Below are 64,250 nucleotides of genomic sequence, written 5' to 3'. Positions count from 1 at the left end.
AAAGTACTATTATTTCATAACTATGGCTTGAAAACAGCCTTTCACTGTGAAATTGGTATTAGGCAGAAGTGGTCTATCAAGAACAGACTACAGTGGACCAAAAAATGCTTTCCCTTGTTGTACAATTGCTGTGTATTAGGTTGGCGTTCTGGTAGTATATTGCATAAAATACTGACTATTTATCCACAAAAATAAGGCAAGAGGTCACTGTGTTACAACATTTCATTTCTTAGTAGGCTATACAATTTTTAATCAGCCTAATTTGAATGTAGCTGGGGTTAGTCTATCAAAAGTGGACATAAAAGATTGTACCATGTTGTATACAATGGCTGTGTATTAGAGTTGGAAGCTGGTGGTATACTGCATAAAATCTGGACTATTTTAACCACCAAAATAAGGCAAGAGGTCACTGTGTTATAAGATTTAATTTCGTAGTAGGCTATACAATTCTTAACCAGCCTCATTTGAATGTAGCTGGGGTTGCACTTACGGTACCGAGGTGATTAGGATGTCCAGGTCTGTCATTCTGTGTGCTGTGTGGAAATGATGTCTCAGTAGACCTGCAGCACGAGGCAGAAGCTGGAGTTAAGACATTAATAGGCAGAGAAAAGCCATAGCGCGTCACTGTCTACCTCTGCGCTAGCACTGGCAAGATCAAAGGCAGTCTGTGAGCCCAAGAGGAGACAGCCTGATACATAGGCACAGTGGAGGAAAGTCATCCAGCGACAAGGAGTCAGGAAGAATGGGGAGTTTTTGAAAGCACAGAAGGGGCCGAGGAGCCAAGGGAAGAAGAAGAAGCAATCGACAGGGAGGATAAATAGGACATCCCCCCTTCTGCTACCTGCCTGAAAGCTGACTGCACTGCCATGGCCCCCTGTCAACGGCTGTATGCCTATGTGAGACCTTAGAAACACCGGCCACTGAACCTGTCTGGGCAGAGTGCTATAGAGATGTATGCTAATGGGACAGTGAGACATAATTTACAGTGAAGATGACACTTCATAGGTCCTCCTTAGGTAAACAAAGTGCTTATCCTTTGTGTTATTGCTTTCTCAAAGTTGTTAGGCAAACTTTGAGCCCACTAACATACTGACAGCTTTTGGCAGTTTTATCTTGGGAAAGAAGTTGCAGTCATCTAGTGTTTTATAGAGCTATTTTAAAGTCATATATACTATACTCCATACAACTGTATAACAACTTACCCTTATGTAACAGATAACTGAGATATTTTGTATTACTATATTTCATTGTTTTATTTTTACTTGTACATGTGCACTTATATAATTATGCCATATTTGACAGCAGTCTCTTTGTATTTTTGCTACTTATTTTGAATTCATTATTACCATTTACTTTTTTGCCCTTTGTTATTATATTTATTGTTATGTATGAGCTACTGTGTCAAAATAATTTCCCTTGTGGATCTATAAAGTTTGTCTAAGTCTAATAACAAGTCTAATATATTTTATGTATTTCATCAAGTCACCTCACTGCCTTGAAACTGTTACTGCATAACTTCTCTAGTGAAAAGTCTGCCACCTGCTTGTCTCTATGGCATTGTTTCTCAAAGACTGGGTCGTGACCCTCAGGTGGGTCACAAGAGATTCTTTTTTGTGTCGCCTTGTCACGATCTGAATGTAAGTGTGCAATATGCATATGTCTGACACATGAGAGAGCAAGTGACTATTGTGTTCCAATATTGATGGTTCAATTGAATGTTGAAAACAAAAAGAAATGGGCTTCATCGATTTTTGGATCCTTTAATCGCTGGTTCAATTGTCATTGTTTGAAAACTTGAGTAATACTAATTGTACAGAGAGACACAGTCACTCAATCAACAATAAAATACCCTCATTAATGTTCAGTAATGCTCAAATTCACCTTTATTTTGTGATTTATGAATAATGTCAATTGACTTGGGTTGTGAAGGTTTGTGACTTTTAAAATATGGGTCCCCAGAAAAAAAAAGTTTGGGAAACTCTGCTCTATGGAGATGTTGGTTCACAACATGGCATTCAGTTTGTTGAAGACCAGCAGGTGAATTGTACAGATCAGTTCTGGGGAAAAGTTTCCCTGCACAATTATATTTTAATATACTATATTTTTAAGGAATATAGAACACCCATAATAAAATTAAAAGGATAGATATGTTTAATTCCATGGAATGTGGCAGAAATAATATCTCTAGGCAGACAAGCATCAGGCACCAGAAAGGTTACGCAGTCCACCTTCAATTTTGGATTTTAACATACTTTCACTTTGTCCTTGGTGCTTAATTTGTCTATTTAGCAGGCAGTCATATGTAAAATGTACTGAACCATGTTATTTTAGTAAAACCCAAAACAAAACTCTTCAAAATCCAATTTACCTAGATTGCTCAGGGATGATTTCTACCTTTTGATCAACCTTTTTCTCCTCCAAGAATAGAAGTGTCCAAGAATGTCCTTTTACTGGAGCAGAACAACACAATTTGAATGATTGGAACTCCCCCCAAATCTAATCCCATTCTGGCAAAAATCAAATCAAAAATATTAAATGTGGAGGCCATGACAAGTGAGTTTGAACAAAATCTAAAGAAGAAGATGAAGACCTATACTGGGGAACTGTATTTTTTATAATTTTTTTTATCCACAAGCCGACAGAAGCCTTAAAATACTATTGCGTCACTTGTTTACATATTAAACTTAATTCTCAAGTTCTGAAGAGACAAGTCCAAACCATTTTTGCATCAACAATGAAACATAATAATAATAATAATAATAATAATAATAATAATAATAATAATAACACAGGCATAACAAAATTTATAGAGATGCATTATATAGTAGTATGGCATCAAATTATGCCAGTGAAAAAAAAAAAAAAAAAAAAAAAAAAGATTATGTGATTAAATTATACATTTGGCACAGAAGTTGAGTATTACTAGTCCCCAAAACATTTCTGTAAAGCAATACAACATTTAATACTGAGTTCCCTTTGGCAGACAAAAATCAGATGGTCGGGTAACCTGATTCCTAATTCATATTGTCTAGCCAAGTGCTGATCTTCTGGGCAGTTTTTAAGAAAGAAAACTTTATTTTAAATGAAAAACCCACAAACAATAAAAAGTTTCTCTCAACAAAACAAGTCAAAGTCCTAAATCTCTATAAACTTTTACCTCAGAGAGAAGCTATGAACCAATCCATCAAACATTTCAATTCTCTCTTCACTTTCCCTGACAGAGTATTGACAAATGAAGTCTAAAATGACTGATGAGTACATGATGAATACACAGATCCTATAACACCCACTGGTTATATCTGCTGTGATCTTCAATCATCTTCATCATCTTCAGACACTTGTGTTGACAGTGTGGTTAATGGGCTTTGATTACAACTCAACAGTCTCCACAAAGACTCAAAGAAATATTTCTGTGTTGTGTTGAGACACAGGAGTGCAAATAAGTGAGTGATGGGACAAGATAGTGAACAATTGGATAATGGGGAGATAGAAACTAAAGATACGGTCATTATTAACTTTTACACAAATCATATGTCAAGTAACTGATAAGAAATCACATGGCAACCTTGTCAAAATACAATAACTCTTGTCAGTAAATGTTTAACACAATGATATAGCCAGATTAAAGAGTCTTTTTAAACTTTTCATATAAAGAATGTTTTTTTTTCTTGTGAGCTCCCAACCATCATTAATTCAGAGTAAAAACTTAAACTGAGCATTTTTTCTTTTCCTTTTTTTGGACTATTAAAGCAATTTATAAAGATGTTTTGAGACAAACAGGTCCATGAACTGAAATGTGTAAAATGCTTGTTAGGTTCTAAGATAAAAATCTAAATAATTAACTAGTTCATAGCTGTTTACTGACAACAAAAATGCGTATAAACTAAAATTATAATTCAGCCAGTGAAGCACATAAAGGCCAAGTTCCACTTCATTTGCGCTTTCTTCCTCTCTCCACCCTCCGCGCCTACATCATTTCTGTACATAATAGAGCAGTAGTTCCCAAACCTTTTCTCACGGGACCTATATCTCAACAGAGAACTGACTGCTCCATGGTCTAGTTAGAGCAGCTTCTGTAATGGGTTTGTGCCTGTTCATTATTTTTAGCCTAATGTCTTCATTTAAATTCAATGTTACGGCTATTTTGCAGTTGACTTCATTGTGTTGTTCTTTTCAAAGTTATTTTAATATTGCCTAAGGACGACAGAATTGCTTCTTATTTTGGAACTTAAACCCTTAAAGCGATTCTGTATTAAGTCAGAAGTTATCAAGACATTTATATGTTGTATTTTTTATAATTCTGGTCAGATTTGAATATTTGTGTTTTTGATTTATGTCCTAACAGCCACAATTAAGCTATTTGGGATTAAACTGAGTGGATTTATGGTCCTCTGATATTTACACAATGCAGCGTATCTCTATCTACTGTTAGAGCTAATTTCCCCTCCTCCTCCCACTGTACTGTCATTGACCGGGGTTTTAATGATTACATCTGGCGCTGCCACAAATTAATTCCTGCCTCTCTGGCAAAAAGCTGTTCCCCACCTGATTATGCAAAGCAGGCCTACATACGCAGCCTTTGAAGTGGAGGCAAAGCTGCTCAGAAATTCTCCCTCCGAGGAAACACTGCAATACGGGGGCATCAACAAGCATAGGTTCACATAAAGGTCACGTAGATGGTTAACCCCAATGAAGACTCGCTTTAGCCTCTAACATACATAGGGATAGCTAAGTTGTAGAATACACAATTATGAACATATCTGATAGTGGGGCTAGACTCTGCGAGGCATGTGAAAGTAAAGCTAAAAGTAAGGCAAGTGAGTATAAATAGTCACATAAACACAAGCAGTGATATTTGGAACTTTGGTCACACAAAATGTTTCAATAGGTGCACCCAGTGTGTCACTAGAAGCAAAATCATTTATTTCTATCAAATAGACTAAGTCATCCATTAACAGGTGTTTGGTGGTCTCAACAACACAAAAAGGCCATAATTGTTAACTTTGTGGAAGAACAGAACTATCTACAGAATATGTTTATTTTAGTTTATTGTTAGGGGTGGTATGAGACACAATTCACACAAGATGAGACACAAGTTGGGGTCCACGATTTTGCCAGAATATATTAAAAAATCCATTATGCTGTTCAGTGAATCATTTTTATATTTAAGCTGGCATTGTAGCACTGCTTTTACTCATCAACTTTTCAAGAAATCACTAGTCTTAAATTATTTTTTATTAGGGCCAAAAGTAAACACATAGGGAAAAAAAAGTCACGAGAATCTTGTCCCGTCCCTATATTATGGAGATACATACAGTTTGTCAAATCATCCACAAGAGATGTGGCAAGTTGGCATTCCCAAAAGCAGGTGCTATTACATTAAACTATTGTGAACAACTTTCATAGACCACATAATATCCACTTGTAGAGCATGATTCACAGAGAACAGCTCATCTGGGTATGATGGCAGCAGGAAGATTACTTCAAGCACACAGTAATATTAAATTAAGTGGAGATAGGAGCTCCTGGAGGAACTGTGACTGAGTCAAAGTAGAGACACTTTCACAAAAATGATTATAAAAGTCATCTCTCAGACTGACGGATCTCACTCATTGTAATACTCTAGCACTTATACTTTAATAAGGCAGAGTGTGTGACAGACTCGTTATTGAATATATAGGATCATTACATTTTATTATAATGAGACTGCGATGGAACTTTGTAATACTGGTCAAAGACAAATCTGTAACTTGTTATGAATGACTAGAGAGAAATTTTCATCAGTTATTTCTATAAGAAAATAATAAGGACATTTACATAAATAAATTTTGTAACATATCAAACCTTATAATGATACATTTTAAATCATCTTCACCCATTATGATTTTTTGCTGATTTCTGTAAACTGTAATTGTAGTAATAGCAGCATTGGGGCATCAATCACTGTGTCCTTGGGCAAGACATTCACCCACATTGCCTCAGATGAAAGTGGTGTGTGTGAGAGTGATGGTGGTCAGTCTGCCCCAGGGCAGCTGTGGCTACAATAGTAGCTTACTATCACCCAGTGGAGTGAATAAATAATGCTCTGTAAAGCATCTTTGCCTGTCCAGAAAAGCACTATATAAAATTGATGCATTATTATTATTAGTTGTAGTAAATGCAGTTATTGATAGAGATGTCAAAACTTTTCCCATGTTATAAATTCTGCTCCACCCGCTTTTACTTACTACTGACCCACACTGCCTTTTGTCTTGACATTTCCACTTTAGCTGGAATTCCATTCATTTAAATAGAGAACTAGAGAAAGTCTTGCTGCCAAAAAATATATCCTGATGCTTAAATATTGTATAAAGTAGGTTTTCATGTGTACCAACATATCAACAATGCACCTTTTCTCTGGGTAGCAAGATAACGGCTTTGTAGTCTGTATAAAATTTGCTGTTGAGATCGGCAGCCCTATGCCAAATCACACAGTCAACAAAAGGGACACTGACAATGACGGCACCCATGGCAACTTTCTGAATAAGATGAATAGTACATAATAATAGAAAAAACATTGTTCAGGGTGTTAATAAACAAGTTAATGAAAAAGGCAACGTCAAGCTGCATTTTCAGGCAAAACTAACAACAGGAGCAGCAATTTCAAACTCCTAGTCTCTGCAAACGTGACAGTCATGTTTAAAAAAAAAAAAAAAAAAAAAAGATGATCTGAGCAGCTGTTTTGTTGTGCTTTTTCACAGTAAAACTGGTAGAATTTTAAGAGTTGTTTTGAAACTGAAAAAAATTTGATAGAAAAGCATAGCTGGAAACACTACAGTGGAAGATTCAGATGAACAGTCAACTATATATAAAATGTAAAAATAGGGTTGCGAGTGGATCTAAGTCAGTAAGGAAGATTTTTATAAATATGTCAATCCACGAAAAGGATTCAAGTTTACATAAATAAATATCACACCTTTCTTCGAATGCGAGACAGAAACATAGGTCCCCAGGTCTTTCCAGGATGTGGCACCACTAAAATGCCTAGTCTGGAGTCAGGGGGGTGCATTGTGCCACACTGAAGAGGAGATGCCTGACCACATTGAAAGCAAAAGTGTTCAGAAAAAGGAACAGCAAGCTCCTCCCACAGGTCTTCGGGTTCAGCTTCAGGACAGCTCCTGAGCACTGCCTCCACCACAGCGCAGTTTTCCGAGCGGGATAGAGTGCAGGTTGAATAGACCACAGTGCCCCCTGGACGCACAGCTGACAGCGCAGACCTACGGAAAATCCACAGGAAAAATGTTAGCAGTGATTTTCCTGCAGTGATGGTAGGTCAAGTTATGTCAAGATGTGTGCTAGTGGGTTTTCTTTTGAACAGAACAGTTGAGTTACAGTCTTGAATATCATATTAAACTTCTACAAATGTAAAAAAAAAAAAAAAAAAAAAAAAATATATAATATATATATATATATATATATATATATATATATATATATATATATATATATATATATATAAAAACACTGAATTCAAGAAATGTTAAGTTAAAAAGTAGATTACTTTAGAAGCTGAGTTTGAAGTGCTGGTAGCATCGCCCTTTCTCTTAATCTTTGCAGGCCACCTGGAGAATAGAGCCAACTTCTGTCATTGGAGCACGGCACATCAACTAAAACCTGTCCAGGAGAGAAATGAACAAATGCAATGGGGAAAAAAATCTAAACTCAAGTCAAACCCAGAATTCTGAGTATAATACTTTGTTTTCTATTATTGATCCACATGCCGAAATTTTGTGTTAACTCAGCAACTGAATATTAGCAGCACAGATGGAAATGTGTGATTAGATTTGTTAGGTACTTTTATTCAGCCACGCGATCTCCCACTGTTCATTTTCTCAGTATGTATGGCTACTCGCCCTCTGCTTTCCTTTCAACATTTTGGTCCATTATCAGTCACTTTGTTCTTTGGCTCGTTTTGAATATTTTCCCTAGACTTCCACTGAGCTTATTAGGTACATTTCAAAGGCTTGCTCTTTTTGATATATTTCAAACAACAACCTTGAAAAGGCAGCATGAACCATCATTTGTTGAACAGTGAACTCTCGCCACAAAAGCAGAGAACATGATAGTGCTGTTCATTTCACCTTGTCATATTTGGACGGTTCACTTTGGCCAAAATAACGGCCATCTTGTGCAGACACAGTCACACAGCTGTTTAGTGAGGGAGGGAGAAAAGACTCCATGGTTTTGGCCAGCCACTCCCGTCTATGCGGATCAGGTTCATTACAGCAGAGAAGATCTGGAACAAAACAGATAAGGATATATAGTCACTCAGGTATGATGAGTTAAGTTTTTATTCCAGACATTTACTAAAAATCTTGATAAGTTACTTTCTATAGCCTATAATAAGAACCATCAGGAGCTGTTGTATAGAAACAATTATGTTAAATAAAAAATTAATTTGGCAACATGTCAGCGGCTATTTTTATAAATGTAAAAAGAAGACAAAATGAATGTTTTTTTATTCTAAAATATGCCCTTTCAGAGTAGAAGGGCAACAAAAATGTATTACAACGCAATATGCAAATAAGTGAGTCGCCTGATTTGCTGGGGCAGAAAATGTAGGATAGTTTACCTGGGTTGCAGCTCTGCATTATGGCTATAGCTTTGCCTCCAGGAGCTGAACACAAATCCAAAATTTTCTCCCCATCTTTAACTTGCAATGCCAGCACTGGGAGGAGAGAGGCAGCATTCAGAAGGTAATACTGCTTTAAACAGCCGTGTCTGTGGGCTTGTGAGGGAAATCTCAGAGGATGCGAATGGATGTAACATTGTAGTAAAGGACTTTGAGATGGCTCTGATTGCAGACACTGAGATTCGCAGTCAGACTGAAGATTAGAGTCATCAGAGAGGCACTCAGCCGACAGCACTGAGCCACTTTCCCGAGGCTGTTTCAAACAAGACTCCGTAGGTTTATCACACAGCAATGATGAGGCCTCTGTCTGTAGCAGGATGCTGAAAAATCCCTGAGATTTTAGACTTTGAGTGACATTTGACACAGCTGTGAATCTGTTGAGCATGACGCCATATTGCCAGGAGTGAGGGTTCAAAAGGACTTCCCTATTAAAAAAAACAATACCATAAAAGGTTTACTTGAAAAAGTTAAATTTATTAAAGACTGATAGTAAAAAAAAATACTTTATGAAAATGCACCTTGCTGATGTCCACAAATTTCCAAGTTCACAACTGTATTGCCGATCAAAGTGCTTCAACATCAGCTGGCATGGAGCTCTTTCTCTTTTAAGCTTATGGAGGAAAAGCAGATTGAGTTATCAATATCAATGTCAGTCTGACGTGAGTTGTTTACATAAACAAATGGCTACACCTAGTGGAGAAGATGTGAAATATCACCATACATATTATTACGTACAAATTGTGTATAAAAATATCTGTATTATTATGAACAAACTAGTCTTTAATTTGTTGTAAAATGACCTAAGAATTAAATATTTTTTAACAATTTGGCCAAGTTGAGCAACAATATACATACATGTATTGCTTTAGACTATTAGTTTCATTAGTGATACTAGAACAAATAAAAGAATAAAAAATGACTTTGGCTTATACCTGTTTATTAGGCGTTTCTTTGTGTTTCTTGCTCGGGTGTTTGGCTGATTCCTCAGCAGCGGCACAGAAATGGCTCAAGATCCCAGAATGATCTACTTGCTTTCTGAACGTAGACGTAACATTCCTCCAGGGATTACTAAAATATTTTACAGAAAACATTTACATAACAGAAGTCCTCTATGTATGTTAAACATCTGTAAATAGTATTTCCATTTGCAGTAATTTTGTGGGTTGAAAACATGGTTTAAAATGAAAACAACGCAATGTCAAACGTGTACGTTCTGTAAAGTAGTCCCGTGCAAAATCAGGCGGCAAACATTCGTTCCGTGTTGGTAATTTGTTGTACTTGAAACAGGTCAAAAACATACAGTAGAAAATCCAACTAGTCAAAAACATCCCATTTCAACCACAATTGTCTTGTTTAGAGGTCCACTGGCTACATTTGAAAACTGGCTTCATTTCCCTAGCTTGATCTAATAATTTAATGCATTACAGATTAGAGCATTATTTCAGAATGCACATAAGAGAACCTTTAATTAGCCCACAATAGGAAATTTCCAGTAATGCAAAGCACAGATCCAGAACAGCAGATGGTTTGAAAATTAAGGTCAATCAATATGAAATTTTGAAACTTTTGTTTGTAATAATTGCAAGAGAAAAAATACCATTAGCACAAAAAATGTAAAGTACTTCAGGGTAGCAATTTCTAAAATAAAATCAGTAATAAGCAATTATTAAGAATGACAAAGGACACATAACATTTAGGAATAAAATATTTAATTGTCTCAATGGTTGTATGTTTGTTAACAAAAACATCTGATTAAATATACAATATAACATCTCCATAATCAAAAATGATTTTGGTTTGTTATGATTTTATACAGCTGTGCAGGTCACAGTCCTCTAAGAAACACCAGTGAACATGTATTAGCAACAACTTGACAGCAGCTAACATTCATTGACAATTCCTGTACAGTTCTTGTTAACAATGTTCGTCCTTATGATATGCTTTACCATTTACATGGCAAACAGGATAAGGAAAGCAACCATCAGACAGAAAAGACCCATAGCCTCAGACAGAGCAAAGCCCAGAATGGCATAGGAGAAGAGCTGCTGCTTCAGAGAAGGGTTCCTGTGGAGAAATGAAATTAGAAACACAGCCAGAGATCATTTATATATATTTATATGAGTGCATGATCATACCTTGCATATCCAATAATGAGGCTACCAAACACTGTTCCAATACCAGCACCAGATCCAGCGACTCCCACAGTGGCCGCTCCAGCACCAATGAACTTTGCAGCAGTGTCAATGTCACGACTCACTGCACTGGTCTGGAAGCTGCGCACTGCCATCTGCTGCTGGGAACTCTGAGGTAGGAGTGAGGCAGTCTGCAGAGAGAATAAGTTTGTTTTAATTAATTACAATAGGACAGTTATAAAAACACAAAGAAATACAGCTCAGACCACCACTTACCTCTCCTTTCCGGGCATCTGACACTACTGCTGCTGACAGAGGCCTGTACAGTGCCCGAGATCCAGCACGGACCTAAAATTTAAAAGATACACCGTTCATATTGTTGACCAAAGAACCAAAGAATAAAAAAAATAAAAAAAAAAAGAACACAATTGTCCATGGGCATAACCTGGAAAACAAATAGCTGTATTGCTCAGAACAGTATGCAACGTTACAGATAGAATGTCAGTGTCATCACTGTATTAATTCCACAGGTTACATATGAATATACATTGCTGTAGACGGTTTTGAAGAAGGCTAATTTCATTCATTCAAGTCGACTCACCAGAGAGGGCGTAGAGACAAACTTCGCGCAGGCATACATGTTAAGAGGACGTAAGCACAGGTCAACCAAACGGGTGATCACTTGGTGTCTGTAGATAAAACAATATGGTTAAAACTAATTTCAGATATCAATTTGTGATACAAATGGTCAGCTGAAGTACATTGTGTTCCATGTTAACAGGGCGCACACTCATAAGGTCAAAATCCGCTACACACCAACAACTAGGCCGAAACCTACGCAAACTACAGATTAACTGAGTCTAATTGCAGTGCAGCTAAAGTATACAGAGTGAATAGGTATATAATGTATTACTGTAACAATCTCACCCTTGCAACAGTGGAGGTTACGATTAGCACTCACCGGTTTGTTGTAAAGGTCGAATGCACGAGAGAGTGTACGCACATGCGCAGTAGTAAAATACATTCTTTTCCGGTTTCCTCACACGTACGTGTGGGATGGACCCATAGTTGTATGATTTATATATACAGTCTATGAGATGGACGTACTTACGCGCAATGATACGTGTTTTCTGTGCTAAAGATGAAAAACAAAACAAAAGCATCTCTCGAGCATTAACTGTAAGGCGCTCTGATTGCTTTATGTAAGAGGCGGTAAGACGTAAGACAAGATAAACAAAACAAAACAAATAACTCAATATTTCTGAGGACAAATATTGTATCATTCTATTTTTATCCTGGATTTTTATTAATTGTTGGAAAAATTTATTTTATTGAATAGTAGATGACGTCCGGCAGATGGCGGCAGTGTATCACAGATCGCGAGGATTAGGCTTACATTATCAACCACTGGTCTGCTCCATACGGTCTATGGTCTGCACATGGATTTCCTAAATAACGGGTCTGTCTACAGACAGACTTAAAATATAAATGTCCACAGACACGTTATCTGTGGCTAAACCAATTAAGGTAAACTAATTAAGTTATTAACTTTGAATCAATTGTTGCACTGAGTGCATTGCGAACTTGTCTTACCACGAGATGGCATCAACACATCACACAGAACCCTCCTGGACCTGGACACAGGTAAGTCAAAATGATGTACAAAAATGTGCACGTGGATGACTAAACCAATTTCTTATTCATTTTAGGCCTATTGATTTTGCAGGTTTATTTATATGATTTTAAAATATACCATTGTCATGTGTAGTTTCCAAAGGCTCAAGTAGCAATATTATTTTAAATGTAGATGTTGTTTCTAACTCCAGTAAATGCCGTCAATCAGCCTTGAAGGTGGGCGTTGAATTGACTGACAATAATCCTCTCAGTATGTATTATGCATGCTGAGTGCTTCAGAATATCTTCTGTTCATCGTGTTTCATGCATCTGAGGGTCTATGACCTATGTTTCTTATTAAAATAATATACATTGAGCAGCACGCCTGTAGTAACATCTAAAACTGAAAATTGACCTTCTGCAAAATCACCAATAAAGCTCTCCTTCATCTGACTAAAAAGCATACACCTACCATATGCATTTCTACATACATTTGTAATTAACAGTGTAATCTTAACAAAAATCTGATGCCCCTTTAAGTGGGCATTCCCACTGAATTGATCGTCTCCAGACGCCCCCTCAGATGCTCGCTTCATTTGGCATTGCGGAAGGGAGATTCCTCAGCTCTTCCAGTCATACCCCCTCTGCTGTATGATGTTACCATTACGCACTACTATAATAAGCAGATACGTGACTCTGGGGCGAATCCCTGCTTACGTCACTTGGGTCTGATATAAATTCTGCGAGTGGCGAGTCTCAACAGACCAAAGCAAAACGCTCTCTTGTCACAGACACATTTCCAAACCAAGGATATACAAGGACTATCTGATTCTGCGTGGGATTTATTTGCCTGAACCATGTAAGTAGCTTTTTGTAACGCATTGAACCGTTTTGGTTAGAAAATATTAATGTGATGCCATGTTATAGAAATGTTCTATAATGTTAAGACATTATAGAACATTTGATTACTTTGACTTGATTACTTCTATAAATTATTATTACTTTTAGGCCTATGGCATTTTACTTGACGGCAAATTTAGTTTTACGCACAATTGACGCATGGCATATTTATTCATAGATCTTCGGAATAAAGCACAATGACTTTGAACAAGGGTGACAAATTGAGGAACATGGACAAGAGGAGAGGAAGTGTGCCATTCCCTATGAATCTACCCAACCTTCACAGGAGAAGCATGCCCGTGGACGACAGAGACCTGCGCGCCACGATGCCTCAAACTGGACAGACTGACGAGCTGTCAAACCTGCTCCGCTGCACCTCGTACTCCCCCAGCGACCAGCACAGAGGCAGCTGCGCCTCCGATTCCTCCGACTCCGTCATCTCCACAGGAAGCGAGACCGACTCTCAGGTGTACAAGGTGGTCCTCCTCGGGGAGCACGGTGTTGGCAAGTCCAGCCTGGCGCGCGTGTTCGGCGGAGTTGAGGATGGAAGTCACGACTGCGATGAAGCAGGTAAATGAGTGATGCTGAAAGAGTGACTCACCGACCTCAGCAGCCCACTTGCACACATTGACCACTTTCGGGAAAGATTGTATGTGATTTTAAAGTTAATTATCATGAAATATTTTTATTTTTAACAAGCTTCCACAAGAACCTTATCGAGTGTAGGACAAATTTGCCTTTTTCTCTTTTTCTGAAGAGATCACATGAACATGGGCACACACTGAAGCCGCCTTATTTTATTTTATTTTATTTTATTACAAATTACAATTAATAATCAAGCTGTGTTAACTGATACCGTTACATAGAAGACAACATATAAGCTTGTCATACTACATCTAAACAAAATACATGCCAACATATATTGCCCGCTTTATACACTGTGCACTGCCACTTTGAGTAACGTACATTTTCTGTCTCTTCCACAGGAAACACTTATGATAGATCTATTATCGTGGATGAAGAGGAGGCATCCATTCTCCTCTATGATGTTTGGGAACAGGTAAGCATCCTTTATTATTTATGCATGTGGACCATTTGCATTGATTCATCAGAATGCTTCTTTTTTTTTAGAACAATGTGATATTTGTGTCTAATTTCATGTCTGTCTCCTCTTGAAGGATAACAGTCAGTGGATGAAGGAGCAGTGCATGAAGATGGGAGATGCCTACATTATTGTGTATTCAGTCACAGACAAGGCGAGCTTCGAGAAGGCCTCAGAGCTGCGGATTCAGCTGCGTAGAGCCAGGCAGTCAGAGAACATTCCCATAATCCTTGTGGGCAACAAGAGTGACCTGGTGCGGTCCAGGGAAGTGTCTGTAGATGGTAAGTTCATATTTATCTGTATATATTTACATTTACACTAAGCAATGCCTAAAACTGCTATGGTTACTTTTGTGTGTGATCAAATTTTATAATATTTTTTTCTTGTTTGTTTCAGAGGGTAGTGCCTGTGCAGTAGTATTCGACTGCAAGTTCATTGAGACATCAGCATCTCTCCACCACAATGTGCAGGCCTTATTTGAAGGCATTGTCAGACAGATCCGCTTGAGGAAAGACAGCAAAGAGGAAAATGCAAGACGCATGGCTAACTGCAGGCGTCGAGAGAGCATCAGCAAGAAAGCCAAGCGCTTCCTGGGTCGAATGGTCGCACGCAAAAACAAGAAGATGGCGTTCAGGCAGAAGTCCAAGTCCTGCCACGATCTGACCGTCCTCTGAGGAGCACAACAAAAGATGGACATTTTCTCTTTGGCCTCTGAAGACCAGATGCTGTGTGTGTTTTAACACTAACCCTAAGGACTACTAGAGCTGTACAGAAATATATTTTTTATTTTTAGACACCAAGAAGCAAAAAGTGGACTTGAAAAAACAATTGTGTCTGATGTAACTCATAAGTCATATCATGAAGTGGTGGTAACCTGCATGAAGCTTGGCGATCATGTGTTTTATTCTGTTCAGATTGCCTTAAGACATTGCTTTCATTATATGGTCATCATGTATGGATAGTAGTGAATCTTAAAGACTGACATACTCTAGGGGTGGGTTTTCTAATAGTTCTTGTTGTACATATTGTAAGCTATGTCTGCTGAACATACATCTCATTGTTGTTAAAGACACGTAAACGGATCCCAGGGTCATTTTCAGTCAGATTTACTTGAAGCGTGGTGCGCAGGTCGTGCCTCTGCCCAATCTCTGAGGCCCCGTCAAATCTGCTATATGTTATTTCATTTCCACCGAATTCAGGTTGTGAATGTAAAGTAAAGCAATAAGTTATGTTAGTCTTGTTGTGTCTTTGACATGATTTGCAATTTCTTTGTTTACATTGAATACGTTTTTCAATAAAATTTAAAAATAAAAGCCATGTTTGATCATTTCTTCTAAAGCTACAACTTGTAAAACTGAGTGCCTGAAGCCCAATGCAACACCAAAGTTTAGTTGTTAACATCATCATGAATATTCATTTAGTCAGATCCTTGAAACTGAACCGCACTGCACACTGATTTTAAACGAAGGAAATGTGGTAGTTAGCCATCTTTATCCACAAGTGTTAACCATTAATCAGTCAAAGGAGTACAAGAACACAGTTTTTCCACACAATTTAAACTCCACTCACACCTCTCAGGAGAAGCACAGTGCACAGACTCGAGGTAAGACACTAAGGAGTTACCTTACAGCAAAACTTTTACTTTTTCAAGTAATTTCTATTTTATACAAATCCAGCGCTGGTTTTAAGAAGCTAAATTGGTAATGGATTGTTTTAAAAATTGTTGAATACTATCATTTGCATTGTTTGTGTTATTTTACCTGAAGATCGTTTTATACTGGTTACTGTTCCTGCTATTGGAGAACATTTATATCTTAATCGATTATTTTAACTAAGGATCCACTTCAAAAAAGACAGTGTATCTAAAGGGGCAATCCAAAATAAATACATTTTAAGAATATGACGTTTTGTATATGATTAATGTAAATGTAAATAATTTCGTCACCAATTGTGTGTGTGAACTCGGTGATAATCCAGTGGGTCCCAGTAGTGTTTTTGTTTTTGTAAATATGATGGATTCCTAGAGTTGAATAAGTAACAAGATAAACAGTGCATTGCTTGGCCGTGGTCACAGAGTTTAAATGTCACTTTTTTTGTATTTGCAGAGACATGCCAGACAGAGAACTGACTATGCCTGTTTCAGCTCTCACAGTGAGACAATTTATACATTTACAAAATAAAAAATAAAAAAACGTAAATAACAGGTGAAAAAAAATACTAAGAAAATTCCTTCATTTTTTGTGCAGGTTATATTCATTGTTTTTGCATCTTGCTCTGCAGCCAGTGTAAAGATCGGTGTACCTGAAAACTACGATGGTATATTCCCATGGTATTTAGCCAAGGTATGACTTTTTAAGTTAAATTCTTCAAACCAAATCAAAATAACTTGATTTATTTGTTAGGAACATTGATTGCAAGTAGAGACGCAGCACTTCCATCCATAATATGAGCACATTCATTAACACATAATATTGATGATAATTAGAGCAGTAGTTCCTAAAGTGTGGTCCACGGACCGCTGGGGGGCCTCTAAGCATTGCAGAGGGGCCCCAAAGAAAGAAAGAATATTTTTAAGTTGATTTAAAACTTTTAAAAATCAACTTTGCATAAGATGTTTGTTTAAATGTCATTCTATTAGTATTAAGACCACAGGGATGTATTGTTTTATGATATAAATTTAGGGAGAAATTATAGTTTATTTTATATGTAGTGTAAAATATTATAAGAGGTGCCTTTTGTGATCCTCGCTTCAATAGGTCAATAGTTTGGGAAAAGCTGAATTAGAGAATAATTATTTTTTATAATTTAATTTTCTAGTTTTGCTTCATAAAAGCAATCTTTTTATAAAGCTATCACATCCAACACATAGTCAGACATTGGTATTATTGAAAGCAACAAAAACCTTATCCTTGGTAGAGATGCAGTATCTATCAGTCTCTTTTTTTCCCAGTATATGCTTTCAAGGTTGCAGATGCATCAGCGCATTGCCGTCATCACTCGACTGTAATTGAAATGTGCACAAAGATGTTTCAGGCGTCACATCTAACCTTTGGCTCTGGTCCATTTGGGCACACGGCTGGCTGTTTTTGTACGAACCCAGCAGCACTAACACAGCTCCCTCTTTAATTGGACCGTGACATCACCAGATCTTATGCTAAAGATAGTAATTTTGTGTCATTCACACTCTTTCAAATAGCTCACTAATGGTCAGAGTGGAGAGCTATGACAGTTTCATTGAATATATTTGTAAGTGGATAGAACAAATTAGTCAAAAGTTATTACAGTACATTTAAGCTCTTTGCGCTCTTCAAACTTAAACTTATCAAACCTGTAATTGCAAATGTGTATGACAAATTTGAACACATTTTCATCAACAGCTTCACAGCCTTCCAGCAAACCACAGTGACCTGGTGGTGACAGGAGATGATGAAGGGATATTTGGAGTGGATTCACAGTTTCTATACGCCATAAAACCACTGGACAGAGAAAAACAACCGTCATACTCTTTACAGGCATGTCATCATTAATCATCATTAATACTGCTGAAAAAGTTTTTACCACAAATGTATTCTGCATATATGTACAATGTATATGTAATACATTGATCAGAGAGTACAACCACCTGCATTGCTCAAATTCTGTTTCAGATTTTCCAATCACTGGTCATTTTGTCTGACCTGACCACTATAAAATGTAATGCTACACTCTTAGCAGCTGAAAAATTGTAAATTATGTGGCGAGGCTATTATTTTTCAAGGTTTATGATCCATTGCATCTTCATGAGACTCACTTAGTTTTGTATTGATGCTAACATACTGTGTGCTTTCCTTGTACATAGGTGTCCTTCAAAACTTCAGTGCACCGTCAGAGCTTCACTGTGGAGGTGTTCGTCATTGACAAGAATGACAATGTGCCCACATTTATACAGGAGAGTATGAGAGGCAGCGTGCAGCTCGGACTTCTCAAAGGTACTAACTATAGTGCAGGGACATAGCACTTCTGTTATTTATTGTTTTCATTTGAATTTGTAGTGTAGTATAAGTAGTGTATTACCTATTTAATTAACTAACATCTTACATGTAGAAGGAGCCTTAAACAAAATGTATATTGTATATGATGTATATTATTGTTGGTTAAAATATTTTATTTCTACTATACTTGTTAAGCAAGATTTGTAATATAATAGTTTTCCCCCTCACTGTGAAATCAAAATTGAAAAGCGTTCATGAATCAGGTACGATTTTCTCCTGTGTTGGCTGATAAATTATTGGACCTAACCTTAGACACTTTATCCAGTCAGTCTGCTCTGGTGAAAAATATATGTATATTGCTGTTCTATAAAAAGCCAACTGGCATGATCATGTGTCCTGTTTGTTTGCCACATCTCGGTTACACATCAGATATAGCTCTGCACTTTTTGGCCCATATTTCTTGTGCCCCAGGGATCCCCTTCATGCAGGTGGAGGCGCTGGATCGTGACGACAGGAACACCCCCCATGCCGAGCTCCGCTTCAGCCTCCTGGAGCAGACTCCCAGAATCCCCTACAGACAAATGTTCTCCATTGACCCACTGTCTGGAGAAGTGTCCCTCACAGAAGAAGGTCTGTGCTCCCAAATGTAGTGTTGTTCCCAGTTATCACAATCTTTCAGCTGAAAGAAAAGTTAAATACCACTGAAAACTGTGTGTACCAGTCAGGACAGTTTGGTCTTGTTCTGCTCCTGGTTTTGCCCTGGTTTAGTCCAGGTGTTGTATCAGTTTTGATGTGGTGATTATGCCAGTGTGACCTAGGGGTATGCAAAAATATTGAAATATTGATGTATCGTATAGTTTAATGTGATGATACGGTATCGATATCGGGGGCTCTTGTATCAATATATTGCCAAGAGTATTTTTTTGGTATATTTTGTTAAATTATTTTCTTACAGCGCTACAGTTTTGTTGCTTGTTTGAAGGAAAGAAACTCCTTAATGCAACACATTTAAGATATTTACACATTTAGTTTTGATGAGTAAAATGTTTGTGTTTCATATTAACATTGCACAAGAATGGTTTAGCAAAGACTTTTAGTGTCACAGCCATGATTAACCATTATTTTTATTGAACTTTATCAAATGGATTTGAAATATATCATATCAAATCGAAAGTGCACTGTATCAAAAATGGCCTATGTATCGAGGTATGTATCGTATCGGCAACTTCCTAATGATACCCAGCCCTAGTGTGACCGCACTGTTAATAAGACTTAAGAGTAATATAATATCTTCCTTTTAGGTGAACTTCCATGCCACATTCTTTTATTAGGGCATCATAATATAATAATACCAAAATATTGTTGCTTTTTGGAGTGATGATATTCTGTTGATTTAATGTATTTGTTTTTCATATCAGATGTTCTTTTTCTGACAACTAAACACACATTTATTTTCTTTTGGGAGTGTACTGGCAAAATCACATGTATTCTTTGGCTAATTGATGTCAAATTTCTATGGAACAAAATTAGATTGTCTTAAAATAGCCCATACTTGAATCCCACACTTACATGTTAATTTATCAGAAGAATGGGGGATACAAATGATAATTATCCAGAGTGCTTATGGGGGATGTGTTACATAGGTTGTGGATGTGTGAATACAGGAAGTCTTGGAGCTATTTTGGGCACTGGTGTTGCCCTTTGTTGCAGCTTGGTGGGAGCTGCATGACTTTCACGCTCACTGGTTCTCATGGGTCCCACTACGACACTGCTCTGTCAATAGCCTCACATGAGCAGTCCTACATTGATTTTTCCTGTTCTGTGTATAGCCCTAAAGAATGCTATTTTACAGAGATTTTCTTTAAACTAATAGCAAGTAATTTATCTCATCACTTATTTTTATTCAGCTCATATAGTGATTGGAGTGTCTTCAGTTGTGCTTTTTTGATAAAAATTACAACATTATACTAGTAGTTCTGGGATGATATAGCAGTTTTTGGTGACATCTGAGGATTTCTCTAGATATTGTTTCGGTCTGATATTTAAAATTTAGCCGATATTTGCCACCAATATTTTTTCTGCATTGCCACAGTCTTGTGTAATTTCCAGTTTGTTCTCAGTGCATCAGATCTGTCTTTTTGAACAGACTAATGCGTGAAAAAAATAAAATAAAATTATCCCAATTTTTTTTTTTTAATTGCCTAGTTATTATTTTTTACAAGAGTGGTCACGGGGTTAACATGGGGTAATATGCTATTTTATAATATGCAAAACCAAAACCTAGAAGGGCCAACATCAGTGCAAATGTCATTAAATGCCTTTATGTTATGAATACACAAGAAAAAAGTGTGAATATGTTCTTAATAGGAGTGTGAATATTAATTGATTAATTAATTAATTTAATTGATGCAGAACATAATTCAGTTCCTTACTATATCATAACATCTTTGTCCAACTTTCCTTTGTCACTGCTGTCTCCAAGGAGCCTCTGCTCTGGACCCAGAGATGTGTGGGCGTTACAAGCTGTCGGTCATGGTCAAAGACATGGCTGGGAAGTCCAACGCTTTCTTCACCACTGGGATTGTCACTGTGGAGGTGACTGGGAACTCATGGGCCTCTCCTGACCCTGTGAGGCTGCAAGAGAACCTCCCTGGGCCCTACCCCATCCCTATCTCGCAGGTAGGACAGGCTCACAATGACATTACATTATGAAGTATGAATATTTGAAATAACAAAGTGTGCAATAGATATGTTAGAAGTACTTTGTAAAAGAAATTCACTGTTAGTTTTTATAATAGTTTGTTATCAATCCCTAGCTTGAACACTATGTCAAACACTATGTCCAACATCTAAGAGTCAATTTTTTTTTTCATATGTGCTATTTTATCATAGGCAAATATGGGCAAAGTTGAAAGAGGTCACAACTAAAGGTCCAATATTGCACAAAATTGACTCTTGTGACCTCTAAGCCATGTTAGCTTGCTGTTTCCTCATCAAAAACATGCCAAGTGTTGTGTTTTGTTTCATTCACACATTTGAGTAATTCTTTATTATTAATCAGTCTACATTTCTTAAGCTCAAAATGCTCTGTTCAACCTTGTGATGTCATGAAGTGGTAGTTTTCAAGTTAACAGCTACATTTTACCTTTAGTTCAGTAGAGATGGGCATAAAAACAAATACGAATGAAACAAAACACAACTCCTTGTATCTCTCTGATGAAGAAATTTGAGGAAATGAGGAAACATTATAAAATAGTAATACATAATAATATGGACCCTTTAAAATTAAATACTGTTATACTGTCATCTATGTGAGATTGTTGAGTGTCCAAACAGATTTGGCTTGATCACACTACATATTTTCAAGTAGTTGCTGACTCTACTGCTATCTCAGTGCAAATGGCTGTATCTTGTTACATAAAAACTGTCAATAGGCTGGACTGAGTAAAATGGCATTGTGTAGCTGTTGCTGTTTTTAGCGCCCCTTGGGTCGTCCTAAGTGACCAAAGAGTGAATAATTGATATGGTTCAAACACGGTGGATTCTCTCTGACTACATCCTGACTCAGTCCACTTGTGTAACCTCTCTATCATCTATATATTGTCTTTTTCAATCTGGACTTGCACATTATGATTCTAATTACGTTAATTGTAATTGTAAAATGGAATGACTAATATACGTCTGGTCCTTCAGATGGGGTCTTATTTAACTGTTATAACTACTTTGAGACTAAATGCTTTTGTAATTAACTTAAAAATTAAACTGGATAATTTCTTTCTAATCTTACTAAGGTTTTGTTCAAACTTGTCCTGATTTGGTCCTGGTTTGAGCTCAGTTTAGTCCTGATTTATATGACTTGGTTTGGACATGTTCAAGTTCTGGTTTAGTCCTGCTCTATTTTTGTGTTTAGTCACGGTTTGGTCCCAATTTTCTGAAAGTGTAAATGCACCCTAATAGCACCCTATTGTTAGTTTTTGTTTGTAATCCATTGAGTTTTCAATCACTTTTTACTTCTAAATTAGCGCTTTATCTTAAATATGAAAACATTAACTGGTTTGGAATGGTCCACAGTTATTCCTCACTTACCTTATACATTATAACCACCCTAGTTATTGACCATGATTAGTTTATATGCATTTTCTTTCACTTTTTTTTTTTTTTTGATGGAATTGCCTTAACTGCAATGCTAATATCAACTAGCATGCTAACACTGCTCTTCCTGATTACCATTTGATAAAACATTTTTTAATTAGTTGAGATGGTACAGTAAACTGTGCTGCTTATACAGTATATCTATACTGGAGCAAGACAAATTTGCTCAATATACTTGGAAAAAATCTATTATTATTGATTGTAAAGCAATTACAATTTTAAACAAGACTACAATGGCCTGAACAAATCATTAAATCTTTTCAAGAAGAACATTTAATATTTGAAAAAAGCCGAGAGCCAACCCAAAAATCACTAACCATAGAGGCAGGCTTGGAGTGCTTTTAATGGCTTAGTTTAACTGATGTACCTGGCCAAAGTAGCAGTCTGCTCCTGAAATGAGTGTTCACTGATGTGTAAAATTCATATTTGTTTGTGGAGTCCAGTAGGTGCCTCACAAAACCTCCCCCTCCTCTGATTCTCCCACCTCCTCCGCTCTCGCCTCCAGCCTTTCATGGCTCCTGTTCTAACAGCCCCTGCCACCCACTGAAAACGTGTGGACCCAGTGTAGGCGCGTTTGCACATATTTACTCCAAATCATTTACATCCACTATTACATGATTTGTGAATCTGTTAAAATGTATTTTACTTCATAGGCTTTGGTGGATCGAAACTATGGATCTATAATAAGATCTTATTATACTTCCATGATCAAAACCAGCTTCATCAAGTGGTGTACCATTTTCTTTTTATGGAATTGTGCTTACTATTTGAGGATTTTCAAAGGATTTCTTTCTTTTATTTTAGGACCATGTGGAATAAAAGACATACAGACATCTTAGTAGTATGTAGTCTACAATAGTTTAAAACCTTGTTTTCCCTTTTTTCATTCACATATGGGAGACTTTCTTTGTACTACTGGTGGGTTTCAGGTTCAGATTTTGTTTTACTAGTCCCAGGTGGGAGGCAAGCAGCAGTTGTTCCTGTTGATTGTATTTTTAAGTAAAAATCATTTCAAGTTTCATATTCACAAATGTTGGATATGATCATCTACTGACTGGCTGGTCAGACAAAAAATATTATATCGTTTTAACTGTCAAAGGTTTTGAACATCAGGAAGCTGAATATACTATATGGATCCACATTTGAAATGATTCAAATTCCTGAACTGCAGCTATATTTCCTGTAACAAAATGTGTAACAGTGTGAAAATGAGCACACAGTTGCCGCCTCTCTTTAATATTTCACCCCGGGCTGGTGTGAGCTTTGGGGAAGCCTCGTCCCGCCTACGACAGTGTGAAGTGTGGAGCTCTGTGGGCGGTGGGACTAACCGCAGCTATGACACATTCAGAGACAGTCGTGTTCAGGACCCACTCATCCCCGTCTCTGTCTCCTGCAAAATGAGCATCCACCACATTCATCACTGCTCCCGCCGCGTGATGGCATTTAGCAGATTTAGCCTACTCCATTTGAACATCTCTGTGAAGGGTAGATGCAGATGCCCCTTAGACATTTGCTTTGCCATATTTCTTAGTCATTTTGGTAACTTTATAATTAGTACTCCTTAATTAAAAATGAATAAAGACTTCATTGGTAATGAACAAATAGTTTATTAAGAATGATTCTGTCTTAATAACTACTTAAATAATACAGTCCTAACCTCTTAATAATGTAGTTACCAAGATCTGTGGATGGGTCCCCCTGAAATGCCCCAGTGGCATTCAAGGAAGGGTCATATACAGAGGACACATTTCTGGGACAATAAAGTGTACCTTCACCTTACCTTGTTCATTATGAATTAAGTCTTCCTTTTCTTTATTAAGACATTCAATAATTGTGACGTGTTATCATCACTTTTGACTTTTAATAAGGTTTAAAAATAAAATCCCAGCCTTGGTTAGGAGTGCTTTTGAGTCATCAGAAGTGTTGGGCATATGTGTATGTGCATATTTATATATTGCTGCTGATTGCTGGGTCTAAAGCTGATTACATAATGTAATCAGTCTACACTTGAACTCACCTTTAGAGTTATTAAGAAATCAAGGCCCATACCTGTACTGAGTGGTTATGCTTGATGTTAAAAATATATAGTAACTAACTTTTAATTGTGGAAAGTTAGTTAATACATTGAAGCTTCTTTTGCAGATACATTTTTTTTTACAATTTACATAGAAATGGACAAAGAGGCACAAGGAAAACCATTATCCACATGTTACCAGTCATTACAGAAGTAACACTATTACAAAAGGTATTTAAATTACCTTTAGATTTCAGAATGAGATACACAGAAATCTCAATCAAATATACATATCTACAACATAACCCTAGCAATAAGCAATGGCACTTCAGTATTTCATCATTATGAATTAGATTTTTCTTCATGCTGCATTATAGCTAATGAAGATGTGGTTAGAGTGTTTCCATTTACACTTATTAGTGAAATGTTATAGTAGAAGAATGACAAATTACCCATTAGGTGACTTTTAATTTCCTGTCCACACTAATTCGCAAATTAACAAGAGTTGTATCGTAAAGTGTTTCAAATGTAATTCTGCAAATGTACATTTCCTCATTAGTGGTGCTCTGTCTCCCATATCTCAGTATTGATTCCTCCCATAATGTTGTTTAGGGAAGCACAGACACAGTGTTCTTGGTGTAGACTCCCTCTCCTCTTGAGACGGGACGTGCAAACCCTCTTGGACAGATGACATCATGCATTTAGTAGAGAGAGGCTGTTCATCAAATCTGTGCAAATGTGTGAGACCAGACACCAGACGTGACCAAGAAATACACTCATTTGAAGAGCGCATGTTCGTATTGAGAAAGAAGAGCCCACTCCTAAAGCACACAGAGAAAATCCAAAAATAAGCAACGACTGAAACATGCAACAGATAAACAAACTGATTTGCAATATGGATATTGGTTGTTGTTGTTGTTGGTGTGCATAAGATTTGCTGGGTTACATAAAGGGCTGTGAGACTTACAAGATTTAAATTACAATTATAATTATTGTTCAAACTGATGACAAAACTTGTGCAACTGAGTAAGCAAGATTTTTAACTCTGAATTTGAACTCTTAAGTGATGTGCACTCATATGCGTTTGCTTAGGTTGACTCATGGAGTTTATAACACTCTGTTCTGTGAGATACATCACCTACCTTCATTTCACCATGCCCCGCTTTCTCTGTAAGCAAATCATTGTTTGAATAACTATTATTATGATTTAAATAATAACCTTTTTTTTCCATAATCGAGCAGCCCTAGTTTCAGGTCATAACAGTCTGTGAAAACTATAGCGATGGGAGGGCAGGTTGAGTGTTTTTAGTGGTGTGCTATAGTGAAATCTTTGAGCATACGTATTTATGGATTTAAGCATGAATCATTAGGGTCGTTGCCATAGCAGTTAAGAATTTAAATTAAATATTATATCTTTTGAATGGGAAAATGTTGCCGATAACAGCAAGTTGAAACCCATGAAAATAAAATCTGTGTGATAATTTATTCACATCCTACCTAACACTGTAGAATCATCTAGAATAGTCTTTTATTATCCAAAGCCTTACAACTAGAGCCAGAGACACACATGGCTGTAAGAAGAGGCGTTGTGTACATTTCAGACTGGAGTTTGGTCGACCATCTCCAAAACAAGGAAGAAGAGTGTGACAGTGCGTTGGAGGAGATACATGCCCCGGGTTAGCAGCTGTCCCGGGCCAGGCCTCCTTTCCATGTTGGGTGCTCTGGGCCTGGTTCAGCCCCACTGCACAGGCTTATGTCAACGGCCAGGGAGCAGTGGAAAATCCCCTTCAGCCCCACAGTTAGTTTTGGCCGCGTGCTCTGTTCCACATCACTGTCACTGCTTTGGGTTGGCTCCTTATCATGCAAACAGCAACCAGTTTTGTACTGCATGTTCCACATACTCACGTGAATAGATTGAGGTAGCATATACTATATATACAGAATCAGCAAAAACAAACTAGTACTAAATAGGGGTGTAAGAAAAAATCGATTCAGTGATATATTGTGATACTTCATTGTACAATTCTTGAACCGATTCAAAATGCATCTGAATCGATTTTTTAAAATAATATTTTTCACAAAAATTCATTAGTTACATCTACTGTTCTCATGATTTAACAAAAAATAGTACATTATATTTCATATAATTGTGTTCTCTTGAAGGTGTAGTTGACTGTATTATTAGAAGTAATTATTGATAAATCGCAATATATCATCCATTGATTTAGTATTGGGATGTATCGGGATATATTGAATCGTGACACGTGAATCATGATATGTATCGTATCATTAGACTCAAGGCAATGCACACCCCTAGTACTAAACATAGCCCAATGATTATCTAGTAATTATAATTTTAGTCTTAATTTTGTGTTGTTTAAGTTCTGATTTAATGATTAGGGATGCACCAGATATTGATTGTATCAGATATTGAAAAATTTGCAGGATCAGATATTGGCTTCCAAATATCGGTTTAGTTGATATCCTGTTTGTAAATATAAACTGATGTGATGAGACCCAGAAAATCTCATAAGCTTTGAACTTTTATTTACACAAAGTTGTTCTGTAATGCGCGACACATTTGGATCTGTTTAGTCTAATTTTACCTTTGTTTTAAGAAAATAAATGCTGTTTACATTCTTAGCACTGATACTGGTTGGCATCAAGTTGGCTATCTGCTGATACTTAAAGCTACATCTGTGCATCCCTACTTAGTAATAGATTAAAATGATTCATTCACATTAGCTATTGCATATCTAGAGCTGTAATTAATGATTATTTTGCTTATCGATTGAGCATTCTGCTGCTTGAGGCAATCCTGACAAAACACAGCATTCACTCATTTCCGGTGTTATTTGGATGTTATTTCTGAGTCATAAAAGCTCTTGTTTCACCTCTATGTATTTCATATATATCTTTCACAAGAATCCCAATTATTTTGAGTCTTGCTGTTTTTCAGCCAAGATGTGAATGTGATGTATTTTACAGAGTAAATTAAAAATACTGCATAGGAGGGGTCTGTTTCAAACATTGTCAAAAATATCACCCTTATATTACTTTACCTTATTCAGGTTTAGGTCTGTCATGATAAATACTATATCAACTTCAATACAAGATAGGTGGAACAAGAATTTTTAGGGGTAAATATTTATCATGGGGACTTTTTCTTAGTACTAGTGGGAAACATTTGGTTATTTTTCTGTGCTACAATCACATTTGAGTTGTAGAGGTTGAATTATGAACTTCTATGACTCATTATAGAGATAAACTGTTGCAAAGTGTTGCATTGTGTCACTTATTGACTGCTTCTCATATTTTTTTCAAAGTATGATACATTTGGAATATTTTTGGGGGGATAATTCTGCTTAATGGTTTGGCTTCAATATTATCGCTTTTCTCTATACACATTAGTAATACATCGGACTTCAAAATTTGTTATTGTGTCAGGAATATTCAACATAGCTACAATATTGCATATACTAGCTTGAATGCAAAATATAGATCAGTTCCACTCTTGCTAAATTTGTTTTGGCTTGTGCATGTGCATGTAGGTCAAATGGACTGGCAGCCAAGCAGAGTACAGCCTGGAGGGGGAGTTTCCAGAGATGCTCTTCACCATCAGCCGAGAGGGAGTCATTTATCTGAACGCGCCCCTCGACCGGGAGACACAGGACCAGGTACAACTGACAAATGGACCACTGCACGTCTGAAGCCCGTGGGCAAGAAGAATGACTTATTAGAACATAAAAGGAGCTGTGTTTAGTTCATTCTATAAATTGCATGCACTTTGCTCTAACTGTTTCCATAAGAGAGAGTAAATGATGAGGTCACACTTTTAAAAAGAGGCCTGGAGCTTCTGTATCAGATGTATTTGCATAAAAAAACATTCAAACACAAATTGTCATTGTAGGCGGTATAACATACATAATAGTATTGAAATATATGCAAATTCAGTTTGGAAAATTTGAATATCTTTTATATCCATAGCAATATAACCACCAAAATGCCAGAGGTGCTGTAAAAAAGAAGTAACCTTAAAGTAAAGTGTCCTTAAAGCACCAGTATGTAACCTTTTAGCCTGTTGCCATTGCCATTTTAGTTGTTTGATGTACTGATAAACCTAGAGTACACAGAGAAAGTATGTTTTTTTCTATTTCCAGGGAATCATACAGGTGACTTAGCTGCCACCTCCAGAAAATTACATAACTTTGTCTGAAGCTCTCTTAGGAATGAATTACTTTTCGGAGTTTCTATTTGCACCCTGGGTGTTAATAGTTCAATGGACACGATTCTTCTACTTACACGCATCTCAAGAAAAAAGGGAATGGTGACGTATACACTTACGTCATTTCCTGTGAAAAGTGCGGGAAGGTGGATTTGACAATTCAAAGAAATACAATTTAAAACGAAGGTAGGGTAAGATAAGGTAAAAAGTAAGTCAGTGTTGCTACAAAATATATTTGCAATGCCTGTCCGACCATTACGATTTAGGTAATTAAAGTGAAGGTATCACAGCATCATGGACAGTTTATTTAGCTTGTATGATGTATAGCTAGCGGTAATGCTAGTTGATCTGTCTATTCAGCAGTTCAGGTACAGCCTCGAGTAAGATAATGGTGATATTAAAAGTGGTTCAAATGTAAGCATTTGGCTCTGTAAGCACCATAATTACTACAGAACGACATCAGCCCGTTTGAGATTATAATGTATTTAATGCAGCTTTGCGCACAAAAACGAAACCTAACGCCACAAGGCTAATCTGTATAAAATACCCGCCGAAAAAAAACTGTTCGCTCTGTGCCTGATGCGGAGCTTCTGTCGGACGGATGGTGAGTCTGTTCTGGAGATGGTTCATGTTAAACTTTACAGAGATCATTCATGTGCAGATTGTACGTGTGCAGGTTCAGAGCATTTCTTTTTTTCAACAGTCATTTCACTCATGTACAGTCTTTTAATTTACGTCGGCTCCCGTGTCACTTTCCTCTCCAGGCAAATTTTCCCTTGTGCGTGTGCTGTCCTCTTCATCATGCAGCAGTCCAGCCTTTCCAAACCCGTTGGTTATCGTGGATTTTTTCACATGGCCCCACGCTGTCACAATGCATGATACAGTGTCAGTATCGGTTCACCCAATACGCACAGTACGCACATTGAATAGGGCCCCGTGAACCAATTGGCGTTACCCCTTCTCTCATACGCTACGTGGATCCATAGACCGTATGCGTCTCTTCCCGCTCCCGTAAGCCGCATTTCCTCCCGTACACCACATGTTCTCCCGCACAGCGCATCGACCGTGCCTCTTCCCGTCCGCATCTAAACCAGAACTAAAACCAGAAATAAGACCAGGACTAAACCAGGACTAAAACCATTACTAAATCAGAACTAAACCAGAACTAAAACCAGTATTAAATCAGGACTAAAACCAGGATTAAAACAGGACTAAAACAAGATTTAACCAGGACTAAACCATTAGGCGCAGACTTCGAATGATTGATCGATGATTCTGCATCATTTTGAGTAAAAAAAATAAAAAAATCTAATATTACTGTCAGTGAGTTTTTTGTTTTTTTTAAATAAATAACCGGGGTGTAAATAGCATTTTTATCTAGGAACACCCGGGTGCCCTTCTATGTGCCACGCTAAAGACACCCGGGTGTAAATAGCAACAATGGCTATTTGCCCTATGTGTGAATAACAATGTTAGCTATTTACACCCAGGGTGCAAATAGCATCTGCCATTACATTTACTACAACTAAACCTAAAATACATATGGAGAGTTACTGACCCCAGCCCTGCTCCATACTTTACAGTTTCTGATCAGCATTGTGGTGGAGCGTCCTGATGGCAGAGAGATTGCTAAACCTGTGGAGCTCCGGGTCATGGTGGGAGACGCCAATGACAACAGACCCACCTTTCCCCAGGCACAATATCACACTGTGGTCAAAGAACTGGCTGCAAGAGGTAAAGAACCTGGTACACTTGCATAAAATATATACACTATTTTTATTTCATCGAAAACGGTGACCCAGTTTTTCCTCATCAATCTAAAATACAATAGTCTAAAGCCTTCAGCTATATTAGTCCTGGAGATTCGATCTGGAGATGGGTGGCAGGTACTGCGCTGCTCCTAATGGGTTTCCCCAGTAAACTTGAAGCATAGGTAATTGCCTAACCATAATTTTCAGTGTGATAAAACACAGCAAATTCAAGAGTGTTAATTCAACTCGTATAGTTAATTTTAACACTTTTACCATGTCATATGGGGTTCACAATAAAATGAGTTAAAACAACACTTTACAAAGTGTAGAAGGCTCAACACTGGTAAAGTGTTGTAACCACACTACTCATAGTTGAATTTGACACTGATTAAGATTTTATATATTTTTTTACACTAATGTATAGTGAAAAACTAATAACTCTATATTGCTATTTAACACTTTATGAAGTAAAAATAGTGTAGAGTGTTCTTCATGTTACACTATTCAATAGTAACTCTTTCTTCACTAAATACAGTGTAAATGCTGTGGACATTCTAGTTCATAATCCCTTTTGCAAAAGTAAAATAATGAAAACTACCACAAAATTCCATTCCATCTTAACTTGTACTAAAACAATGCACATCATACAATCAACACAATTTAAACAAGTCATATGACACAATACTATTTTTGCAAAATCCAACTGACAGCAGGAATTCTCTGTGTCCTCAAGAGTTGGTCACAATGATTGTCATTTATTTTTCAAAGTTGATTTTTCAGTGCAAGCAGCTGATGGATGAACCAAGATCTTGTTTTGAATGGAATTCAGGCATGCTCATCTCCAAAAATGAGAGGAGCATGTCTGACTGTTTGAAACTAGATCTTCTCTCCATTATATAAACATAACAATGTTCACAATAGAGGCAGTCCTGCTAATTATCAAACATTAACATTGAAGAAACTTTTTACCTCAAGAGTCAGTCTTTCACTCTTGGGGTTTCTTTTGACACATCAGTTCTCTGAATACAGGTGTAAAGTTTGTGAGAGTCTGAGGACCAAGTGCCTTGAAGTGTTCACCAAATTCAGCCAGGTCAACGATGACATAAAAAACCTTTGTCCTTCCCACTTCAGTCACAGGTAGAAAGGCCGTCCAGGCTCAACCAGCAAGAAATGTGTCCATACTTATCTGTAAAATAAAATATAGAACAGAATAAATATAACATATTCAAGTAACCACCTTGCAAAACGGGCTAGGCAATATTTAATGAGCCATGAATAAAAATTTAAAAGTAAATATATAGTAAATATATTATGGTGCATATATCATTATTTGTTTGTTCCTATTAAGCAGGTTATTCTGTTGCTTGAGCTGTATGCTTTTGTATAAAAGAACCCTTCAAATAAATAACTTGAAGGGTAATTTGAAAAAATTTAGCCCCTTAGAAAAGATTATTTTCAAATGCAAGACCCACATGAAACAAAACACCTAAATGCCATTAATCACAAAAATAGAACGAGATTAAGGCAAAAATTACAACTACTTAGCACCAAAAAAATTTCAGTTAGTCAATAACGAAATTATTGGTGAGGTTACATTTCAGTTCCACATTTAGCGATTTCATGACATACCTGCAAATCTCTGATGAGATGGTTAATGGCCTGTAGCCTATAGGAGCTGGGGATGCATGTGAACCAGCAGCAAGACACTTACCCTAAAGAAAACCCCCAAAAATTATTTATCAATACTCTTTTTGACTAAAGGTCAATAGTATGTTAAGACATTTTAATGGGTAAGACATCATACTTGAAGATATTTTATTTTTTACAGAATACTACTAACCTTTTGATTCAGATAATTTTAACAATTCTCCACTTGGTACAGTATCCTACCTCAGCACACCACACAAAAGTCTGCACGTTTATAAGCTAATGAATGCAGCCCCAAAGTGTCAAAAAACACGGTGAAAACTCGGAAGAGCCAAGCCAGCAAATGCTAACCTGTCCTTCACTTCAGTAGACCGGCGGTCCGTGTCGCGGCCATTACATGTTCGTTTAGAAATGGGAAATCAGTACCGAGTGCATGCAGAGATAGGGCCGTGTGAGGGCGTTTGGATCGGGGCTGCGTGAGATCGTGGGCCCGCTGTTTGCGGTCTCCTCGAGAGGGAGCAGAGGCACAGCGGGACTCACCTGGTTTAGGCGTATGCGGGTGTCGGGTTAGACCCGAGCTCAGGTGGTTGGACTTGGGGCTTGTTGAGTTCAGTTCTGCTGAAAAACAAACGCTATTAGCTGTTAACTTTGCGCTGTTATCTGTTAGCTTAGCTTAGCTTCAGACGGTGAAATGTGGCTTCTCTCTCGGAGTGTAGTTCTCCCGCTGGAAACATTACAAAAGCCCAACACCGATGGAGTGTATATTCAAAATAGTCAAGTCAAGTCATTTTATTTATATAGCACATTTAAAAACAACCATAACAAGTTGCACCAAAGTGCTTTACAGCATGAAACACAACATAATGAAAACACTAACACAAATATAAAATATTACATAGACGAGTTACTTGATGCATAAAAATAATAGTTTAAAATAGAGCTCATGGGCTGTTAAATACCATCTTGAAAAAATGTGTTTTTAGGAGGGTTTTAAAGTGAGATAGGGAGGAGCAAGATCTCAGGGGAAGAGGGAGGGAATTCCAAAGCTTGGGGGCAACAACACTTTCTAAGTGTTTGACGTTAACGACGACATTTGACGATCAAGTACTCATTTTATGTCAGCACTGTGAATCAACAACTACTTATTTTCATAGTTGAAATAACTCTCGACTATGTTGAGACATATCTGGATTTTCTTCACTTTACTCACAACAACACCACCACCGTGAATTTAACACTTTTGAATTTGCTGTGTACACAGCCATATGTTATTTAACAATGTAAGGAAAATATTATTCTGCTAGAAGTAACACTGGAGATGGAGTGAAAAAAACTAGGATTACATTACCAAATATCCTCTTTGAGATGGGATTCTTTCCAGAAAAGCACCCTCACCTCATCTCTAGAACTTGTAAAATGTCCATTGTGACAGATAGTGGCCTGAAAGCCTTTTTGTTGATGCTTTAAAACAGTACTTCTCGGAAATGGACTACTTACACAATCTGCTCATCTAAATGGACCAGGAGTAAGGATTAGATGAGCAAGCTATTGTTGTATGCTTTCTCTTCCATTCATTTATGATCTATTTTAACCCAAAGATATGAGGATGAGTATCAGCTGTGTCATTTTTGCTGTATTTCTTTACAGGGACTGAAATCCTGACAGTGCAAGCAGCTGACAACGATGATCCTAAAACAGACAATGTGCGGATCTTCTACCGTTTAGTGGGACAGATCCCGGAGAGTCCCAGGGCCCTGTTCAGAGTCGACAGAGACTCTGGAGTTATCTCAGTCCAGGCGGATAGCATGGAGGGCACTGCTCCACAGTACACTCTCACCATCACCGCTGAAGATGCGAAAGGTAATATTGCTTTATTTTATTTAACTGAATTCACTTTTCTGATACAGGGTCTGACACCTGCTTCTGTCCGTGGAGATGTTATTGCTTTATCTGGATTACTCCTCAAAATGGCAATGCAAATGTGTTCATGGAGAGGTCTAATTACTACTACTTATTAGGTAACATCTCTGGAAAGGCAACCCTGCTCACCCTATGATTGTTTGTCAAGGTATTTTTAAGCAATAAAAAAAACAGTAACAGCTAATTCAAACGCTGTACCTAAAATAAATGAATGAAGAAGACACAGGTGGTTTCTTTCTTTGTTATTATTATAATTGGTTTAAATTATGTTTTTTCAGCATGTCTATTAAAACACTTGTATGAGTTGTTCATAATTCAAATAGAGGTGTTTCTAATATTCGATCTACCTGTATGCCATATAGCTACCAGTATTGCCAATACTAGTTCAAAGGTATAATACATCAAGTTTATAGAATGTCATTAAAAAATAAGATTCATTTTAACTTTCAATTTTCACTTTTGTCATATCATGGACATGAATGTTGGTTTTGTGACAGATAATGTGACCGGTGTGACTCAGGGTTCAAGGTGTGATGGAGGAAAGTGAGGGACTAGCTGTTCCAGCCTCATGGTAATGTGTTTGTGTGAGGAGTTAAACCTGAGTCACTGACAGACGTGACTATGATCATCTAGTTCTCTCCTCTCACTCTTTCTCTTTCTGCCCTCTCTCTCTTTTTCTTCTCTCTCTAACCTCTCTCTCTCCCTCTCTCTCTTTTTGTGGCAGGCCTAAACAGCTCGTGCACGGTGGTGGTGACTGTGCAGGATGAGAACAACAACCCGCCTGTCTTCTCTCAACACGAGGTACCCAACACACAGTTGAACGACAATAGTGTAGAACTAGTACAAACCTGATCTTAATACTAAAACATTAGATTTCATGATAGAAATAGAAGAGTATTTAGCTTATAAAAGTATCTATTGAATGAAGAACTCTGGACACCTGAGAACAGCAGGTATGAAGAAATGTATTTAAAAAAAAAAAATAATAATAATTAAAAAAAAATATCAAAAATCCTGTGCACTGCCTAACTCTTTTTCAGTATATTTTGATCTACTGACCTTTATCTTTGTGTTTTCTTTGTGAGTCAATTGTTTATCTAAGTATGCACAAAAAGGCATTAATTGTAAAACCTCAATTCAACTGTCTTGAATGCTCAATGCACGCAAATAATGAACCCATTTTCTGAGCTGTAGGTACTTTTTGGAAGTTGAAAGTACTTTTATTGTCATGGTTGAATACTGCTGTTCAAACTAGAGCCCGGCCGATATATCGGTTGGCCGATATTATCTGCCGATATGGGCACGCTAGTTTCTTTACTAGTTATGGGTCGGTCGCGAACGAAACGGCTCTTAAAGCCGGCTCTTTGAAGCGAACGACGGGATCCTGATCCTTATGGGGAGCCGTGTTTTCGCTTTCTCTCGCTTTTTTTCTCTTCACTCCGTGTGCAGACTCCTGGTAGTTTGACAGCGGCAGCGGCTGAAAACGAAACTTTGAGAAATATGCGTGTGCATAAGATAGAAAAACTTGCATATAAATGAACCAGGACTAATCTTGGGCACGAGATAGAGACCGAGTCCCGACACTAAGTCCTGGTTCAGTTTTGGTTTAGTTCTGTTTTACACGTGGTCTAGATCTGTTTTAGTCCTGGTTTAGTCCTTTTTCAGTCCTGGTTTAGACCTGGTTCAGTCCTGGGAGCCAAAAGAACCAGCAGCTTTTAGTGAGCCAAGCCAAAAGAGCCGGTTCTCTAAAAAGAACTGGAATAAACATCACTAGTGTCTAGAATGTGATGAAAAATGCCATTAAGCCAACCTACTGTCTGTAAATATGATGTAAAGAGGCAGAATAACAATAAATGTTGCCTAAATAAACCCAATTTAAAATCCACCAGAGCCAAACCTAAGTTTTTTAAACAATTCAACATTTACAGTGAATTTTTACATCACTAAATATATCGGCTGATTATATCGGCTATCGGCAGCTCCAATTCCCATTATATCGGTTTCATATCAGCCACAGCAAAATCCATATCGGTCGGGCTCTAGTTCAAACCTGTGGGTTACCTGTTGGATCATCCTCTTTCTCAATGATATGTCTTACAATCTCATGCCTCTTGCCTGAAAAGGTCTTGAGCTGTAGTCATGTTCACAGAGTGATTTAACAGAGATATTTAACAGCATTTCTGTGTCTGTCTTACTCCAGTGAATGGTGTGAAGGAAAATTGTCCAAAAATAGAGAGTTTCAGAGAAAACCCGTCCGCTCACTTCCTGCTGCAACATAATAGGAAACTTAAAGGGCTGTGAGCGACGTGGGAGAACTGCATACTGTGATAATAAGAGCCCAATCTCTGCTGATCTTTTAGAGACCAGAGTCACTTTGTAACACTGTGGACATTATAAAGAAGACTGGTGTTAGGAAGGTTTGACAGATTTGGCATTTGAACAATTGAAGGTACAGATGTGACATCTGAACAAATTAAAATGAAGATATTAGAGATCAAGTCACAGTAAAATTATAACTCTCTCACATTCATTGATGGTAAAGGCTCATTTTAAGCACAGTGCTGTTTCCTGTGGCCTGTGCTCAGAGACAGAGGTGGAAATGCTCTTGAGCAGGTCATGCTTGAGCAGTGCAGTATTTTCCATGGCTGTGGGGGCTGTTCTGTAGGGGGGTGTGGGAGGTGAGTGGTGACAGGGGAGGGGTCAGTGGCCCTGCACTGGGCCATAAGGATCAGAGGCCTGGCTCTGTGGGACGACATGTGTGAGTGGCAGATTAAACGTTTGTCTGAACACAGAGGAGTGTGCAAAAAGGTCACGCACACTTGGGGGTCAAGAGGGTCAGCACACTCATGATGTTTTTACATCTCATCGTTACCGCTCTGGGAAACAACAGTCAGACACATGTGATGGATTATTCAACAATCTTTACATACTATCCATATAAAAATTGTTTCTTTGTTTATGACCTTCAAGTATTCCCATTATCATTTACTTCCAATCCAATAATTTCAAAAAGATGGTTTCAATAGTATCTCTGTGGTTTTGTGGTCAGTATGGACCTTACCATATCCCGGAGGATGCCCCAGTTGGGACCACAGTAACTGCGATTGTGGCCGGAGATGCAGATGTCCGTGGGGGAGACAGCTGGCACGTGAACTACCGCATGGAGTCTGGGAACGAAGAGGAGGTCTTCTCTCTGGTGACAGACAAGCAAACCAATGAGGTGTCACTGGTGCTTTCAAAGGTAAAAAATTATGATACTTTTTACTATTAACTTTAATACTGTAAACTACTGTTACCAATTTTAGACTAAGCCCTATGTTTAATCACACTGTTTATTACTATGTTTACCAGACTGGCTGCCTTGCCTCCCATAATCCTAGGGGCTTTTGGGAGGTGAGAGAGGCATGTAGTTTCTGACTCTGTATAAGTGGGCCAGGCACAAGAAAGACTATTTCCAGGATCTCTGTGGGAGTCGACAAATCTGATTGAACTGTTTGTCACTCAAGCTTCAATTTGGAAATGTCTAAAAACTAAAAATAGACCCCTTCAGTTTTTGTTTTTTACACTGAAAGCCTTACAATGTAGTGACATCATTGAAGCAACATGAATCATACTAAACCAGTTTTGATTACGGTAAAACCACACTTCCAGCCCTAAGAAAAATAAGTAACAAACTCCTTCATGTATGCTGAGGCCAGTACAAGAAGCTACATTTTATTTGTTGGAAATATGCACATCACTTTGTATGAAAATTATTAGAGTATATTAAAACTAATGGTGGCTAAAACTAATGATAAATAAAACTAATAGGTAAATAGTTTTCTAAAAAGTGTAGGGAATACAGACACTTGTTTTGTTTTTCATAACCTTGAAAATGCACTGTGGTTTTCGAAACTTAAACCACAAAATATTACTAATAAATATTGAAATGCCTATTTTTCCTGAAATGTTTCAGATGATCAATATTGAAAAAACATATTTATCAATATTTATTCTAAAGCTGCCCCACTTCCCATGAGCCCCAAAATGATGAATTAGGACTGTTGCCACAGCAATCAACAATATAAAAGACGATATTATATCATGTGAATTTTGAAAAGCCCTGAAAACGTCACATATAACAGGAAGCTGAAAATATTAATAGTCAATACTGCACCTTTTTTTTTTAGGTGTGTTATGAACATTTAAAATATGCCAGAACATACGTCACAAGTTCATTTTCGCCTCTGACAAACAAAGCCCAAAAGGACCAGTGTGTCCGCTGTACCCCGTCACATAAACCCTAGCACTCGGTGAGCTGTGGTGCGTCACTTACAGTCATCGGCTGTACTCATGTAGCCTCCAGGGTCTGCCTTTCTTCTCCCTGGCAACAGAGCAGCATCATGATGTCAGCCGGCACCTTTTCATAATATCTGCCTTTAGTAAAGAACACAAGAGATTTCATTTTATCAACAAAGCCCACACATCGACTGCTGTAGCCAGTTTACAATAACACAGGCTCACATAAAGTCAGTGATTCATGCAGTACAAAGGTGATTTTATTAATAACAAATAATATGAGGTGGTCTGTTATGCTTGTCATCTTAATTAAGCCAGTAGTCTCTTAACAGAAATTTGAAAGGAAATGACGCACTGCAGAAAAAATACAATTTTGATACAACAAATGTGCACTATCTATCTTATTTTAGTGGAGGGTCTATCTGCCACCAACTTTCTCCTTGGAGATGTTATTGCTAACTCTGAAATGTTATACAGTATGGCATAGAACATCTCCATGCAAGCACTGCCAGTTCAAGTACAGTTCAGATCGTTACTCACTGTAAAAAATGCATATTTTTCAAGGTTTTTATACAATCAAACCCATGTAGTGAGTGCTTTTCTGGAACAAGGTTATGACATCTTCATAGAGACAAGCAGGGCCTTCAGAGCTACCTATGGTGACTTTTCAGCTCATTCAGTGACTCAGCCACATACAAATAATTAAATTGTCTTTTCCAATAACTGTCTTAGCAGGATTTGACCACTATGTTTAAATATGCTGTGATCATTTTTTTTTGTCATTGTGTTTTTCTTCTTAGGTTCTTGACTTTGAACGTGAGAGTGAGTACATCCTGGTCCTCAGTGCTAAGAACCCAGTGGCCTTGGTCCGCGGTCGCTATGGGCCTCAGTCCACGGCAACGGTCTCTATCTACGTGGACGACGTGAATGAAGGTCCCATCCTGTCCCAGAGCCATTATGAGGTTACAGTGCGAGAAGGGGAGGAGCCAGGCAGGGTCATCGCCACCATCAGAGGGTATGACCCTGACTCTCATCCAATCAGGTACTGTTACCTTTATACACATTTTTAGAATAGCTCATATTTAATAATAATAATAATGTTTTTCCACTGCAAATAAGTGAAGAATTATTCTGAAACACACAGAGTTCTTGTATTTCTTGGAATAAATTTAATAGAGAAAATTTATGTGGATTTCTATCTAGATATTCTCTTCAAGGAGACACAAAAAAATACTTTTCAATTGGAAAGTATTCTGGTGAACTGAAAACAGTGCAGGCCTTGGACAGAGAGGAAAATAGCACCTATACAATGGAGGTCATTGCAGTTGATGGAAGTAAGAAATGGACTGATTCATTTTACCCATGTTTTGTAAAAGGGTTCACTAATTTCTCATTGCATATAATTCTGTACTTTAGGGAACTCGTCATTATCTGCCTCAACTCTGGTGACGGTTCAGATTCTGGATGTAAATGACAACAGTCCAGTGCTGGTGGGCGATTACTCCTGGAAGTACCTGTGTACCCCTCGGTGGGAGGATCAGGCTCTGGTGCTGGCGTCTCGGGACAGTGATGGACCACAACATGGAGGACGACTCAATTTCTCGCTTCGCAGTGACGCCACAGTCCGTCGCAACTGGAAACTGACCCCTATTAATGGTGAGAATCTAATGACCACATATATAGCTGTTGGTATGTGATTATGCATGCATTTCAAAGGTCTAAAAGTCTTGACCTGTGCTTCAAAATACAAGATGACCAAGAATAACACTTACCTGAAAATAGATGTTTTATTTTCATGCAGTAATGGTTTCTGAATGAGTCAACAAACCATTTTGTTCTAGGACACTGACAGAACATCCATTTTAAAGTACTTTATGCCATTTAGTCCAAATTGCCTGGATGTTATAAGGAGACAAAGAATTATGAAACCTCAGATGAACTTGTGACATAACCCACAATGTGTTTGTATAAATGTGGGTTCAGATTGTTACAGCGATATCTACATGTAATTGTTTATATTTAGAAACAAATTGGCTCAATTCAATTGTTCTATTTATATTCTGTTAATGTTGGACAAGCCATTGTGCTCTGTGACGTGTCATTCATTCACTGACACATCCTGGACCCCCTTACTCACAGGTAGATTTTTTTCACACCACTTCTCGCCTTATGATGGTATTGATTGAAGCTAGCTGTAATCTTCCCTGTAATTTCCTTGGCGTCACCACTGCGTTCCTGTCAGCTAATGTAGGCTAAAAAAGGGTATAACCAAGAATGTTCTGCACCTGGTCGAAGGCAGTGAAGTTGTGCACAAGTATAAGGCACCACTCTGCATTTAAAGGCCTATATGAGAACATTACAGTGTTACATGCCAATTTAGCAAGCCTGTTGGTATGGCCTATTATTCCCTGCCATAAATTGTATAAATGACATAGCTAACTCGTTAGCCTAACTAATATGGAACTCAGCTCCAAATTTGCTCCTATAACTGCTAGCCTCATGAGTGCTATGGGTGACGTCACACTCCTTTTGTCTGCTTATTCATACAGTCCGTGTTCCCTGTAGAAAACCATATTATTTTTCTATGTACATCAAATGTTTATAGAACAACTCAAAGGAAAAAACATGTAAAAATAAGCATGTAGCCTGTTGATTCTGGTAAAAGAACATGCAGTACTCCTGTTGGAGAGGAAGCAAGAGAGCGACTATATCAAAAACATATGTAGTACCAACTGTCAGTGCTCTTGGCAAGGCCCTCATTTCCAGGATCTAAAAGGGACATGGGGGACTTGATGGTAAGGTGTGAGTGCGGTGTGTACGACCCTCAGATAACAGTTCAAACGGCCTGATAAATGTGGCTCTTTGCTGGACAAGGCTTTTGCGTCATGCTGACCAGTATATATTTTAAACTGATTTGTGCAGATAAGATAAAGGCACACACAAACCAGACTACTCCTTACAAGCAGCCCTGGTCCACACAGTTACGCAGAAGGTGACAGTAGCTCAGTCGTGGAGTGTTCACCCAATAACAGAATCGTTAGTGGTTCAATCTCAGCAGTGCAGACTGCTGTGTGCACACTAATATATGTATGTGTCTGTGAATGAATGGTTCTTTGATTGGGGGCTTTAAATCCTTAATGGAGGGAATTGAAAAATATAGTATGTTTTAATTTTCTCCATGTTATAACTTTAAATTAAGGTTAAACAGAGAAATCTAAATATGCCGCTACAGTATGGTCATATTACCCTGGATTTACTTTAAGTACCACTTACTAACTACACTATTCATAGCCTTAATAAAGCTACAAGAAATAATATTGAAGAAATAGTTAACTAAGAATGATTTAGGCTTTGCAACTTCTTAAAGGTTCTTGTGAGACATGTTAAAATGTTGTTACCTCGCCAAAACATACCTGAAGTGTGTTTTGTTTCATTCACATGCATGAGAATACATTCCACCTTGTGATGTCATCTAGTGGTAGATTCCATGTTAACAGCTACCTTTTATATTTAGTTGAGGAGAAATTGGGAACTCTAGGGCTGAAATCATCCAAATGATTCTAGTAAAGGATGGAGTTTAAAAGCACAGTGGTGCACTTCCCTATTGCCACATGACATCATAAGGTGGAACAGAGTGTTTTGAATTTGAGATAAGAATTTAGCCCAAATATCCAGGGTTTGAGTGTGAATGAAATAAAACATGACTCCAGGTATGTTTTTGATGAGGAAACAACATTATATCATAGATCAGAACTTATTACTTACATATTTAGCTAAGGTTAGAGTTGGACGTTCAGAAGAATTCTCAATAAATTTGTTCATTGAATTAAATGTTTATTCATGCTTTATTATGATTTTCAGTAGTGCTCTTTCTGAAAATATAATATTTCCTTGACAGATACCCACACAAACCTGTCCTTAAACATCCCCTATCTGCCCCCTGAGGTCTACACTGTGCCCTTCACCATTTCGGACAGCAGCTCTCCTCCACGGAGCACCTTCATCAACCTCCCAGGTACAACCCACCCTCTCAAAAACTTTTAACCCAAACCCAACCAAGAGAGGTGACAGGACAAGAGCACAGGAACAATCAATACAGATCATGTGGTGTTCCAGGGTGTCCTCACAGTCTTTGTTTATTAAAACTGAAACTGAAACAGTAGAGCTTGACAAATGACTTTTCCAGGCTGGTGATTGTACTGTTTCTTAGAACTGTTTATGGCAAAACCTAACGATAAATCTCAGTGCAAAAGCAAAAACATGTCTATATAGCAAGACTAGTGCCATTTTCAAAATGAGGCGGGCTGATTTATTATTTGTTTTTCAAGTAAATGTACAGGATGATGCTTTATGTTTTGGTTCATTTATATTCTCCATTCTTATGTGTTTAAATTTAGTATGAACCTTTTCATGCAAATATAAGGTCACTTATGTTGCTGTTGGGAAAAAAACAAAACAGTAACTTTTGTATTAATAAAGTCAAATTCATTTAGGTTATTGAAACTTGGAAATATCATTTTTTAAATTAAGCAAAATAACTCATTATAAAAAATACATAATGCCAAATCTCTTGTTTTTATATATTTTGTGTTCATCTTAAAAACAACAAATCCTGTATAGATTAATGGAGTGTTTATTCTGTCCATTTATTAGTGACTGTGTGTCCATGCAACATCAGAGGGAACTGCAAAATTGCTGCCAAGAAGCTGCAGGGCATGCCAACTATTCAGTCTGCAGTGGGCATCCTGCTTGGCACTTTCGCAGTAATAGGTAACAAGTAATTTATACTTTAAACAAGCACTTAATACTTTAAACTGAATAAATACTAAGTATGATATATTCTGTTTCTTTATGTCTGAATCTCTACAGGAGCCATTCTTGTTGTGATATTTGTGAGGCTTTCATACCAAAACCCCAAAGAGGAGGACAAATCAAACCAGGAGCTTGTCCCACTGAAGATTTCTATATAAATGGATGGCTGACTACAACCTCCATTAGACCCTCTCTTACTAAACTATTACAAAAGGTAGTTTGTAGAACTACTAGAGGTAGTTCAGATTTTACATGTTATTCTCACAACTGTTGCAAAGTTTTTTATTTATTAAATGAAATGTAAACTAAATTAGCACAAATATTGCAATATCTGTGATTCTATGTCCTACCCTCAGCCTTTTTATATTGTTCTTATTCATACACTTAAAGGGGCACTATGCATCTTTTTGGTTGGGGTCCATCACTTTTTTGTTTCTATGGAAATGTTATTGCTCTGCCTAGAATGTTCCACAGTATGACTTTAAACAGCTCTGCCTTACATTGATTTAATTACACGTGGTTTTATAGCTCAAAAATACCTAGAAAAACTGGCATTCTGACTGTGAGTGTGGTTGCCTCTCCACAGATCTGACCTGTAACTTGGTCTGGTTTGGCCTCCATGAAGATAAAGGTTTAACTTTACTGTGAAACATTCCAGACAAAGCAATAACGTCTCCATGGAGAAAAGCATTTCACAGAGCCTTCGCCAGAAAAGTTACACAGTTTACCTATAAATGGTGCCACATCACATATTTAAATAGTCTCTTGACAGACCTCCAATAATACAGTATGTATAATAATATTTTTTGAAATGTGATATTTATTTTATTCTTATTTTACTAACACTCTGTAGAATTTATAGGTCAAATAAAACCACAATTTTGGCACCATAAATAATCTGAGCACTCTTCTTTTAGTGATACATTTTATAAACAGAAGCATATGTGTGTAAATTTAAAGCTCATTTTCCATAATTTAAAACTGAAATACTGTACTTAATTACAGTTGCAACAGCACCCAGGGGCCTGCACTGATTTGTGAATAGTGGTAGCTATTCAACCACATTGAGCATCAAAACACTTTTAATTTAATGAGGCCCTAAAATTATCCTTCCTGTAATCACATTAACATCCCAGCTCCAGTCCCTGTGATTAGAGCTGTTAAACGGTGGCCCAGACAACCTAACAGCCAGTCTATATTCAGTGCAAAGTGCTGCTATGAATAGACCAACTATTGAAGGTCCACTGAAAGACACTTGGGTCCACAGAGGTCTAATCAGGTTTCATTGACAGAAGTTCAATATATAACACATACCTGAAGACACAGCTGAAAGAATTTTCATTTATTTTTAATCACTTCAATAGCTCCAATGGTTGAAATTTAAGAGGTGAATCACAATTTTAGAGTACAAATATCTATAAGTGCTTCACAAACTACTAATAACATTTCAAAAGAGGTTTAAAAATAAACAAGAGGCATTCGTATCACAGAGCCATGACCTATGTCTCAAACGTCATGTTAAAGCAGCACTATTCTGCTGCAATATAAAGACATTCACTAAATTAGCAATTAGTGTAATAAATGCTAAGTATTTCATATATTATCTTTTTTTTTTTGCATTGATTCCCTTATGGCAGCAGAGTGGTTGGCTGCTTTTGTGGCTACCTGGCTCACGCACTGAGCAGTTTTTGAAACTTTCTGTGCTCAGTTTTTAGCATCATATCTATGGCTATGGACATTTGAGTTGCTACAGGGTTTTTTTATACTGTATGTCACAGCAGACCTTCAGAGGAAATACTTTTGATTGTGTGAATTTAATTGTTTGTTTTTCTCCTATCCATGGAGACTGTGCAAGAGTCTAGATAAGGAGCTAGCTATGGACATTGGAGATGCTACAGGATTTTTACACCATATGTGTCAGTAAATGTGGCAGAGGATCTTCAGACCTCTTTCTCAGACCTTTTGAATAAATTATTAATTTCATGATGTGAAGCAAATGCTGAAATGTTTAAATTACCCTTTACGGTTTTACCCTGCAGGTAAATTGGCATCTTGACCATTTTTAAACTGTCTATGTGTTGAAACCAACTCTTCAGAACAGTCACTTGCAAGGCAAATACCCATTATATGACATATCATATACTATAATCAGATACAGTATCACAGTAGGTGAGTACACACACAGTTGTTTAGCACCGAGGAGCTGGGATTGCCTCGTGACACTGGGTCAAGTCTTACATTTGGGAAATAATAAGTCTTGATGTGTTCCAGCGGACTCTGTGGACAAACAGGGTTGAGGGTGAAATTTCCAATCACTGAGTACGGCTGGGAAAATCACAGATAACTCTACACATGAGCAGCTCTTAAGGACAGTGCTGTGGCCAGTTCCCCCCAGTGGCCTGGTCGTTTTCCATTGCACTGTTACTGATCCCCCTGCCCTCTGTTCCAGCATTTCCCCTCAACTCCAGCTATTTTTAAGTTTGTTTTAATTTGAAAAGCTTAACATCGACTCCAAAGTTGACAGTTTTCCATCTGCAGCTGTTTTCGTCAGAGTCATTTCCGATCTGTGTTTTTTCTGACTTAAAACATCCTCTATTTTATATTTATAGTGGCGACCTTATTGCTTCACTCCCAAAATGTATGACACAACTAAACATTTACACTTCTTAAAATGAAATATGAGACCCACAGTCAAACAATTATAGATACAAAAACAGCCCCTTTAAAACCCAAATAATGCCAGATGGGTTGTGGATAATGCAATAATCACTACTGAATATGAGTGTCACTATTAATACTTTAGTTTAATTTTTACATAAAATAAATAACTGTATCTAAAGCTCAGTGCAGATAATGTAAGCAAGAGCTGCATTTCCTGACCTATGCACTTCCTGTTATGGGAATATAGCTTTGTTTATATCCTCTGAGTCTTCCATGTGAAGAAAATTGATATCCTGCCGCAATCACCAAAGTGGTCTGGAGATTTTTCATCTTGACGACCACCATTTACATTTAATCACGCATCAAACTATGGACTGCATATTCTGTTCCCTCTTCAACCAATTTGTATTAAAACTATTTTCTGATCTATGTTGTAATGTTTTTTTCTCATCAAAAACATGGAAGGAGTTAACACACAGACCCTGCATATTTAAGCTGAATTCTTCTCTAGAACAAAAAACACTGATGTCATGTAATACAGGATGTGCTCCACTCTATTTTTAAACCCCATACACATTCAATAGAATAATTTGGATAATTTCAGTCCTGGAATTGTCCATTTCTACTGAAATAAAGGTAAAAAGAGCTGTTAACTTGAAAATTACCACTAGATGACATCACGGGGTGGAACAAAGCATTTTGAGCTTTGGAGATACAAACAGACTAATAATAAAGGATTACTCACATGTGTAAATGAAATAAAACACAACTCCAGGTTTGTTTTTGAGGAGGTAACACCATTATAACATGGCTTAAAGCTCACAAAGGTCAGTTTTGTATAATATAGGACATTTAAAGTAGTAATTTTTTTAGATGAAGGTTCGCCACCTGCTTGTTTTCATGGAAATGTTATTGATTTGCTTGGAAGGGTTTGGTTTGGTATGGTTTTAACCTTATCTATCTCCATGAAGACAAGCAGGTGGTGTAGATCTATGGATAGGCAACCCTGTTTACTGTAGGAAAGTTAAGAAGCAATAAAAACATAAGTTAAAAATAATACATTCAAAATGGACAAGTTTAATGCTATACTTATATATATTATATATCCAGACAAAGCATCTCTAACACACAAAATGTACACTTGTCAGCCATGATTTAAAAACATAATCAGTTTTATTAGCTTGATTTGTTGCTGTAATGCTATGACTATGGTGTATTCTCTAACTGACTGCAGTCATATCATTGTTGTGGGCTCTGAACATGTTAAACTAAGGTGGTTGAACATTATTTTAATTGTTTTCTATCTTTTACATCCCTGATTTATTGATAACAAAACCTGCAAGAAATATATTATGTTTAATATTTGTTCTGATCCAGTCATTATTCCCTCAAGTGATTTTTTGATTCTCTACATGCAAAAGTGGGAATAGGCTCATATAGGTACATCTCATTTACATTTTGATTGCAACATGATTGACTGGAAGTAAACAATTTTATTGTGTCTGATTAGAATGGGCTTATGCAACAAATCATATATCTGAAGAAACAGCAAACATGAAATACAATTTAACTGGAACATTTCTTGACAAACTGCCCAACTGCAATAAATACCAACTGAGAATAGGTGTACCGTACCTTTAGATGTCCAGTAAATCATGTTTGACCAATATAAATGAGAGCAGTTACGGGCAGTGGAGCCAGGTCAGAGGCGGAGGGGTTTTCCATTCACTGGACAAATGAACACAGTGACAGGACGGCACCACAGCAGCACAGGCTGCTGGGGCAGTCCATTACATCATTGAAGTGATGAGGCGCAGCTGTCTGGTGTTACACTGAAGAGGAGTGCAGGCATTTGGGACTCTCAGAACACACTGACACTGGCCCTGGTGTTTACACGCTCGCCAAAAATATCATCATTATTTGTTTCTTGATTAATGAGACTTTGCAGCTGATGTAGGGTGACCAGACCTTCCTATTTACGCAGGACACTTTTGAGCCCTGTGTCCCCTGTTCTGTGTCCCCTGTCCTGTGTCCCCTGTCCTGTGCCTCCTGTCTGGCGCCCCCTGTCCTGTTTCCCCTGTCTTATGTCCCCTGTCCTAGCAGATTTACCTAAATATGATCCTGCTGACAGTAAAGAGGGGCTTAAATTGTCAATTGTTCAACCAAAATACAGAAAACCGTGCATTACTGACCCCCAAGAGAGTAGAGAATATACAGTGTTGCATGCTCTTTTCACAGTTTATTTATACCAACCATCCCAACCTGAGTGTCCCAGTTTTGAATTTTGAAAGTCTGGTCACCCTATGCTGACGTCATCTCCATTCCCTGGGGGTGTGATGTTAAATGTATGCACTGCTCTATCTGGGACTTGTTAAGACTTTCATTTGAGCTTTATTTTTTGGCACAGTTTGACCATAAAGAGTTAGCAAACAGTTTTTCAGCTAGCCACTCTCACCTTTTTGTTGAAAATCACCTAAAAGCCCATTAACAGGGCCATGAATGCTCATATTGATCACAGGCTCCTGAAATGTGTTGTTTGAAATCGTTTTGTATTTTTTCTTGAGTTTTCAGTCTTAAAATATTATTTCTATGTCAGTGTTTGCTAATGTGTGCATTGTGTCACCATGGTAACTAATGCATTCCTTCTCAGAGATACATGTAGAACCCCTCCAGAGTGATGTGACCGCAGTATCAAGTATCATTGAAATATCATGCCATCATGTTATAAATTGATCTGATTTATTTCTGATTGTTCACACATTTGCAGGTTTTGACAAGGAAAATTATGAAATTTGTTCTAAAAAAATCTAAAATCTATTGGACTTTGTCTTCCAAATACAACAGCTACAACTGTATTGATTAACTGACATATGTGACCAGATTAGTTTAGTGTGTGTAAACCTACAACACAAATCAAATCAAATTATCTGATTATTTTATACCTGATTTTTACAGGGCATGTAAATGTGTCCAGTGTATGTTGAAGGTCAGCCTGCTTGTCTCCATGGAGATGTTATTGCTTTGCCTGAAATGTGTCACAGTATGGCATTAAACTTCTACCTCCATGGAAACAATGAAGTGACGGGGCACTCAGACTGACAGTAATATATGATACACAAGATAGATTTAAAAAATGAAAAAAGTTTAATACCATATTGTGAAACATTTTAAAGTAATCACATGTTACATAATGTACCTTTAAGTAATTGTACAACGTATTCAAGTGAAAAAATATATATAAATAGTGGTGACGTAATGGCTCTTATCTAAAATAAATGGTTAATATTTTGGGGCTACAGTGCTGTGTCATTTATGTAACTGTGGCAGAGCACAGACTGTAAAATATGTTTGGTTAAATTGAGAAACTCGAAAAGCCCTCCGTTTATTTGTATTAAAGGTAAAATTGTCGACCTGACACTAAAATAGGCTGTGATTTTGGTAAAGAGCTACGTGGTACTTCATCCTCAGAAAGCCTTCAAAACAGTCCCTCACTCCCCTGTCCTCTCTATTGTGTTTCATATTTTATCCAACAATTTCAGTCCACAAATGGAAAACAGTTTAAGCGCTTGTCACATGAAAATGGACATTTGACAGACTGTGTGCGTCACTCCTGCTATTTATGGTATTTCAGCCTCTATAATCACTCGTACATTTGAGGCAGGAAGCTGTGATTGAACAATTTGATTCAAGGAGCAGAAGAAAACAAACAGACTCCAAGCCAGACACAGCATTGTCCATTAAACTCCATTTGATGGGAAGAGTTTTAAATATACAGGCTTAAGTAACTTGATATTGTAACTTGTTGTGAAACTTTGCACGGACTGGAAAAGTGGAAAACTCAGTTGGAGTCTTTAAAGTAGACATTCTGTGTTAATTCCACTTTAAAAAAAAAGCTAGAGGAAGAAACTAATTCCTAATAGTTAGTAATTCATTTCTGTTATATTTGAAGATTTGTAGTTGAAGAGTTGTAATTGTCAAACAATTGTACTGGAGTTCCTACTTGCAAATCTAACCCTAAAATGAAAGGTCACATTAATATATTAGGCATTGATAGAAAGTACTGTACAATGGAGAGGGGCACTAAATGAAAGCCATCTTCAAGGGTTCATATCAGGCTTTAGAAGAAAAGCTGCTGATCAAACAGAGGAGAGTGAAAGTACTCATCGCTGACTATTTGATTCAAGGTAGTGACATAACAAATGTTTTTTTTTGTTTTTTTTTTCAAAGCAATAAATAATTGTATGAACTTAATATGCCATGGCCGTAAGATTCAGGTGAGATGGTTCAGGTAATAATGAATGAAAGCACTCAAGGCTCGTGCTTAAAATGTCAGGTCAAATCTGTGGATAGATGAGCCCATTGAAACATCTATGCAAACTTTAATTCCTGACTGTCGGGTAAAACAATTACATCTCCATGGAGACAAGCACATTGCAGACCCCCATACCTGGTTACTTAGAAGAATAGAAAATGTTCTTAAATGATTATGACGAAATATAATCTTTTGAGACATGTCTTGTGTGGGGTGAGGGAATTCTGAGAGACTCTGGTGACCTGGCCCTGGATAAGGCGAAGATAATGAATGGTTAGAGAAGTGTCTTTATTTCAAAATGTCAGTACATTTTTGGAATATTGTGATTTTCACTTCACTTTACAGACAGCAATGATGCACAAGGCCCCTCGTTACTATAGCAACACCTGTGTCTATTGTAGAGATGTGTCTGCATCACTGTGATGTTTTAGGGCAAATTAATAAACCACATTTCTTTGTCACACCGTTCCCATGTCTTTGTCATATCTAAACTAACATCTGCTCTCCTCTTTTGAAGACATGCAGTGACAGAACAGACTGCAATTAGCCTTGAAACAATTACACAAAATGTTCCACTCAGACTCTCTCATCCCACTCACATCGGCCAATCACTGGCACATCTCCATCTTGGCCCAGTCATTTGCATGATACTCCACACTGATCAATGCGCTGCTCAATGGGTGATTAAAAATAGCTAGAACAGCCACCTATGCACTCTGCAATAACAGCCCTACTTTTAATGGAAAGAGCAATAGGCCCTTATGCATTAAGACATGGCCGCCCACGTGTACTCAGAGCTAAGTGCAACAAAGGAGCGGTCTTGAGAAGAGAGCCTACATGCACAGACACAAACCAAATCCACCTACATGATTTTATTCTTCCAGTACAGAGAAAAGAGACCTGGACCATCACTCATGAACTGCAGTTTGCGTGGGCTCTGTACTGTCCTTGTGTGGGCATGTTTGAAAGATGACAGACCAAAACCTTCAGATCACGAAACAGGAGGAATAGGGCAAGAGGGGGCAGATTTTACATGACTTAACAATATTTTAAAACCAATTAAAGATGGGGTGCAGCAACAGTTGTGGATTTTAATGTTCATAATGATCATATCAGGGAAATTGTTCATTGAAGAGCAAATATTAATCTATAATAAACAATATTTAACAATACATAGATAAAATAGATCGCATACGTTCAATGAGTTCAAATGGTCCATTCCATTGTTGATACGATACCAAAAGCAATAAAAGCATGTGTGCCCTATTTAATCATATCTGTTCCCAAAAGGCCAGTGTGCTGGTCACGTGTTGGCTGATGCAAGGTAAAGTAATGATATTTAAATTCTCAGTCTTTGTAATATACAAAGGTTTACTCTGTTGAATACTTGCATATATTTTATCTTACAATTGTTTTATTCTATATTATTAGTAGTATTGTAGGTTAAAGTCACTGTGTAACTTTTCTGGAGAAGGATCTGCTACCTGTTTGCTTATTTTTTTGTTTTTTTCTTTGGCTAGTATATTCCACAGTATGTTAAACTTACCCATGTTGTATTTAATCACAGATGTTTGTATTGATTTAAAAAATAAAAAATACATATGAGCAAGGTCACCACTCCACAGATCTGACATGTGCCTTAGCCTGGTGGCATCTCCTTCTTATCTCTATACAGATAGATAAGTTCATTGCTATACTGTGCACTGGCCAGACAAAGTAATAACACCATCATGGAGTTAACTATATAGTGGTGCGTTTTTAAGTAGGCCAATAACATTACAACTGATCTATTAAACACACAGTAAATGCTGTTGTTTTGTCAGCTGTCAGAGGATAATGTGTGATGTGTTGTGTATTTTTATGAGAATGGAATGTATAGTACAAGGACTTTCTGAAGCATAGACAATACAATAAGATAATACAGTTGTTTAAAATAGGCTCAGTTTATCTAAATGAAAATAAAGATTGTGTGGTCAATATCTGCCTAATTATAGGTATACTTGAATAAATGCACAGCTCTAAACATGGGTGAAATGTTTATTTGCAATTTCAAAACAAAAGCTCATCTTTGGGTAACAATAACACGGAGAGAAACAGAAATGGGGTCAGACAGCAGTGCATAAATAACATCAAGGTCAGTGAAGCTGCAGCACAAAACCATGACCAATTTTAATCAAATGAAACCCTGCCGTAATGGTTCTTTTCTATTTACACAGCACTTTATTCAACAATAGTTCTCATAATGTGACAGTAACAAAACACAACATCTTTTCACAATAGGGCCCATGCTTATCTGTCACCATGAGAGCTCCATAAACACTAAGTGGATGGAAAGAATCTGCGGGCGAGAGGCAGCAGCCCGTTCACTCAGCAGCTGTTGTGGCTGAATTGTTTTAGTTAAGGATGTGGTCAGGCCTGGACAGAGGAGTGTACACTGGACTCAAATACTATAGTGTACTGAAAAAAATCAAAAGGCAAAATAAAATACTACAACCTTGAGCTGTTGTATTGATACTTTGCAGTGACGATATTCTACATGAGTATGTATTGGTGGAACGGTCTCCAGTTACTATGGAGACAAAATGCACTCATTAGCAAACACAGCCAAGTTCTTCTGAAAACCCAAGAAACAATACAAAATGGATTTAAACAACGCATTTTCATTTCAGTGATCAATCTGAGCATCCTGTTTAGATGTTTGATTTTCCACAAAAAAACTGAGTGACAAACTGAAAAACTTTTGGTCAGTGCTACTTATCTTGTGATTGTAATATTATTTGACAGACGTATTCAATGCCACATATCAGCTCACCTATTGTAGTTCCAAGTCAGCTCTTTCTGGTCAGACTGTGTTAAAATAAAGATCTTAAAGATTTTTTTTCTTTTTTCTGTCATCTCTGATTCATTGCATGCCTGAATGGAAACCCACCTTCTGATTTTACTCTGTGGTGCTTCCCAGGTCCAGGCCAAAGGCTGCTCACTGCTCACACATGTGACCTATTGAACAGTGACTGGAAAGCTGTGCAAGTGGCGCTGTCAACACCAGGACATAAATAAAGCTAAAGATAGTGCTAATGTGGCTCGGGACCAACGATCAGACCAGCCAGTGCTTTTAATAGCAACGCTGTGATTTATAAAAGGCTAACATGAGGCTATTTTTGGCTGCAGGGGGCTTGAGAGGGGATAGAGATCTTGGAAACTTGTGACGCTTAGGAGCATGACTGACCTCTGTGACTGAAATGTGTGAGCGGTGGCCCGTTCTTGGAGCTGTATTGCTGATAGGAGGTGTGCAATGGGAATCAGACTAGCCAAAGGTCCCTTGATGTTTTTTGGAGACAATCCAGAGAAATGAAAGGAGGGATAATCATGCAGGTCTATCCCAGGCAGACGCATTAAGCTATCAGATTCCCCTGTAATGGCCTCGTCTGGAGGTTTGGTTTGTCTGTGCTTTGAATTACAGTAATAATAAAAGTTTGTTTTCATACAGTGTTACACTGACAAGGTTGACTCAATGTATAAGGAAAAGTTTAGACTAGTGCTCTGGAATTGTAAGCAATGTATTTCAAACAAAGTAATTTAGGTGTAAATGGTAAATGGTTTGATTTTTATATAGCACTTTTCCATGTTCACAGCACTCAAAGTGCTTTACATCAAGGAACCGCTCTCCCAGTCACACACACATACACCAGCATGCGCTGACACTGGAGACGAGGTGGGTTAAGTATCTTGCCCAAGGACACAACAATAGTATTCATCAGTGGGATCTGACTGTTCTCCCTGTGATGTTTATGTTCAGAACAGGTTTCAAACCACCAACCTTCGGATCAATGAACCACCAACTGAGCTACTGCTGCCCCATGAGTAAATGTCTTAAGTAAATGTAGGTGCCATCACGAAATCGGCCTCTTTTCAAGTTATAATTTATATGTTTTGCACATTTTTAGTTCAAAACATTTCTGTCATTTTTAAATAATCAAATGTGAAATACTGTTAAGCACAACTGATTTATTTCACAACTCATTTCAGCTTTGATGTTATTTTTAGTCTTGACCGGTCAGTGAGCAAGGTCACAATTATAAAAATAAAGAAGATGTCATGTCGTTGGGAGAGGGTTTATGTGGAGTGTCAAATGGATTGCCCCATAAATCAGCTGAGAGCAGGTGTAGAATAAGCCACTACGCTGAGTCAATATGTAGTCAACTTTGAAAAATAGTGTTTGAGTAATTTACTTAAGATGAGCAATGGGCCCAAAGTTGGCTAGCGTTTATCAAATGAATGGCTGTGACTACTGGTTCGTGTCTTTGCCTGTATGTCATTTAAAACAGCACTTCATGTAATAGATGATCCTGAGCTTGCATTATGTAGGAGTTTGGCAGGATACATTTCCCTGACAAGGATTTTAAACAGGCTTGTATGAAATAAATAGAGGGTGAGTGCGCTTGATGTAACACTGATTGTGTGTTGCCATGGACGCACAGAGACAACAGCAAAGCAGGGTGAAAGGTCACACAGTGTTATAATGTTAGCCTCAGGGGCAACATGAAGTGCCCAAAGACAGTGCCCCAAAGCCCCAAAGTCATGTGCTATAAGATATATATGTCTTGCTCAAACATGTTCAGTTATTTTCCGATAGTTAAAGAAGTGTAACAGTCTGAACCTCAGAGTCAAGTGACTGACAGGGAAACTAACCAATCAGGAAATACCTACGTCCAGTTTGTGTTAAGTAAACTGTAAATCCTATACAGATTTCAGTGTAAAGTTATAACCTACAGTTTATGTACATTTTTTGTTGAGCTTGTTGTTGATATTTCTGGTTAAAAACTTTCCCAATAAAACCATTTGATAACCATCTGACTTTGTTTATAATAACCAATAAAGTTCTGCCTTATCTGCTCTTGCTAAGTACATTTGGACACATTTTAAAATCCATCACCTTTTTTGTTCAACAGAACGCCCACACATCCTCTTTATTGATACTTCGCAGTGACATCATGGCGGGGGTGAGCTACATACATGCCTATGATGAAATGTTTATCAGCTGCCATGCACCCATTAGCAAACAAGACTAAAAACTTTTAAGACAGTCTGAAAACTCAAGAAAAAAATACATAATGACTTTAAACAACACATTTTCAGGAGCCTGTGTTCAATACAAGCGTTCATGGTCCTGTTAAGGTTTTTCATTTCATTCACAAACTGAAAAACTGTTGGCTTGTAAGTGTAATTTTATCTGAAATGGACTTGTTTAACAGCACAAATCTGTTCTAGTTCCAACTAAGTGAGTTATTTATGGTCAGATTGTATTGAAATAAAGCTCAGAATAAAGTCTAATTAAGCCTAAAACAGAACATGCCTAGAGTTAGCATTACACCCCAAGGGAATGTCTATAATCTCAGCTGCAAAGAATCAACACCAAATATTTCACTACACACTTTATGCAGTATAGATTTACTGAATAACTTCATACTATCTGGCTGATCAAGTGACAAACTAGAACTGTGAGGGTTGTTAGTTTTTCAATTGCGCTTATTACAATAATGTGCAGCAAAGGAGCATAAGGTCAAAAGTATAATCTCAAGGCCAGTGAAGTGAACATTTCCTGAGTAGTCATTAAATCAGCAGTTATTGTATGTACTCCAGTAACAGGTCAGTATAGAATTACAGATCACGACCTCTGTTCCCTTCACAACTATCCATTTCTGTAATTATCATACCAGACCACCAACAACCACAGCCCAACCTGACAGCTGACCCCCGAAATCGTCTCATCTCCTTCACTTGGGAGATTTATAAACCATTTGGCGAATCAAGGCCACTATCTGACAACATCACTGTTATTAAGTTCATGTATGAAAACCATAAAAGGTGTGGGCTACATGGTCACTGGCACATCATTATGTTTCACTTCAACCATGACCCCCGGGAAGGCCAAAGCTCGCAGGTGGTGTGTGTCTGCTGTAGACTCAATCTCATGATATTCTAATAAAACTGAGATCAGCCCAGTTTATGAATGTAGTAATATTTTAAACAAATTGTAATATTGATAGTTTTCAATTTAGCACTTTTTAAATAAGACATGTTATGCTTTCTTTTATTCTTAATTGTCTTAATAATAGAGACATGTTGACTTCCAAATTGATGTTGTATTAATAATCCTTGCTTCTTCATAGTGGCATTTCACTACAGTTTATAATATATATATTTTTTATCCTACATTGAGTGCGACTTTTTTGAATGATCATAAGTAAGTGCAGAGGAGTGAGAGGAAATAGGGGGTAGGTGAAAAAAGAAATTATTAGCACACTTAAGCCTCAAATGTAGGCGAATACATAAACAAGCACACGTCTGAGATTTACAGAAACTCTATGTAAGCTGATACATTTGTTATAACATGGTTTAAAGCTCATAAAAGTTGCATTTATATATGTTCACTTTGTCCATTACTTTGCCTGCATTTACATGTGTTTTGGGGTATGATTTGATTGTATATATTTTAACTGGGAGTTTCTATGAGTAATTTGTCATCGAAAACATATTGTAATTGTAATTTAATGACAGCAGCTGCACTCTGTTAAGCCCAGTTGTAGAAGCCATAGGCTCTAACATCTCTTTATTCTTTATATAAATAAAAATCAAACTAACACACGCTTATCGGTGACAGTATTTAGAGTGTAAAGACAGCCGTATTCATTTGATGGAGTATTTTCTGACATGAGCAGTATGGATCCCTGGCTCACGGACAAGCAGCAGCAGAGATATGAGCTGGCGCGTGTTGTGTGTGATGGGCTGTTTGTCTCCATGGAAACAGGGCTATGACTTCGTCCCCTGATTGTGAGATAGAGTCACTTTGAATCCGGGGCGAGTTAAGGTGATTTAAAGAGAGTGGACGACTGTGTTTGGAAGTGCAACAGAAAACAAGACTTAATCCATGGAGACTTGAGGCCATTAAAGCGTTCAGATGACAAAGAGATAGAAGCTTGTTTAGACAATAGGCCTACAGTGGATCAGATGGCGCTGCATTCACTTCATCACTGACTTATTGTATTCAAGTATTGAAATTTGGATTTAAATGTATATAACTAGAAGAATATTAAGGTTTACAAATAGCCATGAATTGTAATAACACTATTAACCCCAGTGCTACTCTCGCTATACTTGCCCTATACTTAGACTAATAGTTTGTAGCAGTGATTTAGTAAAATTGTCTAACAAAGGATTAAAACTATATACCTACCAATATTATAGCCTAGTTAATATTACATGTTTTTAATTCTAGATGGTTTAGTAATTACAAACAAGAGTAGGCCCATATAAATAATAAAAATATAATTTCAAAAGAAAATTGAATTTGTTCTGTGGCAGACTGGTAGTAGTAGGCTACATAATTTACTGAATGTACAGAAGTCAGTGTGAGTGGAAAAATAAGTCACTATTACAAGCTCATAGATATCTGTTGCTATAAATACACAAGACTGAATCTATTTCTGAAACCAGCCTATATCTTATTACATGGTGCATTGATTGTGGCTACCGATGACTTGCCAGATCAGGTATTCCCAATCTTAATAAAGCCCAGTAAAGGCTGCATGTTTAAATATAGGCCTTCTTCAAGTGTTATATATTATTTATTTGACCTTCCTGTATGGTTTCTTTCATCTGCAGATAGATGAAAATGAAACAAAACGCAATAATACTTTCTAACCTCCAAACAGCAGCAAGGATGGGAGACAGAGGAGCCAAGGTCACGGTCTATTGTTAGCTCAAGACACAAGATAGGCTCATTGTCCATGCTAAAAATAGCTCAATTGGACTTTATTACATTTATTTTTTGACATTTATATTAACCGTGGCTGACACAGTGCAGTAGATCAGATCTGTTCCTTTGATCTGATTTCACATTTATAACGAAATTGTATGTTATTTTTGAGTCAGAGATCACGTCGTCAGAAAAAAAAAAAAAAAAAAGTAGTAGTAGACTGTCCCCTGGTGGAGGTTTTACGCATTGTCGTGAAACAAAAAACATAATGAAACTCTGTAGGACTTGTGTATTTAAGGCTACACAGTATAGGCTAAGTCCCAGAATATTACATTCTCATTGGTGCCTTATTTGGTGGGGATGTGGACATATTTAAATTCCCTAACTGAAGACTTTTTCCTTCAAGGTTTACTTGTACAGGAGCACAAAGGTCGACGCGGAGGGGGAATAGTGTGCTTCTGCCATCTGGTGGAGATTACGCGCCAACAACCAAATAAATTGGGCTACAATTTTATTTTTATTTATTAAATGTTTTCAGTTATTGTGGCTTATATTCTAAAATTGGTCAGACATTTGGCAAATCGTTTGCACAAATTGCAAAACTAGCCCTTGGTTCAAAACATTTCAGACCTATCACAATTGTGTAAAAATGTCACTTCATGTCTGCATACACAGGCCACTATCTCCTAAACGCCATTAAGTCACCTGGACCGGTATCAAACAGCTCGCACTTGGTTTCAGTCTCAGTTATAGGTTTTTACTACACTGCCCTTTTACCTGGTTTCTGCTCCTGCACTTCTGATTAATCTAGAATCAGATCTGAGACTCCATTTTTATGTTTTGTCTCCTGGATCTTTCCAGTCTAGTTAAGTCAGCGAAACCTTTAAGGGTCTGATCTGATCAATATGTTTAAAACTTAAGATATAGTACTTCAAATAGTTTTTGATTTTATTTAAGAGTTTTGAAATAAAACAGCCAGTTCCAAGTAGCAAGTTCTGGAATATGAGTCAAAACTAATAACAGCAAAAAATAAAATAAATAAAATAAAATAAAATAAAATAAAATAAATAAATAAATAAAATAAATAAATAACATGTACAAGTAAATTGTATTTTGTATATGGAATGTAGTAATTATTCACTATTCACCGATCTTACATCTTGAATGCAAACAGTCATAGTTTCATGCAGTGTTTGTGTTATAAAGAGTTTAAACATTTGCCACTGAAGTGTAGCTCGGTACAATGGTCATTGATGTCATGTTTTTTGATAAGAAACAACAAACTGTAAGTGGTAACTATATAATATGAGGCTGACTTCTTTTCTCTAACCCTACAGTAATCTGGCTCAGCCTAAACAAATTCTTCCTAAAATATACAGGAAGGTATTTTTAGAACTGTTAAAAAAGACACAGTTATGTCGACTCTTGTATGACTTTATTTCATTCACCAGATTAAAAAAGAATTGCAGACCACACCCTCAGTCATAAGTGTGTTCTCTTCTTTAAAACATGTTTTATCTCAGACATGTTTTCTTGTGCAGTGTTGAAAAGAATCAGTCAAATGCTCTCTGAGGAGCTCCCTGTGTTTTACAGTGTACAGCAAGGCAGTGTAGTGTCAGATATTTGTAAGGCTGTTAATAAGAGTGCATTGTAAACCAACATGAAATGTGAGATTGATTTGTGAACTGTAAAGTGTCTTGTTTAATTCATTTAATTAATTAGGGTGCTAAAAATGGCCCAAATAAAAGCAATAACATTATTAAAATAATAACAACTTATCTGCAGTGATCTCTTAAGTACCACAGACATGCCATCCGCCCTGAAACAGTGCAGACAACTGCGGCTCTAATCTAATCTGGCCTCCAATGAGGATTGTCAGGGAGAGGGGATACACTTCCACCTGGACCAGGAATCCTCCAGCGATAGTCTGAATGTCCAGGGGATCAAGGGATTAGCTGAAGGCAGCGTCCACATGTGTTTACAGACCCAAGTGTGGGCAAACCTCTCTGTGCTTCACATTATTTTTGATATTTTCTGAATAAAATACAACCAAATATAAAATATGACATCACATATTTGGATGCAGCCATGTTACATCTCAAGAATACATTTTGATTTCCTTATACATTAACATAACATCCAACCTCAGAATCATTGCCTGCTTAATATTACTGGATCATTTGAAGTAATTAAATAATTATGAGTAGTAAAAACTAATAATACAAATCTCCTTTTTCAGTGCAGTGTAAACATATCCAACACCAGTGCTTGCATTCAGTCTAAAGCTTTCTCTGTCTTTGTGTATTAGTCATATGTGGTCAGTTGGAGGAACGAATCCTCCGGCCTTTCAGAGGCTGAGGAGGCCTGAAGTTGTTCTCCATTCGTAACCTCTGGTCCTCTTCCTCTCCAGTGAACAGCAGCAATCTAAATTTGCCCAGCTGTTCAAGAAAAAAATGTATTCATTAAAACATTTTATTTTTATTTTCATTTCAACCTGTTTTATCCTGTTTTAAAGGAACAATACTACTAACACCCACAAAAACAAAGGTACTTGAATGATACAGTACTACTGTGTATTATGTTACATGGTAGTGAAAAACAAATTAGTGGTAGTTATATAAGAGCCTTTCCCTGCTGTGTCTCTACACAGGCATTTCTCAATTAAAGCCCTGCACCATCCAGTCATTCATCCATCAGGATCATCAGCTGAAGCAGATCAAAGGCTCCAGTCGTGGACTCCAAGGTTGTGGGGCCCGATGCGTGACTTGTACCCACCCCCAACAATGCTACGGATGTCTCTTCACACACTAACTTCATGCCTGCACACATGGGTGATGCTATCACTGAAACTCCATACTTCACTTGGGAGTTAAAGCGTGGAGCTCAACTAGTAAAGATCAACAAAGTGTAAGAGCATAATCCAGCGGCTGGCAGCCGTCGCCACTCTGCCGAGGGCCGAGGGAGGCATCCAGTTAGTCAGCTTAACTTGTCAACAGTATACATTTTGAGACAGGCTCTTTTGAATTTGAATTTAGCAAGGCTACCAAGAAAAAGCATCATGTAACCCATGTTGACCTATATTTACTAGTATTTATATTTAAGAAAATAAAATTCAGTTGTGTATTGTGTTACGGGTAAGAGGTCACTGGTTCTCATACCATTCAAAGCTACATGCAAAACAGTGAGAGCGGAAAAAACCTCTTAAATAAAAAATAATAATAATAATAATTTTCCTAATATCCATTTGAAAATGCATCTAACAAGTTCACCAATGCATAAAATGTTGCAGTAAGTGATCTGCAAAGATCATATCTCTTCATATCACTACATGTACCTTGTAGTAACTGGCAGAAATGATTACTGTAATAAAATATAAACTAGCTGAACTAACTGTACAATATAACCAAATGGTTAACAAGCTCACCTGCTTTTCTGATACAGCAATTGGTTCTTTAAGCAATATCCAAGTTACACTTTCATGGAGTGGAGGTGTGGTCAGAGATCCCAGATAGGTCCAGTAGTGGAGGCTGCTCGGTAAAAGGCACTTTGGATTGAAACCCTTGAAGTCTGTTACACTGCCCTAAAAGAGAGAAAAGTTTATTATTTACTTAAACATTACATCTGTTAATTCTTACTGACTGCACTAACCTTATACTTCACCATGTACATTGCATCTGTAATTGTGTGAAGCCACCTGTGGTCATCACCTGTCTTATGTAACAGACAAACATGCACAAAGCATGGTTTTGATTTAGTCAAATGTAAAACACACAAATACAGAAAAAGTAACTAGACACATTTTATAATGAATTATGTTAATTGCTTTCCTAATAAACCATTATGTCATTCTGTAGTTATTTATATTGGTTAATTGAGCATGTCTTACTTCTAAAAAAATGCCAATAACAGCAAGTCCATCCGGAGCTGTAGCAGCGTGATCAAATGACTTGTACTTGACAGCGTTCCAGTGCACCAAATGAAGCTAGAACAGGAAAGGATTCATCAGTGGGTCCAATCATTATATAAAGTATACTATATCACAGATTCAGGACCAGCTTTGATCAAATATAAGGTTTTGAATAATAGTCTTGTTTCCTTGATAAATGAAATACATTTGTTAAGCAAATGTGGGTAGAAAAGTGCTTAAATGACAATCAATGACAGTTAAGAAACATTTTAATTACTGTACTATTGGGGATATACACACCACTGACCTCAGATGCATAGCTATTTCCTGCGACCGTGTGCTCAGAGCCATCACATCCCTTTCCACCCCAGTGGAAGTGAAACTGTCTGAGCCTATAGGGGTTTTCAAGGGGGCCTCCATGGATCACTGTAGGAGATGACACAGAGGATGTAGAAAGGTTTACTGGCCTTGTTGGTGATAGAAATACATTTGACCAAGGCTTTATGATACATGAAGGTGTTGATCCAATTCTTATTTTAAATTCAGAAGTCACACATAAACAAACATGCATATGTCCTTGTAGTAGCACCTCACAGAGTTGAATGTCTCTGTCTGTAAAAGTGTACTTTCTATTTTAAGTTGCACATCAATCTATCATTTTTTTGTGTCCTAAACCTAGGCTTTAGTTTGACCCACAAATACCAACAGTCAAAGCCTTCACACAATTATGAACACCAAAACAACATGGCATATGACCAACTAAATACATAAATGTAATGTAAAACACAATTTTTGTTCAATACATACAGTTTAGCTTGGTTCTTATATGGGTGTTGTTAACAACCGTATATCAAGTCTGACAGTACAAAGTCCAAAGTAATGCTTTGATCTCTCGGCAGGGAGGCGTGACAATACAGAAAAAGTTCTTTAACAAAAAAACAAAAAAACAAAACATTTAAATGCAAACTGCAATTGCAATATATACCAGTAACGGTGTGTTTCCTAGAGAAGACACTGTATTTGCTAGTAACACTAGCCCATGCTAATAATGGAAAATTGTAAATTGTATATGTGAAATACAATGGTTAAAGGTGAGTGTGCTGTTAAAAGTGAGCCTTGAGATAATGCATGGTATCTGAATATATTATCTATTACTGATAAGCTACTCTTTGTATTTAAGTCTGGTAACAATTCATACATTATGGCCATGCTGCTTTGATATGTCATCTGACAATACATAACATATGTAACTTTCTGGTGACATGCTCACCACCTGCTTGTCTCCATAGAGATGCTATTGCTTTGTCCAGAATGCTCCACAGTATGTCATTAAACTTCTCTATCTCCATGGAGACAAGCAGATGACACCATTAGGACAAGCAACAGGTTAAACCTCTGCCACTCACTATACCTTTTGGGCATTTTTGACTAATAAAAACACCTGTATCTAACAAAATTTTAAATGGAGCACATTTTAAACTGTGATATCAGTGGCAACACTGTCCCTTGTTCATTTACAGTGAAAGCTACTAGATAATATGATATGATATGATACATTACACTGGCTTTATCATTGGTGGTAATAGCAGGGTGGTAAGCATGGAACCACCCAGTTATAAAAGCTAATAGGGTCATAATAAGCATTAAGATCATTTCAGGTTATTATGACTCTTGTCCACTAGACAGCGTCTCATACTTTTAAGTGTTAGCTACATTTCCCTGCAGTACAAACAGGGTGTTATTTAACCATAGATTACAGCCAATTTTGTAAAAGGCTTGCACTTTCTAAAGCCACAAGGTAATCCACTCAAAATAAGATGAAACATTAATGTTCCTCAAAGCAACTATCATAGCTGAGATTATGGGTGAACTTTGTACACACATAATACACTCATGTATGTTTAGTGATTTTAGTTCTGTGTACATTTGTTACCAGTTTGATGCATAATTTCACCACCCAAATAGCATTAATAAAGTTAAATAGAACCCATAATTAAAATAATAATAATAATGATAACAACAATAATAATAACAATACTAATAAAGCCTTGTATTACCAGATCGGTCATCTGTGTCATCAAAGTTCACCACTACTGAATGTCCATTGTTGGAGATGTTGATGGAGGTACAGTGATCATAGTCGAGCATTATCGGGCCTAAGCTTGGGTCATGTGAAACTTGGCGGGGGATGTCAATGGGAGACTGACGGCTGCCCAGAGCCACTGGGTAGTTTTTATGCCATACATCTGGACCTATAAAGAGAAATGTTTATCAGATTATCAAATTTAATCAATTACAAGTGATTAAAAGTAATTAATTGACATACTAATTTAATTGTATATACTGGATAAAAAACCGCACAGCATTTTCTTTTCTTTTTTCTTTCTTTCTTTCTTTTTTTTTTAACTAATCTCTTTACACTGAC

General features: G+C 37.3%; 5 protein-coding genes across 7 annotated transcripts in view; 2 read left to right on the top strand and 3 right to left on the bottom strand.

Annotated features, from left to right (window-relative positions):
- Positions 1–5,217: 5,217 nt before the first annotated feature.
- Positions 5,218–9,874, bottom strand: nsun3 (NOP2/Sun RNA methyltransferase 3). The gene is made up of 6 exons (XM_020939044.2): positions 9,604–9,874; positions 9,190–9,281; positions 8,612–9,096; positions 8,121–8,275; positions 7,541–7,653; positions 5,218–7,256 (listed from the first exon to the last, which is right to left on the bottom strand). The coding sequence occupies exons 1-6, from the start codon at positions 9,760–9,762 to the stop codon at positions 6,950–6,952; spliced, it is 1,311 nt and encodes a 436-aa protein (XP_020794703.1). The 5' UTR covers positions 9,763–9,874; the 3' UTR covers positions 5,218–6,949.
- Positions 9,875–10,363: 489 nt separating this feature from the next.
- On the bottom strand, positions 10,364–11,836 carry LOC110172901 (ATP synthase F(0) complex subunit C3, mitochondrial-like). 2 transcript variants are annotated; one of them, XM_020938858.2, is made up of 5 exons: positions 11,765–11,836; positions 11,405–11,492; positions 11,080–11,151; positions 10,807–10,994; positions 10,364–10,735 (listed from the first exon to the last, which is right to left on the bottom strand). In XM_020938858.2, the coding sequence occupies exons 1-5, from the start codon at positions 11,806–11,808 to the stop codon at positions 10,621–10,623; spliced, it is 507 nt and encodes a 168-aa protein (XP_020794517.2). In that variant the 5' UTR covers positions 11,809–11,836; the 3' UTR covers positions 10,364–10,620. The 2 variants fall into 2 exon arrangements, with proteins under 2 accessions (XP_020794517.2, XP_055010560.1); XM_055154585.1 differs by having other exon boundaries at positions 11,731–11,795.
- Positions 11,837–13,161: 1,325 nt separating this feature from the next.
- On the top strand, positions 13,162–15,648 carry rrad (Ras-related associated with diabetes). Of its 2 annotated transcripts, none has more exons than XM_020938914.2 (5): positions 13,162–13,276; positions 13,496–13,887; positions 14,304–14,377; positions 14,496–14,700; positions 14,816–15,645. In XM_020938914.2, exons 2-5 carry the CDS (start codon positions 13,515–13,517, stop codon positions 15,091–15,093), a joined length of 930 nt encoding a protein of 309 aa, XP_020794573.1. In that variant the 5' UTR covers positions 13,162–13,276; positions 13,496–13,514; the 3' UTR covers positions 15,094–15,645. The 2 variants fall into 2 exon arrangements, with proteins under 2 accessions (XP_020794573.1, XP_020794574.1); XM_020938915.2 differs by having other exon boundaries at positions 13,194–13,276; positions 13,604–13,887; positions 14,816–15,648.
- A 348-nt stretch (positions 15,649–15,996) lies between these two features.
- cdh16 (cadherin 16, KSP-cadherin) lies at positions 15,997–43,347 on the top strand. Its single transcript, XM_020938991.2, has 18 exons — positions 15,997–16,022; positions 16,525–16,570; positions 16,666–16,761; positions 17,797–17,931; positions 18,258–18,387; positions 18,862–19,020; positions 20,873–21,069; positions 28,108–28,233; positions 30,365–30,515; positions 33,827–34,039; positions 34,824–34,900; positions 37,149–37,340; positions 39,178–39,419; positions 39,581–39,711; positions 39,794–40,033; positions 42,276–42,392; positions 43,031–43,147; positions 43,247–43,347. The coding sequence occupies exons 2-18, from the start codon at positions 16,529–16,531 to the stop codon at positions 43,345–43,347; spliced, it is 2,466 nt and encodes an 821-aa protein (XP_020794650.1). The 5' UTR covers positions 15,997–16,022; positions 16,525–16,528.
- A 16,646-nt stretch (positions 43,348–59,993) lies between these two features.
- The window catches only part of ca7 (carbonic anhydrase VII), a 4,456-nt gene continuing 199 nt past the window's right edge, over positions 59,994–64,250 (bottom strand). Inside the window, exons 2-7 of the mRNA XM_020938990.2 lie at positions 63,883–64,077; positions 62,133–62,251; positions 61,805–61,900; positions 61,567–61,629; positions 61,343–61,498; positions 59,994–60,356 (exon numbers count right to left, since the gene is read on the bottom strand). Coding sequence (XP_020794649.1) covers positions 60,237–60,356; positions 61,343–61,498; positions 61,567–61,629; positions 61,805–61,900; positions 62,133–62,251; positions 63,883–64,077 — 749 coding nt within the window. The 3' untranslated portion in view covers positions 59,994–60,236. The remainder of the gene's footprint in view (positions 60,357–61,342; positions 61,499–61,566; positions 61,630–61,804; positions 61,901–62,132; positions 62,252–63,882; positions 64,078–64,250) is intronic.

The sequence above is a fragment of the Boleophthalmus pectinirostris genome, unplaced genomic scaffold (assembly GCF_026225935.1).
Source record: "Boleophthalmus pectinirostris isolate CB_2022bp ecotype Guang Dong unplaced genomic scaffold, ASM2622593v1 HiC_scaffold_19, whole genome shotgun sequence".
In the NCBI taxonomy this organism is placed as follows: domain Eukaryota; kingdom Metazoa; phylum Chordata; class Actinopteri; order Gobiiformes; family Gobiidae; genus Boleophthalmus; species Boleophthalmus pectinirostris.
Note: the sequence above shows the minus strand (reverse complement) of the source record. Positions and strands in the feature narration are given on the sequence as shown.

What these genes read in the sequence shown, in the direction of transcription:
- LOC110172901 (XM_020938858.2), bottom strand. Translation starts at nt 11,808, where the DNA reads ATGTGCGTACACTCTCTCGTGCATTCGACCTTTACAACAAACCG. An exon ending in TTGTCTCTACGCCCTCTCTG is followed by an intron (nt 11,152 to 11,404) that starts GTGAGTCGACTT and finishes TTTAAATTTTAG; the next exon opens with GTCCGTGCTGGATCTCGGGC. An exon ending in CTCATTATTGGATATGCAAG is followed by an intron (nt 10,736 to 10,806) that starts GTATGATCATGC and finishes ATTTCTCCACAG; the next exon opens with GAACCCTTCTCTGAAGCAGC.
- cdh16 (XM_020938991.2), top strand. Translation starts at nt 16,529, where the DNA reads ATGCCAGACAGAGAACTGACTATGCCTGTTTCAGCTCTCACA. An exon ending in ACCCCATCCCTATCTCGCAG is followed by an intron (nt 21,070 to 28,107) that starts GTAGGACAGGCT and finishes ATGTGCATGTAG; the next exon opens with GTCAAATGGACTGGCAGCCA. An exon ending in CAAAGAACTGGCTGCAAGAG is followed by an intron (nt 30,516 to 33,826) that starts GTAAAGAACCTG and finishes ATTTCTTTACAG; the next exon opens with GGACTGAAATCCTGACAGTG.
- nsun3 (XM_020939044.2), bottom strand. Translation starts at nt 9,762, where the DNA reads ATGTTTTCTGTAAAATATTTTAGTAATCCCTGGAGGAATGTTACGTCT. An exon ending in AATTTGTGGACATCAGCAAG is followed by an intron (nt 9,097 to 9,189) that starts GTGCATTTTCAT and finishes TTTTTTTAATAG; the next exon opens with GGAAGTCCTTTTGAACCCTC. An exon ending in AACCGTCCAAATATGACAAG is followed by an intron (nt 7,654 to 8,120) that starts GTGAAATGAACA and finishes TCTCCTGGACAG; the next exon opens with GTTTTAGTTGATGTGCCGTG.
- rrad (XM_020938914.2), top strand. Translation starts at nt 13,515, where the DNA reads ATGACTTTGAACAAGGGTGACAAATTGAGGAACATGGACAAGAGGAGA. An exon ending in TCACGACTGCGATGAAGCAG is followed by an intron (nt 13,888 to 14,303) that starts GTAAATGAGTGA and finishes TCTCTTCCACAG; the next exon opens with GAAACACTTATGATAGATCT. An exon ending in CAGGGAAGTGTCTGTAGATG is followed by an intron (nt 14,701 to 14,815) that starts GTAAGTTCATAT and finishes TGTTTGTTTCAG; the next exon opens with AGGGTAGTGCCTGTGCAGTA.